Source organism: Lottia gigantea (genome assembly GCF_000327385.1).
Source record: "Lottia gigantea unplaced genomic scaffold LOTGIsca_52, whole genome shotgun sequence".
Classification (NCBI taxonomy): Eukaryota; Metazoa; Mollusca; class Gastropoda; family Lottiidae; genus Lottia; species Lottia gigantea.
In genome coordinates, this window is record NW_008709781.1 from 735,110 (window position 1) to 798,763 (window position 63,654).

The window sequence follows — 63,654 nt, forward strand, 5'->3', positions numbered from 1 at the left end:
CGATGTCCCCTCGAGGAATGGCAACGCATCACTCCCAACGTCATCAGACGTTTGACGGCATCAGTCCGTAGGCGTGTTCTGGCATGTAATGATGCTCACGGTGGACATACCCACTACTGACTTGACTTTGTGACGTGTGGTGTGACATTTCCCGTTGTTTCTGTGATCAGTGCTCTAACGAAATGTTCTTTTTTCGACCCCACCCATCTTTAAAGGCTTGTCATATTGGTTGTACAGATTTTATTGAAATGAAATTTTTGTACAGATGTTGTGAAAGGATTTCTCAAAAGCATAACACCAATCCTAAACTTCTGCATTGTTTAGTTTTTCTTTTATGTCGTTGCAAACAGGTGGTATCGTTTCTTTTGGACACTAGTTTAGTATGCTTACAAATGGAAATGCTTGTTTGTTGTTGAAATAGAAACATGAACGAATAAACTATCGAACAAGGTACATTTTATGTGACTTAGTCAACATACCACTCAGGCTCTCTACTCGGAATTTACGTTTTCAGTGATGTCACGAATCGCGATAGCGAAACCCAGCGACATAAATGTTCAAGAAAAAAGTCCATGGTCAATCGGGCTGTCGTGGTCCTGGTATAACTAAGCCCTCGACTATGACAGCGTAGATTTATTGTTACGAAACAAAAGAACAATAGACATAATATAAGTTTCATAACATTTGACAATTTCTTCCTTGGATATATCGAATCAAATAGTAGTTAATATCATTGTATTCTATGTTTACAAAATTAAACAATTTATAGACCCTACTATAAATGGACAGAATTTAAAACGCTTACGTCAGATATAGAATTAGAGATCTTGGTAGGCGATCGTCTTTACGCAAAAGAAACAAGACGAGAGACAATTTTTCTTTTAATCAGGTATGAATTTTTACCATTCCGACTTGAACATAACTAACTAACATATTTACTGAACAGATAAAGAATTATCGCATAGTACAGAAAATAGTGAGCTGTTTATTGAAATAATTCAAAACATAATTTTCAGAAAACAATGAATGTTTTGAGTGTCTTTCGTGTTATTGTTATGTCATATCGAGTGTCTTATCAGGTAGAGTTCTCAAATGGAGGCTGCAAGTCAGTACCTAGCTTCGGCATCTTCTGTACATTGAGCGGACGTTTACAAACGACATTGGAATCTGCATTCAGACCCCGAAGAAAGCTGCACTGTGTTCTGTTGCATTCTTAGGCATCTTTGAATGTCATCCTACAAGTGACTGAGTGAGAGGCGTGGCATTACTTTGATCTTATGCCGTTCGTCCTGTTGGCTATGACAGTGTGTTGCCGTTGAATATGCTGTAAGGTGTGGTAGTCTTGCAAAATGGGGTAAATCGTGTGGTCGATGTAACGGGCTGTGACTCCATGACCTCTGTCTGGGTTAATATTCCTAACAGACAACAGATCCAAGTTTCTGATTGATGCCGATTTCAGCCCATGCCATGATGATTCTTACCAATTCTCATTAGGTGTCAGCTGAATGTCATAAACTTGCCCTTCTAAAGTCCCAAAATCATATATATGAAGAAAACAATATTATCATGCACGATTATTTCCAAAAATGCGACGTTTCTTTATCTGTTCAGTATATATAGTAGCCGTCTGCCAATAAGGGTTTCAAAAGGGGGGGGGGGGGGGTCTTGTCTTTTTTTGTATATCGGTATGTATACAATTTTATTGCACCAATCTGACTTTACAAACATTATCTGTGATTCACATTCGTTTAGAACACTTTCAGCATAATATGATGTTACCAACTCAGATAACACTCAAATCGAATGAATTTTGACCATGACTAGAGTTTTAAATTGTCCTTTCAGTTTATTCGGGGTAAATTGGTAAACATCTACAGATTTATGTAGAAAATGGATAATGGTAGTGTGTATGATATATTGTTTCATGCTGCCGAACATGGCATTCCAAGCGACGTAAATGAACTAATAGCTCGAGGGATTGATATCGATGTGCGAGACAAATCTGGAAGAACTCCTATACTTGTTGCATTAGTTAACCGGCACCCTGAAACGGCTGTCAATCTTATCACGGCAGCTGGTGCAAATTTGAACGTGGCAGATTCTGACGGTTTTACACCATTGATGCTTGCCATAAAAAATAACTTGAATAGGGTTTGTAAGATGTTAATCGACAAAGGTTGTAATGTTACCCTACAGAATAATTACAATGAAACAGCTCTTCATGTTGCTGTCAATACCTGTGAACGAATCATCAGTCAGCATGACGGAAATAACGAAAATCCATGTGATGATCCTTGGATACAACAGGTCACTGACAGAACTATGGAACTTTTAAAATTGTTTATTTCGCATGGTTGTGATGTGAATGTTAGAAACACCAGAAACCAGATCGCGCTACATTTTACTTCAAGAATGCCTGGATGTGCCAAGTATTTGCTTGAACATGGGTCAAATGTTAATGTGGAAGACACAATGGGGCGGACACCTTTGACTGTAGCTATAGAAAACGGAACTGTCGAAGTGGTTGAGTTGCTTCTAATTCATGGTAGTGAGCCTAATCTAGGTCGTGCCGTGAAATTCGATCTCTGGTTTTATCCTTTGGATCATTTGCAATTTAAGATATTAACACTTCTTTTGAAATTTCAATGGAGGTGTACTTTCGACAAAAGTCAAAACGTTTCACAAAAGTACTCGAATGAATCCTCATCTACAAGTTTTGACAATGAGACACGTCTATATTTAGTACGCTTGGCGTATCATACAGGTTCGTGTTCACAAGCGAATTTGTTTCATTTACTTAACCATTCAGATTTCCAAAATACGTGGCAGAGTATCGAGAAAATAAGAAAACGATTGAAGGACAATTGCAATATTCCAATGTCTTTGGAACATATATCTAGAATAGTTATTCTTAAATCTCTGAAGCCCAAGAAGGAGATAAATATTAGCAAATTAATCATTCCATCAGTATTAAAAAGTTTTCTACTTGTTTCTGACATTGTACACGATTGAAATAACTTACACTTTTCTCACTTCAAGAGTATCCGTTTTTACATGTGAAAGGAGTCGATATGATGACCTCATATTGCTTTTTAAAAAATAAGTGATGATAACTTCTAAAACAAATTACGATCAGATCATGAACTTCACTTGTGTTGATGAAGAGTCATACGAAACTGAAAATGATTCTTACATAGATATAACATACACGATCGTAATTCACAGCCATTTTGAATCACTACCTCGACTTAAAAGTCGAATTTCGATAAAGGTCATAATATTTCAACTAAGCCTTCCAAGAACATTTAAAGGTTAGAAATGGCTTTAATTGTGATTTGAAGGCAGTGTTGAAATATTAAATCATTTTTTTAAATTTTACTTATTAAGTCGGGGACTCAAAACTCAAATGGTTGTGAACTACGCTTGTTATTTCCATGTACGAATTATACGTAGTTTCGTAAATATGATGAGTGTATTAATGCGGAGAAAACCACGAAGTGAAACTAGATTAGCATTGGAATTAAATTTAAAGGCGAGTATGGTAACAATACATATTTTGGCCAAATCTTTTGGTGAAAAATCTTCCAAATGGGACAAACCGCATAGGCCTCTGTGTATGCTACATATAAATTGTGCATTTTCAATATCCAGATGGAAAACGAGTACTAAAAATCCTTGATTGCACACTACATGGTTTGCCTGTGTACATTAGCCCAATTAGGTTAAGAAAAGTAAGAAGTAAAATTTTATTTCATTGAACCTTGCTGTGTTTTATGTGAATCATTAGCAATATCGAAGTGTTGCCGACCAGATGTAGCAGCGGATAATTTCATGTTTCTCTGAATCGAGAATTTAGAAAGCATTGAAATGAGATTTAGAGAAGTTATGTAAAACAATTTTTATTATTCAAATTTTATTTGACCTTAGATATATTTGGATACATCAATTACCCGTGTACATCACATGAACACCAAATCTTGACTTAATTAGCTGGAAAAAATTAATAGAATACATAAATTATTATTTAACAATAGTTATTGAAGCAAGACAATCTTTAAGAGCATACAATGTTTTTGTTTCTGTTATGTTACTGCACAGTGTAGCGGACCAATTTCAAACCAGTAGATCCGAGGTAGCTTACTATAATCACTTCATCGCAGCCACTATGATATAAAAACTAAATGATATTTAAACTTACATTCCATTTATAGCTGCTCCTTGAGTAGCATCTTGTCCACCAAAAGCAGGGGAACCAAATCCAGCACCTCCAAATCCCATACCATAGGGTGACATACCTCCCATCATTCCCATTCCACCCATCATTCCTGAACCACCCATCATTCCTAAACCACCGAGTCCACCATACATCATAGCCATAGGATTGTACATACCTCCCATGAGCATAGGATTGTACATACTAGCCATGAGCATAGGATTATACATACCACCCATAAGCATGGGGTTGTACATTCCCATGCCTAATCCTCCAAGACCGTACATTCCCATACCGTACATACCGGCATTAGCAACAGCCAAAACGCAGGCAACAGCAACAACTAATTTCATCATCTGTAAGTAAAGTCAATGGGTGTTTGAAAATAATTATGAAAACATGACAGTCACAGTAGTTCCTAAGTGTTTCAATCTCGTAGGCTACACGAATGACTATTTGACTAAGTATATAGGTGTTCTGAACAATCAAACTCGATACATCGTGGAGCGCAGCTTTTTCAAGTCGATGGCAAAGATCAGTATGATGACTGGGTCACATATAAATGCATGTTAGAAAAACGCCTTGTAACGACGTTTTACTTGTCGTCTAAATGAATGATTAGGCCTCACTGTGAAGCCAAATGTGTCGAGAACTACCATATATATTTACCTTGAATTTGTGGGTTTCGTTGAGTTCTTTCTAGAAGAAGTAGTAAAGATCGAATGATGTTTTCACTCAAGTGAGTGCAGTTTTTTATACGTCTCTCCTTCCTTATTCAGTGTAATTAGGGATATTAATATAACCCATCAATAAGGGATTTTAATTAATTTTCTATAATTTAATATAATATTATGTATTTATTTAAATTATGATGATGTAAAGTTAGAAATTGGTATGTCCGATAAGGATGGGTTGAAATTACATCATACAGCATGATTTGTTTTTAGTTGAACTGAAAGTGTCGTGTACTGAAAAGACATAAGATTTTTATCAAATAGTGAAGATAGATGTAGAATCCACTGAAGAATAGCCAACATTATAAATCTGGATCTATCATAATCGAGGTGTTTTATTGTCAAGACTGAAAGGGCAATTCGCTATTAAAATACGTCCCAACCCCCGATCGACCACTTGCCTCAGTGTCCGACAGGAGAAGCATTCTTGCTTAATAATGTAGTGATCTAACTATAGGACTTCAATCCAGTTCAAAATGATCTCAATTTATTCTGTTGCATAATGGTATACTACTCCTTAGTATTACTGAAAGATAGCTTGCGATGCAACGTAACATACGCCCACTGGCAGCTGTGAGAAATAATAAAACAGTCTTTAGTGACTAAAGTACGAATTTTCAATAACAATAGCAATAACTCAAAAACATTTCATCGAAAATTCGTCAAGTTAAAACTTGTCCGAGATCTTATCAATTCCAATGATCACACCAAGTTTCATCAGAATCGATTGAAAACTGTAGCTTCAATCCTGCTCACGAACTATTTTTGATAAATTTTGACGCGTTTTTACAAAGTCAAGGGCAATAACTCAAAAACCATTCATCGAAAATGCGTCAAATTAGAACTTGTCCGAGATCTTATCAATTCCAATGATCACACCAAGTTTCATCAGAATTGGTTGAAAACTGTAGAGTCAATCCTGCTCACAAACTATTTTTAACAAATTTCAACACGTTTTAAAAAAGTCAAGGGCAATAACTCAAAAACCGTTCATCAAAAATGCGTCAAGTTAGAACTTGTCCGAGATCTTATGAATTCCAATGATCACAACAAGTTTCATCAGAATCGGATGAAAACTGTAGCTTCAATCCTGCTCACGAACAATCTTTAACAAATTTCAAGGCGTTTTAAGTCAAGGGCAATATCTCAAAAACCGTTCATCGAAAATATGTCAAATTCGAACTTGACCGAGATCTTATCAATCACACCAAGTTTTAACAAAATCAGATGAAAACTGTAGTCTCTATAGTGCTCACAAGAAATGATGACGGACGGACCGACGGGCCGACGGACATGGGCGACGACAATATACGACCACATATTCCTGTGTGCGTATAAAAAACGTTTCAACAATCTGCATTGTCATCTTCAGGTGAATATGTTCGATATCAGGAATGTCACAAAACTGTGACTATTAAAGTAATAATTTGGCCCCATCAATCAATAAATATAAGTTATAAATATTTCTATACTTTAATAACAGCTGAATAACAATAAAATATTTACAATTCAAACATAACAATAGCACTTATGGTGTCCCCAATTAAATAATAGTAATAGTAAGGGAGGTAACTCTACATAAAGTTTTTTTTGTGGGGGTGTTATTGTCACTACACAAAAGTGTCAGTATCCATAGATTTAGTCATGGCACAGTTAACTTGCTGAGGATCGGTTGGTATAAAGTAAACACTCTTATTTAATTCGTTTCGTCTTGGAATCCTTTTCTGTTTCTTCCTTCGGTGGTTGTCTGGGTAGAGTTTATCGTTAGGTAAGGTATCAATACTTTCAGAGGACGAATACTGCAGAGCTTTTAAAGGTGGATGATGAAGATTAGATGAGGAGGTGACGCAACTGGAGACGTAGTCGTAGGTATCACATGAGTTCGTCAAATTGTAGGATTTTGTAATCGAGCCTGCTAGTTCCTGTCGAGACTTGACAGATTCATAACGGAAGGAGCCTTTCCTGGTAATCTTCTCCGCTGCATGAATATCTTTAGTGATGGAAATCCGGATGTCACTGCTTAAATCTCTGGCAAGAGTTAGATCTTCGGCAATGGAATCTCGTAGACGACAGAGTTTATGGTATTCCACTACACTGGATGAACTACTGAAACTCTTCAAGCTAGGTTGCCGTGGGGTTTCTGGTAAGCTGACTGTAGTATTTTGTGGTGGCGTAGATGGGGTTCCTCTCTTTGGCGAATCTTCTAAGGAAGTTGTGTTACCATCACTGTCTAAACCACTATCTAGTCGAGCTTCCTGGTCGAGAGATATCTCCATTAACTTCTGTTGAGCGTTGGTCAAATGTCCCTGCAAAACATTGATGGCAGCATCTTTCTGGAAGAAACAAAAAAAGTCGCATTAGTATTATTCATATATCCACCATAATTTCCTTACAAAGCTGTTGTACACACGGTTTATACTGCATGGTTTACCCATAAAGGATATGCATAAATCAGTAGATTTTTTATGAATTTTTGCTCTACAAATTCGTAAAAAGAGAACCGAAAGTTACCTCTTGTAATGATTTCTTCATGGAGATATTCTCAGCTACCATAGTAAACATATCATCTTCTAGTATATCAGCGGTATTAATACCGGTAACATTGTGGGTAGATTTAGAATTAATGGATAACCTTAGGGCAGACTTTTCTGGATTTCTCCACCATAATAGCAACTGAAAGAGAAATTGTGTGTGCTTAACTATTCAACAGTATATAAATTGTCTTTCAAGTCTGAAATTTCACAGGATGGATTTAGAATGTAATTCCACATATGGTGTAATCAAACTGATCGGAATGTAAGTCCGTGAACATAGCTTTACATTAACTATTTAATCAAACAACATGCATCGAACAACAGAGTGGCAATGGAACATGAATAATTTGACTATAATGTTGACTATATACATACCTTTGGTACAAACACCATAGATGTAGTGACAATAGTAGAGATACCAATTCCCAAAAGAATAACAACAGTAACTATATCTGGACTAGCGAAATGGATAGTTTTTAACGTGAAGACTGTAGCAGTAACAAACAGGGTGGTAAGACTGGAGATGATGATACTGTAGGAATCATTCATGGATGGTATTAGGACATCTCTAGTTCTCCAAGCTAATACAAGGCTGGTGATGAGTACTGGAGCTTTCAAAAGAAACATCAGTGTTAACCACGTCGGTAGGTTGTTACAGCTGCAAGTTGGGATAATTGTCACAGACAAGTTGATCGAAGAATTTCCTTTCCATAATTTTGGTTCCTAGAATTATAAAAAGGTAGCTTTAATTAGAGGTCGGAGAAGCCGAAAAGACGAGCATTGCTGTAGTATACGTACATGCTCGATCGTTTTTATTAGAGTATCACGGTATCAGTATGTACAGCATGATACAGATTTCATTATCAGAACAATGTCGGGCGTCACTACTTATTGCAATATTGATAAATAAATTGATTAAGAATTACATATTATAAAAACCTACCTTTGTTAAGCTGGCAACAGTGGTATAATGTAAAGGATCAACAATCTGCCAAGCTGCCATCATTAAAACATCACCAAATAACAGGGCACCAATTAACAAATATAGCCTACTATCTCGAATAACCTGCAGAAAATATTAATGTGGATAATTCATTGAGTTTTATTTGACATTCAAATGCTCCGTAAGGGTAGCATGTCATTAAAAAAGACATGTCCCATCTAGGATCAGATTCGTAAATTGGAATTAACATCGTGAATCAACTTTGTCAATATAGTTTATAACCAAATCTTACTTACCACACGTTTGAGAGATCCTTGTTCAAATATTCTGTTTACTCGCCAACATTTAGCTACTAAAGGACCATACAATAAAGTGAAGGCACAGGTCAGGAATGCTGCTCGAAGCTGAAAATAGACACTTATTAATAAAGCAGACGGAAGCGGAAGTGTAACTGGGGTTAATGGGTTCATATATTTAGTTGGTTTTTTCAGAAGAAATCCAACTTTTAGAATTAAGCAAAACCGCGGGGGTGTACACAAAATGTTCATTTTTGGTTGTTTTCTGTAGAATTTCGTTTGATTTAAAAATGATGCAAAATTTGGGGAACTGAGACACTGGCGGAGGATTGAAATGATGACCCCTTACCTGACAGAAGTTAGACAGTTGCTGATGGTTCTTGTCGATGAAATGATCTACACCATATAATAAACAGGTTATACTGGCTAAAATTCCACCACTGGCTACCAGACAGTTCAAATTAGGACTGGACATTTTGATCAATCTAATGTGAGAAGAGAAAATTTTCTTAAAACTGGTTTACTGTATTTCTCGTGTTTTGATTTCCTGAGAGGCTGATGTCCAACGTTTTAGCTATGATGGCTAATTAAATAAAATATATCTCTATTGAATTGGGAATTTATTTCCCGGTTCTTGGTCAAGTCCGTCGTCTGCTATTCCTGCTATTTTGACAGTTATCGGCTGGTCTAAGCAATCGTAAAGAGTATGAGCATCCAATGCTTATGGTTGCTAGAAAACGTTAATGAATGTGACAATGTATTGACTTACCTGGTGTTTCGTAATTTGATATTTAGAACCAAATAAACTAAGGATACTAAAGCTATCACACATCCTATAATCCATGACATAACAGCTACTACCAAACCATTTTCTTTTACCGTTTCCATCATTCTAAATATAAACTTTTTCAGTGAAACAGTGATTTTTTGAGTTCAAATCCAAATCAAAGTTTCTATAGATATTATATCCTATCAAACCCAAAAAATGCGAGACAGAATGTTAAAATGAATAAATAAGACAAAATATTAGTACCTATATATCGATGGCATTGAATTGAAGAAGATTCAAAACATAACAAATCGTCGTAATCCAAACAACATTCATTCCCTTAGATAATCAATTCTGAACTTTGTTGTATTGTTAGTATATTTCGCTTGCTTTGTCCTTCGAATATAAATATTAGAATAATGCACTTAAAATTCTACGTTATTTAGGATTTTTTTCATCATCCTATATTCGAATAATTCACAGACAGATCGCCTATAACATTCTACGCCTGATTAAGAAGCTAATGGTTTATTTAAGAAAAACATGTACCGACAATTTGAACCCATTGTTGACAACAAGGTTTACTAAACAATTGCCGTCTTAATTCTACAAAACATTGTTTATTTTGAACGTATTAGTACCCAAACTTTATTTTTCTAACGTGTTCAAATCTTCTTCTTAGATTACCACATTTCGTGTCGTTTCTTTTTACGTTTTATTTAATGACATATATCTTTGAATGCACTACCAAGGCGTTTCATTATACAAATTATTTGGTTAATTGAATGGATGCATGAATGCTCGTCTACTTTAAGGTTCTTCCAATATGACGAATACAATTAGAAAATATGAAATATTTACACAATTATTATTATTATTTCATTTATAGTTTGTAGAGTCAATTTGACAAATCATAGATATAACGTCCAAATTTGATTCGAACCATAAGATGCTTTAACATTGATGAAAAGTAATTTTTCTGGTTGTCTGAAGGACATTTTCGCCAAAAGTTACTTTAGCATTCTGGTATGTGAGATTGTATGTACAAGACTGCTCATTATAGGCATAGAAATCATATTTGTTTTTAAACTTTTGATGCTGTCAAATGTTATTGTATCTGATATCAATTGCTGAAATATGATCAAAATCACTTACCAAAATATGCACAGGAATAAAAATCGTTATAGCCGGTGCGTGTTCTTAAGCAGTTCTGATGCTATTTTAATATTCGCGCCGTATTTATCAATGAGGGAAGCCATCTCTGTAGATCTTTATGGGTTGTTTAGATGTCCTTTGATTACGTTTGAAAAATCTCTTATTCCCGCCCTTTATCGTGACAATATACGTAGAAAATATTACTCGAGAGTTATAAAACAATACTGATTGAGGCGGCGAGTCTGTTGATTGGAACAGCGGGTCGTTGATTGGCACGATTTGTCTGGTTAATCCGCGGATTAACATGTGTGGATTGTCATGTATTTCAAACTAATTAGCGTAATTTTATAATTTTATCATTTTATATACCCGCGGTAATTTTATTATGACAAATATTAATTGTACTTAATTTATCAAATTACCAGATACACTGTAAATTATCGATATGATGGGAATTTGTCCAATACTTTTATCAAGCCTTCAAACTATTTTCATAATTCTTACTATGTGAATTCAAACAATTTATGGTAATGAAATGAAACAGTCTGATATCGATAGATTGCAGATAATTCTTTCAATTAATATGGTATGAATATATTTCTGCCTCTTTTCTTTATTCTCTGTTCCCGAGTGGAACTTTTAATTGCACGAGCAGAACTTACCCGTGAGTAAGGGGTCTAATCCAGCTTGTTTAGACTGAATTGGACTTGAAGTAATGCAACGACATCTGATAATTTGAATTAGTTGTGACTAAAGGGAGGAAACTACAAATTGTAAGGCTACAAACGCCACGTTTACAATCTGAATGTGATGACAACAAAAATATGCAGCAGAGCACGAGGCTATTATAACTCACATTCGATTAAAATGACAATAAAGGTTTGTGGACTGGGAACCTAATAATAATGTAGATCACGTACCGAACTATCTCTAAAGTAGTCTTAGTCGGGTATTCTAGTTTGAATTTGTCATTACATCATGTCTATCGTCCCACTGACATTCTATAAATTACAATCGCTGTTTAACCAATAATCCAGTGGATTCCATTGATCCATTTCAATTCAGACAGGAATTTGAATGATTTATTACTATGTTAATTTCAATCACTTGTACTTGAACATGTTCTCTGCTTCTGAGAAGTGGGAAATGGATGGAGTAAGTAGCTGAATCTACCTTCTCTATGTAATTGGGCAAGACACTGATATTTTTCTGGTCTTACAAAAACCGAGACCAGTGTGCTACAGGTCATCCCCGTGCCTTGACAGTTGAAAATCGAAAATAGGCCTGTAAGGTTCAGAAAAGTAAAAATCCGCTCCATTTAGTTTTATTTTTTTATGCATGCATAGTGTTATATTCGTCCTTTTAAAGTTCGGGGTAGTTCAGATCTAAATGACTGAACGAATAACGCATTTACATAGAAACTATAAATGTTATCAATATGTAGTGAAATGTGATCAGTATCGCTAGAGAAAGGTCGGAACTTTCTGTCTAACCAATAAAATATTCTATTGTACGGTGCTCAACTTTATTTTCCTTTTGACTGATGCTTGCAACTACATTTCTAATAAAATATTGACGGTTGTAGGAATATGGTATATTTATGTATTGTTCTGTAGTAGTATTGATACATGTTATTATTGCTGTAAATACATGATATAAGCAGTGGCGGCGCCGGGGATTGGGAGACATTGACCCCCTCCCCTTAGAAAAATGGTTTGCACCCCAAATTGTACCACCACTACATTTTTAACAAACTTAAAAAAATTGATTTGTATACGTTTTTGCCCCTAAAAATGTGTCGGAATGCACCAAATCAATTCATTTTTTTGTAAATTTTTTGGGAAAAACCCTGCCATACGCTTATTGAAGGGCTTGCTCATTCTGAAATCAGTCTGGACAGTTGTCCACCCCTCCCATTAAGTCTATCTATATGTCCGTATATGTACCTCCAGTTTCGGGAGGCTGGTGCCGCCATTGGATATAGGTTACTTCAAGATTGATTAGATATGGCATATCATCCTTGACGCAAGATTAGTCGATAGTGGTATTTCGGAAAGAGTTTTTAGCAGAACCTCGCTCCAATTTCTAATAAATTGTAATAATAATAATAATAATAATAATACACACTTTCCTTAAGTGTGCATGTGCGTTCATGTTCAAGCTAAGTACAAACCACTGTGATAATTGTAACTTATATTTTTGTAACTATGGCTTCGGCCAACATTACTAAACGTGTTATAGACCAGCAGTTGAAAAAGAATTTGGGTCAAAACGCTGTTTTTAATTTAAAAAAAAAAAACAGATATGAGCTTTTTGAGCAAACATTCTTATGCCAGTCAAGAAAATATGAACATAATCTATCATATTACAAATAATACATTTTTATGTACTGTTCCTAAACCAACTTGGGAATAGATATCATAGGAAAGATCTCATCTCAATCCCATCTATTTATTATTGCGGTACATACTTCATATAGGTTACTTCAGGATTGATTTCCATTTAGCATGTTGTCCTTGAGCCCAATCTTTCTATCAAGAGTGGTAAATAGCAGCACACCACAGTTGTTTCTGAAGGAGTTTTAAGCAGACCCCTTCTCCCATTTCTACTATTTGAAAACACTTTTAACTTTTACCGTTATCTATGATGGTCTTTCTTGACTGAAAATGGTAACAGAGATGAACCCTATCCCATTTAGCACGAAACTTGTTATTGACCAGTTAGGTAGTCAAAAGAAATTTGGTTCATAAGACTGGATCCCATTACAGAAACTATACGAGTGTTTGGTCATTCCTTTAAATATGAACATAATCTACCATATTACAAATAATACATTTTTATCTACTGTTCCTAAATCAACCTGGGAATAGAGATCATATCTCACGAAAGTCCCAATCACGGTCCCATCTACAATCCTTACACATCTATAATCGCATTGCATTTCATCCTTCTTTTCCTTTTTTAACTTGCATATTATCTGCTGACTAGGTTTTTTTTGGTTTCTGTCTGAGAAACTCCGTACAACATCTTTATAAAATACAACATCAAATATTCTCTTTCATTTCCGCAGTTGAAATAATTTTAACGATTAGAAAGAAAGAAAATATGCGAATGTTTGAAACAAATTATGTATTTCCTGTTTTTGACGAGGCAATAGAAGATTCAGCCATGTATATCGTATGTATTGGATATATTTATTATATGGACACGCGATTTCTCAATTGATGTGTCAGCCTTAAACATAATCGAGAATTGATTGCATCAAATACATGGATCTGAATGACAAATAATACAGCTTGTTTTATCAGAAATTCTTATAGCGTGATGTATGTGAACATGATAACATCTTCGAGTTTTCAGTATGTTTGGAGAATAATTTTTATTGTCCTTGATAAAGAGACCACGATAACATGGACTTAGTCGTCTTTATAATTGCTTTCGAAGCTTCAATTCCAACTATATTATCGTTTCTTAAAATGATAGACATATTGCAAGTAAAAGAGATATAAGGAATATATACTACTGTAAGTTGGAAAGTGAATTGATAGGAGAGTATGATTATTTGACCAATCATTTTTGTTACTTCATCAGGAGAATTTCGAGTAAAAAACATGCTAATTCCATATATATAAATTTCAAAATTCTAGATCTGAAGATACTTTATCTCAATTTGGAATGTAATAAGTCGAAGAAAACCACCTCCTCCTCAATTTTCTCTCTTGAACCGTGCATTTGGGATAATTCAATCTTCCCTTCCCCAAAATCAAAACAGTAATTGTACTGATTGTAGACCTCATAGCTAGACATTAAGAATTGAAGAAAAAGGGAGTTTTTTTTTCTATTCAATATAGTCTGCTGAACATATCGTCTTGCGAATGTTTTCAGATTGACAAGAGTTGCGTTACCATCATTTAAATCAGATGTGAAACATTCAACGGAAGGCAGGGATCATTTGGGTACATTTATAAAGTCTATTTTTAGAAAATTTAATTATTGTAATTAAGATTTTGTCAGACGATTCGGTAAACATTCCACAGTAATTTGTCAAATAATTTATTGGTTTTTGATTTTTAAAATAAAACCATAAATCAAGAAAGAAATTTAACTGATACAATCAGTCATTTAACAAATTAAAACATCAATCTAATGACCCTAATGGACACAAGAGACACATTTACCCTATTTTGGGAAGAAGTCTTCGATTTAATGATTATGTTCTTAATCTCCAGACATCAAGAGGTTTAACATCTACAATCAAAGCTATTCATACACCCACCTTGCTTTATCTGGGTCTGTAGACCTACGACTCTTGAGAAAAAGCATCAATGACAAATAGTAACAAACTTTAGTGTTACAAAGATCATGTTTAAAATTGACCAATAAGAAATTTTGATACACAATGGAATATTGGGTTGCTCTTCAAAATAGCGACCACTATAAAAGTCATTTTTACCCTTTACTTTGTGTTAATAAATTGATTGGAAGAATCCATGTGAAATCTCTGAAAAGTGGACAAAGTTGCCTCACCAAACCATAAATTGTAACCAGTAGTTCTGAAAGGCTGATCATGCTCTAACTTGTAGCAAATATCTTCCACCAAACAAATACATGTACATGTACATTGAATAACGACCTCAGAGACAATCTTGTCCTTATAGTATATTCCTAGCAGAGTTAACTACGAAAACCATGGATAATAGGAAAAAAGATTATCTAGAAAGGCAATGAAATGTAAATCTAAAAGTCTTAAATGGTAGAAAAATGTAGTGATACGTGAGTAAGCAAAATACCACTTTAATATATCAACCGATTTTATCATGAACGATATAAAAAGAGTAATTTGTGCAGTTAACAGGAAATAAGTCAGTGAAAGATTTAATTGAGCCATTAAGCAGTCTTCTTGTGACTACTAATAGCTTTCTCGCTGTGTTATTTAAACAAATCCAATCCACAGCTCCTTGGATGTATTCAAGGGCTGCAAGTGTTTTGGAATGTAAACAGTATTTGTATTACCAGCGACTGACATCTTATTCACAACATAATAAAAACATAGCTGACTTCAATCTCAAACCTACCACACAACCAGATACAGACCTCAGACCGATACAACTAAATTCTTTGGTTTTGTTCAGTGATTGCAAGGATAACCATGCGAATCTTTCATCTGTAGTAATCTTTCATCGTCTTTCATTAGAAACACTCACATTTGAAAACAGACTGTTTTGATAAGAATTTAAAACCGCATCACGACAGTGGGTAACAATTTCTCAAGATGTGGGCCATGCTAACCCGGCCAATATATCATGTCTAGGCTGTCCGATTTATTGGGAATTATAAGAATATCCACTCAATTCTTGTGTAAGTTCAAATGACAAAAAACTTGACTACTTTTAATTTTTTGTTAGAAGATGACGACTATTTTGAAGGTTTTTGGTGTTGTAGATGTCTGGATATCGTGAGAATAAGTTGTTCGTCTAATGAAAAACGATGTGATTATTGTTAGAATCACGAATAGTTTAATAATATAATACATGTAGAAATTTATATGTGGTAATATTATTGAGGTTTATTATTACTTGAAGAAATTATTGGGTGGAGAAAACAGCCAGATTTCTACCTTGTTTTGTTAGTGTTACATTATTTTACTATTTAATGTCATTGACTTTCTTTACTCAATTTTTTAAGCAAGGTGGGAGCATCGTGTAATTAGGCAGTTTGAGTCAGATAATGAGAAAGTTTACGATATCCAATTTTCATCGTGTAGAGCTTTGTAGCACACTGGACCACAACATTTGTCATATCCCGTTTTTTGCGCCGTTGGTCCACTTTACTTTAAATGGATGTTTATGAGATATTTTATGATGAATCGTTAAATAAATAACCAAGTGAATTGTATTTACTAAGATATTAAACTATCATAAATGTGCACAGTGATTAACACAGAATGCACTCTATAGTCGTTTCTCTATGTATTCTTCTTTCGTCGATATTTATTTTGAAAACAATAATGTGCCAATAGTTGATTTAATTTCAATGAATGACGGTAAAAAGTTAAATAATGTTTGATGTGTATTGATATTTAATAGGAAATAAACACTTTACTGGTGAGAACCAAGACAAATGTTAACTTGGTAAAGTTTGTTAAGATTGATTAAGGAATATCTAATCTTTTGTTTAGTAAGTGATATGTTATTTATGTAAACAAATGATTGAAAATATAAACATTCCACAATATTCTTTATAAAACTTTGAAGTCTTTTTCAAGTAAATTGGATAATATTTGTACGTCTTGTTATAATCTAAACAGCAACACAGTCAGGTAATTCTGACATTATTAGAGGTTATGGTCTACAAAATGGTGAATTCCAGGTGCTGGACTATTGTAAGAACGAACACGGCGAATATGTTTATAGTGAGTCAGTGCTGATATTCTCTATGTTTAACATCTGCCCACCAAAAATGAAAGTTTTATATTCAAAAAAAAAAAGTTTGATTAACATATTATATGGCAATGCTTATCACAAGTTTCCAGGCCTAATTCTTTCTTTCCATTAGCATTTATGATAATATAGACAAGTTAACTGATATTCGTTATCAATCCATTTGATGAATTTATCTAATAGATTAATATGGCGTACGGGTTTCATAATTAAATACTAAAAAGATAACCAATGGCATATTTTTTTAAAGCAAAGATTAAGGTCTATGTTTTTACCTCTTTACATACATTTCCAGGATCCATTACGAGCAGTTCTCTCGCTTATTATTACTACATATTTCATTTATTGAAGATGACAACGTCCTTGAGAACAAAAGATAAATATGTAAAGACTATTTAATCTAAAAAATACAACTGACACCACAAAAGAAGAGGTAAATTAATAACTCCTCCTTCAAAAAGCTGAAGTTAAATAAAAGACTAGATTTTCCTTTAATCTTTGGGATAGATTCAATATACTAATTTCAGTATCTTCACAATGTTGTACATCGGCACAGTGTGGCCTTACACCCACGAATACAAGGTAACGCGTAGCTCTTGATTGTAGACTGTAGTCCGCCATTACAAGTACCCAAAGAAGTTCAATGTAAACATCGTGTAAATTAAAACAAATATTTATTATATAAGTTAATGATAACGTTTCTAAACTTTAATTGTCATTTTCATCTGTTATTTGGAGGGTCGATATCCAATTCCACTGGAGACGCTTGCAATCTGCTTTGCCGGTGAACATTACCTCGGAGTTTTAGCCACGGTATCTAAAATTGACCTGATTAATCATGCCAATGCATCTCTCTCGGATTGTTTAAAAATTCCACATGATTTCAGAACACTTCATCCTTTAAACATAATAAAATATGGCACCGTATTTCATAAACTGACTAACGATATGCTTGTGTAATACACCTTAAGCTGTCAATAATTACCAGTCAGTTCCGAAATGAAATGAAACGAATTGAGTTTTACATCCTACTCTTCTGCACCTAATTGGCTAATGAAGACGGAGAGTCAGTTCAGAGATCACACACATACAATTCAGGCAGCAGATTGATATTCCTTTACTTAAAAAACACGCCTATACTTTCGATTTAAATAGTAATCAAACGACTTTTACAGAATCATTTGCAGCAAAACTTTATTTTAATGAATCTCATTGCTCGAAGATTAATCCTCAACCAACCAGAATTTAAAGACTGGAATATCATTCTGCCGCCACAAGGTTTAGATGATGAACGGAATAACGACCCTGATTGGCTCAAGATGTTACAATAGCACCACTGGAAATGTTGGAAGCAGCACCATTGTATATTTTCACTCTCAGAACATTTTCTTCCAACACCATTCCTGTAAAATAATACAATTGTCTTATATGGTTAGAATTATTAATTAGTTTGGAGAAATAATTGGTAATTTTAATTGGATGCTAGAACAACATTTTTCATAATTTGTTTTCACAGGACTTCAAAATGGAAATTCTTTGATAATAGAATTCCGAGAAAAGAATAAAACAATGATGCGCTAGTTAGAATCAATAACTACAATTTAGAATCGATAACAGCTGACAAAATACAGTATTAATGAATATGGTATTAAGTCTACTATGTCGAATGACGAGTTAAAATATGTCGTATCAATGTCAGTTGGGTGGGTAAAGTTTGGTTTAAAAGCATGCTCTACTGTCATTTTGTCCCATTGCCTAAGGCCATGATCATGAAAATATACTTACACACAATCTTGCAGCAGTAATATTATAACATACTAATAGCACCACTTATTTTAACCAAATCTGTAACGTTCATTTACTGAAAATGTAAGGAATTTGAAAAGATTAAAGATTAAATGGTCGAAACACGTTCTGCAATAAGACAGAAGTTGATTTTAACTGCTTATATCATTTTGCAAAAAAAAAGTGATGTAAAGTTTGTCAACACTTTAAATACTTATCGTCTGTTGTGTGTATCGTTATTCTATGTAAGCCGCCAAGGTTTAAAACTTTAACGCCATTGAAGTTAGAACCCACCTTCATAAAAAGTTATTTTTGAAATACCACATTTTTTATCCTGAAAATATTAAAATAATAAATTATTAAAGTTATGAAATTGAATATGATCATGTAAGTAATTCTGCTTTGGTTGCTGAAGAAATTGTCCTCCCCACAAGATTCCTGTGACTAGAATTACGAATTCAAATCAACCATCCCAGGGTTTCGTATTCCCAATCGACGAATCTTATCAAGAAATGGGTTATACTAATATTGTGGCTTACTGAATTTCCTACAACAGAATCATTGAGCTTTGAGGGTATTTGGTGATGTTAATAATAGCTTACTCTTACAAATAAAAGGCTAATTCGTTTTATTTCGCGAAGGTATTAACTTTAAAGGGGAACAGTCGGCATTTTCAGGGAATGATTTGGGTCTTTATTTTGTTTTAATAGTCTTAAGAAGTACTAAAACGCACGAAAATGGCATAATCCCTTCAAATATACTTCAAACTAGAAATTTCACTGTCTATTCCTATATATGTGTTTTCTATATATGGCAAAGTCTCACTAAAGTTCGAGTCGAATTTTTAACTTTCAAATGTGAATAATTATGGATACACATGGATTTAAAGGCTCAAATTTCGACGATGAGCTGTGAAAACTATTACTGATTATGTAAGCTAAAAAAAAATTCCTGTGTCTGAAACTAAGGTATGATTGGTTGAACAGGCAGTGAAGTTGCTCCTTTAATAGAAAAGCAAGAGTACATATACCTGATTTTTAGGAGTTATATTAGTTCTTATAGTTCGTCTGTGAATGGGTAATGGCGGCCGGAAGTTGTTTTCCATCAACAACTGTGGACTTCCTTCAGGTGCCTGATGCAGTTGTCTTAATGTGTATAGCTGGAAGAAGATAACATTTAAAAGGGTGACAGAAAAGTCTTCGTGCAAAAACGATAATAAACCATGTCCATGTTAAAATACAAGGCTCACTCCAATGTTATTGCATTAGTCTCCTTGTACAGGCATAATTTGAAGCAGAAACGTTTGGCGTACTAATTTTATTTCATTCATTAATCTACCATACTTTCATCAGTTATTTTACGAGCTAGTCGAGAATGAGATACTTTTCACAATACATGTATCATGATAATGAAAACTGGTAAAATAAAGATTGTCGTTAGATACACCCATTGCCTTTAATCGGCTCTAAAAAATACTAATTGTTGATGGCGCCAACTAAGTCTTTATGACCATAACTACAGGCTAATCCCTGCCAAATATCAAATAAAATTTCACCAATACAGTCCATAATTTCATTACTTAATAATCTATTCTGAAAATTGATTTATGTGCTCCGACTAAGATCATTAAATAGTAATATTAGGTTATAAGAAGATATAGCCTGGATATAGTATTTATTGGGTTAGTAAACTGGAAATAAAATTCCAGCTGTGTTGCAACAAACAGTTCCACTATTTAAAGGGATACAGCCGTAACAATGTTTGCTGATAGGTCTAAATTTCAGCTATCCTTTTCAGAATTAAAATCAGACGCCCGGTCCTTCAACTGAGCTACACCGTCGTCACGTCTTCCAGTGCGATAAAACATAGTAAAACGCTAGTTAATGCACATAAGAAGATTAATAAAACCCTGAAAGTGACAAAAGTCTAAATCCAATATTTTTACATATACATTTCAACAGTGGAAATATTTTCTTTTATTATATACATGTATATACATATTTATCGGAGAAACCCGTTCCTGTATCTCCTATAGAAATCTGACACATATTCGGATTTACCATCCAAGCGTAATATTCCAAAAATTCTCAACAATGTTAATTTACAATTTTCGTATACATGTACACAAATATGCAATTGCAGGCAATTGGAAGTCCCTGATCACATTTGTAATACCATTTTGTGAATGCAAATTCTCAACAATACATGTCTACAACATTTTTCGTTTCTGAAAATATCGTACAGTAGCAATTATGTCGAACACTGTACTCAATGTACGCATATTGACTTTAAATGATGTGACATGAAAATTTATTGTCCATAGTTTTCTAGGTCAACTGTTACATGTTCTAAGCAAACAATAGACTCGAGGTAAATTGAAAAGATGTAATTTCCCCTTCTTCCTACTTCTTATTACAGATATTATTGTCTTCTTTCAATGCCAAGTTTAATGCTGAAGATACTGTCTCTAGTCCAATACGTATCAGCACAATTACCGCACAATTTCAGTCAAAATTTCTTTCCCAAAAGGTAACTAATTTAGTAGTCCTTGTAGATACGTTCTGTTCAAATTCATATGACATATTTTCCATGTTTCATTCCGCAACCCCATTGTTTTTTTTTTTGTTTTTTTTTTGATTTAGAAGAATGATGCTTACCTGTTGTTCTGTGATATATATTGGTTTATTTAGAATAATCCACGTTACAGTTTCAGCACAGCTAGGATGTGTTAAACTTCCTTCATATGTTATATAAAAATCTACTGAAGGTATTAAACCTACTAAAAAAAAATCTGCTATCGGAATTTGGTTTCCTGAAATGAAATAGTTATAACACTTTCTATATCAACACAGTTAATCAACAATACCTACATAAAGCTGTTTTATTGCGCTCCACCTTTTTGGTAAACGGAAGAAAGCCAAGTCCATTGTCAAAGTTCAACGAACGTTTTGCAACATATTCAGATCCAGCGTAACAGATACTGTCGAGATATGACTAATGATATAGAGGTAACAATTGGGTTGCCTTTGTAACTGACATGCGTGAATATCTCTGTTGTGGACATGCATTAACATATCATATTTTCAAGATACGTTCCACAGAACGTATAACGTATTTTCTTTCTATGTGCAATGTATACCTACCTTTATAAGGCGTGGCTTTTGTCGCTTGAACTAAAATTTCAAAATTAGAATTTTGTTCTTCTCCTATCTAAAACATATTTAAATATAAAATTCAATAAATCTTCCATGATAGTATGTGTTACAAGTAATTGAAACTTTAAGGAATGTGCTTAATAGTTTCAATATTGGAGTTCATTACAAAATAACTTTTTATTCCGCCTTTTGAGGGAACTTTTTACCATTTAATCATAGCATTCCATACTGGTTCGTACAATCTTCCTTGGCCAGTTATGTGAGTTTTGATTTCTAAGATATTAATTATATACTTACAATACCAAACATGGCTATAGCTGCTACACCATGGGGTCTTTTTAATGCTTTATGATATGTTTCATATAAATCTGAATTAAAACCTATAACTTGTACCTGTTAATAAAATAATACGGAAAATCATACACAAAATTGGTTTACCGTGAACAAAAGTACGATAGTCATGATATGAGAAATCATTGTATCCGATGCAGAAGAAGTTCTAGCTTCTTCAAATAGTTAATAATCGTTCACAAATAGTGTCTTCGAGGTTCCAATAAGGCCCTTTTCTCACAGTGAAAGTTTTCGTTATAAATCGAAAGCCGCTCGGACAAAATTGTATTAGAAGAACTTTTCTAAAAAATAGTGTTATTATTTATTTTTTTAGAATGTTTTAATTTGACCAGTAGCAGGGAAAATATTTTATGTAAAAAGTTCCTATCAAGCAACATTTTACTTGGATTAACTCATCTATTGAGAAGAGAATAAATCAACCAATTTACAGATTTTTATTAATCTTCTAATCCCTTCTTTCAAATTTCGCCTATAATTTATCATAAAGATGTCTTATAATTACATATTTGACAAAAGACTGTCAAGTGATTTTAACATAGCCTATTAAAATTATGGCATGGGACATTCGATTATCTCAGATACTAGTCTAGGCTGCGTTTTTCCCGTTCCAACTGCAGTTACAACTGCATATTAATGTTTATTTGAACACAAAAGAACAATTTCATATCCACAATTCATGTAAAATCGCCAAACTTTCTGCTCAAAACAAGCAACTTATTGACTGTTTTATTTACGGTCTGTGACGTCGTGACCTAATTATGCGCAACCATGACGATGGCCCATATTCCGACGCCTCTTATTGGTTGAACTAAAAATATCTCTACCTTATCACTATGAGAAAATCGTGGCTATACACCGGAATCAAAGAGTTTGGTACTTTGATGCCGGGAACTTTCTAAAGCTATGAAAAATTTGTGGGAACTTTTAACTGCGAATAGTAACTGGAATAGTAATCGAACCTTGTAGCTTCGGTAGTTAGATGCATATTAGCTGTCATCGATGCTGACACATATGTCCTGTATCATTTAATGTCAAGCCATTTTTCGGGAGTTGATCAACTATAATGTTGAGCCTTACCTCTGCTGGAAATGGACGACCACTAACAGTATGTTCAGATCCTATCTGATCTACACTACCAAAATGTAATTTAATTTCATGAACAGTATAGGTATAGGATAATGGACCACCAGTAAATGTAAAATAAGGCAATAGGGTGGTGTTTAGACGAAATGTTATATCATAACCGGTGTTGAGTAATATTCCCTCTACCTGAAAAAACATAGACCATGTAATAAAAAAGCATTGATATTAAAAGGATTAAACGAACACTGGTAGTATCAATTTGCACCATTCCAATATTCAGTCAGACAGCTGTGGTTCCTGAAATTCCACTTCAAGTTTTATGACGTCACTATCGCAAAGGGCCTTTAATAATATTAAGCAGGTTGTGGGTTGTTCGTCGATAAACACTTGGTTTGATTGGAATTGCAAGAGCCGTCTGACTGAAAATTTGAATGGAACAAATTGATGTCCACGATACACATATAAGTTTACAAAACCTTTTTACTTGAACTAGTTTCAAAAAAGTTTTCTGTTTGTGTTTCCAGGCTATTAAAGCTTCAGTGTGAACCTTTCTGATTTTCTTTCTGAAGTCTATGGTTCATGCAATTATTTCCACACAAAAAACTTTAGCGAAAGTCATATCCTGATCAACTTTTGTGATTTACAGAAACCTATTTCGTAATACATTAGATTAATTGTACCGGCAGATCGTCACTGCGTCAAAGTTTAAACTAAATATCCCATCCCTTCATAATATAGCAAGCTGAAAGATCTGAAGTTAAAATAAGTTACAAACCTTCCTGCTATCGAGTTTAATTTGTGACAGATTAACATCATATACCATGTCTTTAGGTGTAATATCAACTGGTGATTGTAGTCTACCACTACTACATAGCGTCCAGTCTGGATTTAATAGCCCCCAATATTCAGGACCTGAAGATATACATAATCTTAAATATTACCTTTATTCTTCCATGTCTAGCATACACCAATTCCATCTGATTGGATTGATAAATCTCAAGAATTTGTTTGCAAAAACTATGCACAATGAACACATTTCGCATGGGTGAAGATTAGAATATACAGATGGGTACTAGTTAGTAGTATAATAGTTTTAGATGTTATGAAGATACATCAAGACGTAATATGATGATAAAGCACAGTATACTGTACTAATTTGATTCCAAAGCATTTTACAAAAATCGTACAATAAATCGGTCATCTCTGTCTACATTGCTTACAATTGGGATTTGAAAAAGGTCTGCATGGTGCTAGGTGAAAATAAATGTAAAAAGAGTTAAGGATATGATAAATAAAACGTTCGACAACTGGACAACAATATCAATACCACAATGGTGTTTCTTTTGAAATCAGCATCATCTGTAGCATTTTCAAACTATCATCTATGAATAAAAGTAAGTTGAAGGGTGAAAGTAAGATAAGGTAAATGAGATATTGATAGGAAGAGCTAGAAAGAAGGAAATAGAATTATACAGCAGAAGATCAAATCGTTACCATCATTAACCGCTTCATTTATCATCTTGGTGATAGAAATAACTATTCACAATGACATTTTCAAGATGGAAGGAGATATCTAAATATCCAATATATTAGTTGATTATACAATAACTCTTTGAATTCTGTTTTAATTCAAAATGATGTGGATACAGTCCTAAATATTTGCTTAATGATATTGTACAACCCAGTTTCAGATGCTCATAACGCATTTTGAAATGAAATGAACCACAAAAAACTTCGAATTCAACCAAATTGTAAGATATGACAAATTGATACGATAAATATACCAAATAAACAATTATTACACAGTGGATACTACGAAACTGAGAGGATTTCCCAGGGGCGGAGTGATATTAGTGTCACCTCGCAAACAACATCCACTACAGTGCTTATTAGAGCGGAGTTATAATTCATAACGTTGTTGGGTTGAATGCTAATAGGTTGACAAATAGGAACTTCCTGACCCTTCTTATTAATTTAATTCCAGAGTAAAAAATAATTCAACAAGTTACAAGGAATTTTGTAATCATTTCCGTACAATAGTTGCTATTTGAATCACTAACGTTATACATGCATGTATCTCCAACATTAATTGGATGCGTTGATCTATTCAAATCAGAGAGCGATCAGTCGCCTGTACCAGTATTGGCATGTGTTTCACTAACCACTTGTACCTCTTGTGGCAGTTCAATTAATACTATCTCTGATATAGTTCACGATATCCGTGTTATCAGACAACTCCACCAGCAGTATATTGGTCTCTACTCAATTAAAGTCAATTTATCTTTGTCTTTGATTAATGTTAGGTTCCCATTATGACATGTATACAGTGAAAACTTATTAATGACTGTATATTAACGCGACCTTCCGGGTTACTACATGTATATCGAAAAATTTACTATAATTAGAAATATTTATGTCATGTACTGTACAAACGCTAAAATAAAGCTGTTGGCAAACTCACCTTGAGCGTAACAGTGGCCTTCACAAAGTTATAGAAAATGAATTTTTACAATTAGGTTTATTTTAAAATGAAGTTCTTTAGATGTATATTGAATGAAAGAAGGGATTATCATGTACCCTTGTTTTGCAGATCGATAATATGTGTTATCACTTGCTGATGAACGCTGAAGAGAATTACATATCGTTTAAAATGCCTCATATTGCAAGAAAATACCCTTTGCTCATGTGGTCTCCTATTGTATTACCGGTCTTAGCATCAATACTGTAAATTTATATTCATCCAAGGAGCACATAATACTCATTTGATGGCATCTTTTGGCCGTTCATATGTGTTGTAACGAGAAAAAGTTACAATTTTGTCGATGTAGAATAATATACTTCTGTTCGATTTTGACTGCTGTGTAACCTTACACTATCATGTCAAATCACTCGAAAACAACGAAAGACATCAACCTAAGACATTGTTGCGACGAAGAAATGTGAGAATAAACAGAATTAGAGGCCATTAATTTAATTGAGTCAAAGTCAGACATCGAATCAACACCCTTGAGAATTTCACCCAAACTGTCTTAAAGGTGGTTCCATTTCTTTATCTGTTCTAACTTTCTGAATAGAATGATGCGTTCTAAACTTCATGATGGACACTTACTTCATTAGATAAACTCTTCATTACGTTGTTAAATTACCTTATTTGGTTTGCCCGACACTAGCCGTCTGCTCCGAGCAGGTTTCATGTCTGATCAATAGAAAACGGCGACCACAATCTTTCCATTTCGGAAACGACAGGCTTCATATTAAATTAGATTTTCTCTAATGATTTTAGAAGTTCAGAGTAGAAGATTTTATTTGCGTTTGTTTGCGTGACGTAATGTCATTATATATGTCAAACACATTTTTCCAATTAGAAGTGTTTCCCATGGGTGGTAATAGCCCATCAACGTCTTATAGACTATAATAGAATGACTCTAATGAACGGTAAATACCTATGTATATACATGAACAGGAAATTATTTTTCATGTTTTCTGATTAAGTTGTAAAATAATAAGTTTCGTGACCTGGTCTTCAAAATACAATGTCATCGTTTTACAGCAATTCAAAAAAAAATTAATAACTTAAGGCAATGTTATTTTATCATGTTGATGGATACAGTATAATGTTATCACAGGTTACGCTTAATTCCTACTTTAATAATGTTGAGTGTTCAAGCTTTGTGAACACGTCATTTCACCACAGATACATTGAAAATTTGATTCTTTATACATTTCTTCGGGACACCTTCGTCATCTTGGTGGCAGTCGGTCTAGTTCAGCTAGTTAGACATTTACTCTACCTGTTCGACCATGCATTCCTTGGCAGTGGTTAAATCGAAGGGTGCACCTATTAGGTTAGAAGTAAGCTTTAAAACGTAAAGGTTTCAGCTTCAATAATTTGTATAAAATATAGTTGCTGTAGATGATAGATTCAAATTCAGATAGGAAATCCCTGGGAGATATTAATTTGTTACCTTATCTAAACGAATTATTGGTTTTGATGATGAAGTGTTTGCAATTTATTGTTGCAGTTGGTGATACTAGTAGGATAATTGTCTTGTTCCACAAACAATCATGGTGTAACAAGGCATAATCTAGATAGCCATCAGTTTAACAATAAACATTCCCTTGGTATTGAACCCACGGCTGATGATACCGCCTTGGAAAACAGATATCAATTCATTAGTTTATTAAATTCATTTCATTTTATTAATACTAAAACATTTTTTATATAAGATATTATATATATATATACCACAATCATTTGACAAAACAGAACAAGCGCTACCTTTCACCCTTAACTGTTCGTTTCCATCCTAATAAACTTGCACCTCTCCGAATCGTATCTATATGTACGTTTCTAGTTAAAATCAGAGGTTTTATGTCCTGAATTTGTCAATAATATGACGTCTTTGGTCATAACTACCGATGAGATCATTTACAAGTGACGACGTCCTCGAGAGGTTTTGCTACAATGCAATAGAACTGGATGTTTGGATGATGTATATTTTAAAGATTGTATCACTCTATATCCAAGATATGTACCAATACATTTAACTATGTTTCACAGAAGGCCTATTACTCGAGATAATCAAAGGATAACATAGAAAAGATCAAAGATGGTCAGTAACCTGTAGCATGTATCGTTAAATAAGATTTAAATCAATGGCATTATCCTACTCCATTAATTCCTAATTGAATCTTCAGTTTTACTAACGTTTATTTTCACTCAATCGTTCTGAATCGTTTGATCCTATTCTCTCTTTTTATATTCAAGCCTAATTGTTTGTTAGTCTAATACGATAGGATTTTTTTCTCCCCTTTCTTCCTCGCATGTAGTGACATCCAGTTGCAAATGAAATGTCAAAGAATACACATTAACGATAGCTACTGTGTTACGTAAAGAAATCAAAGAATGTCTGGACGCGCTAAAGCACGAAAAGAGATTATGTGTTCTTTCCCAGATAGGACAGATGGGGTCGACAAAAACCAAGTTTCCATGTACTGTACTATGTACAGATTGTGCACGTTGACATTCGTATAGGCAAGTATACGTTCGTAAACAGACTCCAAACATGTGCCAGAATGCACCAAATCAATTCTATATGTTTAAAGAACCCCTCGTACTGGCTTTGAGATGCTTGACCTGTTGTCCCCTATCAGTCTGTCCCCAATTTGTAACTCCAGTCTAGAGAGGCTACAGCAGCCACATTTTGCCACAATTTTTGTCAACTCAGCATGCCTTTGGAGAACCCATTTTTTGAATTTCTTATTCTTAGGCAAGATCCTGGAAGTGTTCAAGAAATTTGTCTAAGAATACGAAAATCTTCTTTTACTCTTCACTGACTTGTAGATCAAACCAAATCAGAGTTTCATTCATCTAGGTAAATAAATATTTCAGAAAGTTCTCGCACTTCCATTCTTATCGTAAATGATTTAATACGAATATTGCGTGATACACATTTCTCCTTAGTTAAAAGATCAACATAATCATTTCATCACAGCAATGTCCATTTTACAAGGTTTGACTTAGACCGAAACATCTGTCTCTATTTAAGGGTCTGATAGTTATTTGGACAGGATGTCGACTGGTCTGCTTCAGCTGCCAAAATATCCATCAGAGGCTGGAAAAGCGGCAGATGTTTCGGACTAGGTCTGACTCGACTCAAATCGATCACAATAAAATTTTATCCGCAAGACCACGAAAGGTAAACCAAATGCAGAAACATAATTTATGAATAGTTTTTGCTCACAATATATTTGTGTATATATTTATTATTTGTTTAGGGTATTATTTGTAGTGTTGTATCATGGAACCAACATATTATTCAAGTTATGGCAACACAATTGACGTGACGAACTCATTGACGGAGTGACGAAGTGACGAACTCATTGACGGAGTGGTGGGTGAGGTAAAATTGATTGACATATTTGTGCTCACCCAGTTTCAATTCAATATATTTTAGACATAGACATTTATCAGGTAATAACTGGGACCTTATACCAGCTTTGATATGATTGTGTGTCTTTCTCGGTAACGTACAGAACTGCCCCTACTCAGGCTACTGTCCGACCACAATGTTTACAGAATCACATTTTTCAATCAGTGCTAGAATAATAGATTGAAAATGCCAATCAGTAAAAAAAATTCATCTGGAAATCATATGAGTTTACAGAAGAAAATCTTCAGTAAGAAATAGTTATTTTCACGAAGAAATTACAAAATCAAATGATATGCAGTTGCAAATTTTGTCTTATTTTTACTAATTGGCAAAAAATTCCATTCTGACTTTATTTGTGTTCGGAGAGTAGCCTCATGCCAATTTCCGGTTAAACACCGACACTGCGCGCGCATCAGTATTTGCGTCGTAATTAAGCAGCATTTTATAAGATTGTGACGAAATTTCAACATATACATGATGTATTTTGTAATCTTTAATTGTGAAAGACTGAACATATTCTAATTGTGACTTGGAGATTAACTCATAAAGGGATTGTTTAAACCAGATCTTTCGAAATTAGGCCAAAACATTGTTTGTGATCAGTAACCATGACGATGTTAGTCTTAATAGTGTTTACCTGCACAAACGACTTTAATTAAAGTAAAGACCTACTGGTGTATATAGTTGATCGAGTTGTAACGCGATCGGATCGTATTAATTGTTGTTCATTCAAAACTCTGTGGCTATATATATACATATATTGAGGTCTATAGCGTTCTACAAACAATTTCCAATATGACGAGTAAGTAATACAAGTTTTCTCTGATTCAACTCTCCCTTTTTTGTCTGTATACACAACATTATTTATGAATTTTACCTCAATATTATCATAGTTAGGAGGTATACATCCATAGGGTAACTGGGAAATTTGATGGTCCAAAAGGCTAGGTTTGATGTAAGCGTATATCAAAGTTAAATACCAGACGGTAGTAGTAAATACGTAGTAATCATAATGCAGAGTCCATGGCTTGACTAATGTAGCCTGTATCCCATCTTGATTCATTCAGTGTGTACGAGTCAATATAGTCCATGTCCAAACTTTGATTATAATAACAGACTGATTTCTATCATTTAGAAATAATTACCCGCATTGTACTGTCCATATCGTTAACAGTTGATGAATTGACTAATTAGCGATTGTGTTACAAAAAAATAAGCCATGTAGTGTGTTAGTTTAACTAGATCCGTCAGCCAGTCAGGTTCCAATTTTCAACTGCCTGAATTTTTAGTGGCTGGCTAACTGCAGCTTTGAGCAAGTGCCACTAATACTAGGTGGAGGATTTTCTCCGCGTTGCAAGACGCAGTATGAAAAGTAACTAAACAAGGTTCTAAGAAATACTGTTTTAAAAGAGTTTGGATCTTCCAATATCTGGACTGCAATTTAACTTCACTAACCCAGCAAGGAATTACAAGTCTTACTTGATGTTGTCAGGAATAAAGAAGATCATGTTCATATCCAGAGCATCAAGTGAACTTCCGTTTCATAATTAAACCTGTAGTAGAAAACATATTTTCCACTGGCACACTTTATGAAGGAATTCAGTGAGTGAGAATTTGGAATGGTTGTTTTCATATCCACCAGAGGGGGCTTCTCATGAAGAAATAACACCTGGCGAGCGCATATTAAAGTTATAATTGGATTCTAGGATTCTTTGCAACCTTGAATATAATATGTTTATAGTTTTCAGAACTACTAAAAATGGAATATCCTTTCATATTTCTAAATATGACAGAGAAAAGGCGAGTCGTCTTTTTAACTTTCCAACTCTGGACACTCGTGCATTTGAATGTTCAAATTTCGATGGTGAGCTGTGAACAATATTACAGCTTAGCTTAACTAAAGCTGAGACTAAGGTATGATTGGTCAAACAGATGGCGAGTCTGTCCTTTTAAAATTTACTATCTCTCTAGATTCATTTTTAGATTCTATTATTTTGTTTCGTTGAATTTAATTGGTCAATAACTAAATTCTGGACCAAATCAAAATAAGCAACAAAATATTGTCTCAAAACCTGTTGTATCAAGGGTGTCGTTTTACTGACGGGACCAGCGCAGACAAATCAAGCTCTGCATATCTCAGTTAAGCTGTTCAATCAACTCGCTGATATGCTTTAGAGGTCGGCTACCACTTCTAAGCCTTCAATGGGCCATGGAAACAAACATAAAAACTCATTAAGAAATTCCGATGTGGATATATAATCCTTAAATCCTCTTATATATGTTATTTCTGTCTTCATATATTTTATGTAACTGTTATCATTATCAGGTGTATGTATACCAAGTTATAATTGGACATGTCTTGGAATGGGAGCTGGCTATGCTGTAAGCGGCATTGTATTGATCATCCTTCATTATACATGCAGCAGACCCTGTGGTAAGATGTTTTGACTTTAGCCTTTAAAAGAATACTACATCTTAGAATGTCAAAAAAATAAATTTTAAAACTTAAAATGAGTATAGATTCATCGGTGGGAATTACCTAGTGTTATAAATATAGTACAGAATATGTTTTTATACGATAAATCAAGAAATTAAGTAATTATCTATAAAACTACAGGTAATTATTGAAATAAAAAACTTAACAATATAATTTCCTATTTTAATAGATGATACCATTTAAGTCCATTTAAACTCAATTTTGCCAAAATTGAGATTTTAAACTTTCTAAGAGCTGGTATATCTTTAATGTCTATTACTTTTCAAGTTTTATCACTTTTTACAGATACTCCAAAACTTTCCTGGGATCACTTCTGACACAAATTTCTTTTATCACTTATTTTCTGTCACATGTAATAGATATATAAAAAAATAGTTCACCAGATTCTAACTTTATTACCTAGGCCTGTGCCTTTTATGGGAATTATATTCTCATATCAACCTAACAGGAGAACATTGATGACATTGTTAGATCTGTATTTTGCCCAGATTGTTTTTAAAACCGTGTATAATGTTTGTTATTTTTAGGATTGTCATGGGGAATAGATTTCAATTTAGGTGCAGGTGTTTTAACATGTTTAATAACTGGAATAATACAGATTTTATTTCTTACTTGTGTCATGGAAGGTTTGTAACATATAATTCTATTTCTATAACTTGAGAATATCCTTCTTAAAGATGTCAAGATGCAAAATGCACTGAGATAACATTTTAAGATGTTTTCCTTCAGGGGCAAAACAAGCAAAGGGAAAAAATCTTTGAACTTTGCCCAGGTCAATAAAAAAGGGAACTGGAGTTTTACGTCATATTTGTTTGGTATCAACTGGGCTAATGAGGCAGAAATTTGATCAGTATTTTAATTTGTGGGTGTATTGATAAATATTATTCTTTCATATCTATTAGATAAAAATACAGATGATATTGGGTATGGATTTTCTATAGCTGTTGTTGCAATTGGATTTATTATGGTAATAGCCAATAGTTATGTCTTATTTGTAAGGGGAAAAGAACGGAAAACATGTAAGTAAGATTTTATATTTTAATATTATGTACCATAAATCTTTGAATGGCATTTAGCAATTGTGAGTACCATATATAGGCACAGCTTTATGGAACAACAATCACTGTTTAAAGTTTTATGCAAAGTTTCGACGTGTTTCCCCATACTGAGGACGACGGGGGAAACACGTCGAAACGTTGCATAAAACTTTAACCAGTGATTGTTGTTCCATAAAGCTGTGCCTATATATTATGTACCATATTCAGTTTATTATTTTAGAACTGTTCACATCAATAAGTAAACATGTTTCAAACTCATAGTTTACTTTCTTTTCATTTTAACAAATAAAGAAAAATAACCCAAATCACCTAAATAAACCTAATTAGAACTGTGTCGTCGATTCACTTTCATTTACACATAAATATTAAAACACACACGTCAGACTATTTTTAAGCACCTTTTATAAAGGTACATATTCATCTAGGCACACTCTTTAGACAAATTTATATTCAGACTAATGTTATCATTTTAACACAATTGAAACCTAACTAAAGAGTGTGCCTAAATGAATATGTGCCTAATTGAAGGTGTGACTAAATCACTGTGCTAAAACAACGCTGTGGCTAAATGAACAATTAGTGCCTAAAAAGTGCATGCCTAAAGTCTAACTGCATATCGTGTCATCAATGACTGGTGATAATTGGTGACAATACAAGTGATTTGAAAGCTTAAATAAGTCTGTTATTTTATTGGGTATCCTGGTCTACATTTCAGTATATATATTTTTACAGGTACACAATGCCCTGGTAAGAAGCTGTCAGCAGCCTGCTGAAACACCTATTATTTAACCTAAAACGTAGGTTTCACTGCAGTTTACCAATTGAATAAATGAAGCTACTAATACAGAACCCAACATTTCAATACATCTGATTGTCAATTGTATATAATGCATATTTGTGTATTTTAATACCCCCTTCCTCAACTACAGTTTAAACTATCAACATCTTAGTTGCCTGCTTGAATTTATTTCTATAGATTATAGAACAACTAAAACTAACAACAAAATAACATGACAAATATCATTTTATAGTGATTTGATTATATCCATGATACAAAAACATAAGTTATGTCAAAGTTTTGGAAACAGAGTTTCGCCTGACTTGCCAGTACTATCTTACCAGGCCCATACATGATATTTTCTTTGAATGCACATTGTGTATTTGTTTATTTATGCCTTTTTTAAGGTATGAATCCCATTGAAACAGCTTACCTGATATCCCATCATAGCTCCACCAATCGGCCCATGGTGTTGGCATGCCTGAAATGAACAAAATGTTAATGATATTAATATTACATTGTAGGAACACCTGCCTATCTCAGTAACATCCATAATGTAGTTTTATTTTGTATACTTTATATTTTACAACTTACACTGTTTTTAGGTCTATATAATCAATAGCATTAACACTTCTATATATTCCTATATTCACTTGGTGACCACTATTTACCACATTTGATTTGAAGACTTTTTTATGCAACTAAATGTGCTGTTCAAAGAAAACTTTGTGAACCACATAAAACAAAATTCCTGAGGATATTTGTTGTCAAACAATTACTTGTAGTCCTTCTCTACTTTTAACAATTTTTTGAGTTGCCATGAATTATGATGAAACAATTTGTTCAATTTATCAACACTTAACACTGATTTAGGTAGAATTTCCTTAGATCACAGATGGTGATAGTAGTATTTTAAAAGATAACGGTTTCACTATTCAGAAACCATTAGCTGCTTTATCTGTTCAACTGTTTTTGATCAATTTTATACACAGATATATTGATAATTGTCATATATTTTTATTTCATTTAATAAACTTTATAAATCAAAGACCTCTGTATAGCAGCTGTCCATGATAAGAATGACATTTAAGAACTGCCAATAACACCACACTACCCATGGACATGAGGGAGGGGGGCACCACAATAGGACTTTCTCAGGGCTTATACCTTTTTTGAGAATTGAGGCCGAAAATTTATATCGTTAGATTTAGACATGCTTTCGAATCGTATGGATTTTGAGAAACGGGGGTCAGCACCAAAAATGATTGCAATTTGGTAATTATGAGCACAATGGCGACCTGTTATGACAAAATTAAATTAGATTTTGCACGATCTTTGTATCATATCGACTTTGCAAAACCCTAGTAATTTCACTGGAATAGCTCCATGACCTGAGTCAGTGCTGTTGAAAGAATTTTTTCTTATCCCACTTATACACAAAGATGAAGACAATTAGGTGAAGATATCATATAAAATCTAAAGTAGAGATGAAACGTGACTAAGATATGGTAAGAAATTGTAGAGCTTGGATAGAGAGTAAATGAAGTCTGTATAACAAAGAGCACGGATTTCTTCTGATGAATTAATATTAAGATCTTAAGGAAGTTGATAAGAAAAGGCGAATATTGCAGCACGTTTTAAATCTTGATTACGTCGACCATCAAAGTAGCCTAATGACCATCTTAAAAAACCCAAATGTTAATGTTTTTTTAGTTGTCTTTGCTGTGATATGGTATATGGTTTAGGAACCCTTTGTTATTCAAAAGGGGGAGTATGCGGCGGATTCAACACCAAACTAATTGTGTCAAAAGTATTTTTTACTCTATCTACTCGTGATAGATTTTGTTCGCATTGGGAACTAAGATACCCTTGTATGTCTTAAAGTATTATATTTTCCTTTTCAACAAACTACTATGCTTTAAACAATCCTCTTTTACAGGACATTTACCAATAAATAAACCTGTCTAAATGATTTTAATTCAAACTTTGCCCCAAAGGTTAAGAATGAGCAGTAAATAAAGATAATTCAATATCTTGATATCACTTGTAATTTCCGCACATCTCGGTATCATGGAGCTTTGATTGACGTTTTCCCCTTACATTGAATCAGATAGACCGTCCACGTCTGTATCAGCCTATAAATAAATCAACTGCAGTAATGTCTTAATGTTCAGATTCAATAATACGACTACGAACATAGCAGTAAATTCACATTCATCCGATTTTGCTGTTTTCCTTCCTGGGACTTTATATATTTTGATTACATGTACATTCATTACACCAATTTCGTTTTATTTATTATATTCTATGCACTTGTGTGTCTTTTCCTGAAATTGACGATTTCAGAATTTTCCTATTACATAATTGACATTGCATCGATTTGAAAATCTAAGGTTCATACCACGATTACATTTAAACGAATTGAAAACTTAGGGATCGTACCATTGCAACATTTAAACGATTTGAAAACCTAGATTAGATGCAAGTGATTTGAATACCCAGAGTTCATACCATTATTAGCTGAAAACGATTTGAAGACCTAGGGTTCATACCATTATTAGCTGCAAACGATTTGAGTTGGAGTGATCATATAAATATATATATATATAACGATTCCATTACGGAACTGCTGAAGAACAACCAGTAATAATTGACATGTCATGTTATAAATGGCTGTACAGACATAGGGCCATTCTATACATGATGAACTGTAAACAGTGACTAATGAGGTTGATAAATAAACATTATGTTGACATGTCATAACTGCATGCTTCAATGTACAACATCGATACTTTAAGTTTTCCTTGGTATTATATGAAGCCGCGGTGCTTCAACAAGCCATACGAATGCTTAAGAGTTTGAAGCCACACGGTAATTTAAGATTTTCAACAAGTCATAGCCATTGCAGAGTTTTGAGCTGTTGAACAATCGTGTCCACGCGTTTGCTTTCAACACTGTTAGTTTTTCTGAGTCTAATGCATGTTATTGCATGAAATGAATTTAATGAAAGATTCTACAACATAAACAAACGTCAGTCCTTAGAACTCAATTCAGTAGAGAATAAATTAGTAAAACCGGAAGTAATGGTCGGCTACAACTCATTTTGCCACATAAAATGAATGGAGTTTTACGTCCTACTTTTCTGCACCATGTAGGGTGCAATGAGGGAAATTTTGCCAGGGCAGTGGCATTAGCCTGCTCTTATTCGATTTCCAAATTTTACTAGGCGCTTTTTCCATGTCAAACCCTCTTACCTACATCACTGTCAGGGGGAAACCGGGTTGAAAAATCCAAAGGTATTATCTTGACCTATGCCGGGATTGAACCCTGTACCTTCAGGTTAGCGAGTAAGCGTCTAACTCACTGAGCCACCGCGGCTCCCTTTTATTCCGTTCTGGCGTTGATTATAATTGTCTTGTTATTCCGGGTAGACGTTGGCTATATCTTATTATTCTGGGTATACGTTGGTTATATCTTATTATTCCACATAGACGTTGGTTATATCTTATTCATGCGGGCTGACGTTGGCCACATCTTATTATTCTAGGCTGACGTTGGCTATATCTTATTATTCTGGGCAGACGTTGGCTATATCTTATTATTCTGGGTATACGTTGGTTATATCTTATTATTCCACATAGACGTTGGTTATATCTTATTCATGCGGGCTGACGTTGGCCACATCTTATTATTCTAGGCTGACGTTGGCTATATCTTATTATTCTAGGCTGACGTTGGCTATATCTTATTATTCTGCGCAGACCTAAGTTATAACTTATTATTTTTGGTAGACGTCGGTTATATCTTATTATTCCGGGTATACGTTGACTATATCTTATTATCATTTTTGGTAGAAGTTGGCTGTATCTTCTTCTTCTGGGTAGACGTTGGCTATATCGTTTTACCTTGTATACGTCGGTATGTCTTTTATTCCCGTGGACGTTGGCTATATCTTTATATTCTGGGTGGGCGTGGGCGATATCTTATTCTTCCGAGCAGGCGTATGGCCATATCTTTATATTCTGGGTAGGCGATATCTTATTCTTCTGGGCAGGCGTATGGCTATATCTTTATATTCTGGGTGGGCGATATCTTATTCTTCTGGGCAGGCGTATGGCCATATCTTTATATTCTGGGTGGGCGATATCGTATTCTTCCGGGTAGACGTTGGCTATGTCGTATTACTCTGTATACGTCAGTGGTCTTTTATTCTAGTGGACCTTGGTTATATCTTTATATTCTGGGTGGGCGTGGGCGATATCTTATTCTTCCGGGTAGACGTTGGTTATATCTTATTATTGAGAGCAGACGTTGCCTATATCTTGTGTTAAATTGAGAGCAGGAAAATGTCGTCCTATTAAACAGCTTACTCTTGTTAATTGAAAATGAAATGGTATAATGGTTATTGATGTCCCAAAAGACGAATAGCACAGACTGAAGATTATTTTTCTATTAAGAGTATTTAGTAAGGATTGTGATACTAGCGGGAAGTGTAAATAGATCAATTTACACCGAGTTCAATTTTGTCCGTCGATAGACAACCAGTAGTGTTTATTGCTTATTTGTGTTTCGTCAATATCTAGATCTGTATTGAACAGTCACTGTGAACATTAATGCGTAACATTAAACGTTAAAAATAAAATTGTTTGGGACAGGCCGTTTATTCTCAAAACGATTTTAGCGCTAGGATGTCCCAGGGTCTTAACTTTTAACATTGTTTCTAGGATATCATAGAGTTAGGAATGTTTCGAGAATATGTATAGCAAGGTCGTTCGGGTGAGACGAAAACCTGAAACAGCGTAAATTAAGGAATGTATACTTTAAGATCGTTCGATACATATATAAACATATTCGAAAATATACAACTTTGAATATTCTGATTATGTTTCATGTTTAATACTTCACCCATACCACGATCTTAATACATGTATAAAGACAACATATTTTCAAGTTGAACCTGTCATCTTCTGCGATGCGCATTCTTGAAGATGACATCAAGAAAATCGCCAAAGACTGTCAAATCTTAACTTGCTATCATTTTATAACCCAATTAGATTACAGCCTTCCATAATATACGAGTTTCACCGTATGAAAGTTTTTGAAAGTAGGGAACAAGGTCAACTACCATTAAAAACGTAGATATCATTCAAACAATTATTATGTAAAATATTGATAAGCTAATGTTCTCTCATATCTGATATTCATTATGATAACATTGTATATTTCATACATTGCTTAATGAATGTAGATGGCCTGGGGAAACAATGGATAATCTAGGTATTTCCAACCACCAATCTGTCTAGGCAGGGTATTAAAAACTCTCTTTGCGGTTTACTGTATCAGTCTCTTTTTACTTATAACTGGCTATCTTTTCTCTGGACCAATATCCTATTACTACATCTAAATGGACGAACAAAAACCAATTGGAATTCGTCTGATTTATTTCTGAATAATCCCAACTTTAAAGACCATCTTTTGAATTTGTTTTCATTATTTCTCAAGAAGCGTGGAGAAATTAGTCTGTTTCTAGACTATCTGATTTCATTTAATTGGTCCAGATTCCAGTGTAAGTATATTTTAATAGGTTTCTAGAAAACATTCTTACCACCTACTCTGTTGAAGGGCGTTAAGGAAAATGATATGTATGTTTACGTCCTACTTTTCTGCACCATACTCGGCTAATAAACTCCCAACTGTGGGCATTGTGTCCCAGAGATTGATTGAAAGGAAATTAGGAAGGAAGGAAGAACAAATTGTGAAATTGGTGTCAATGACTTAAATTCCGTTATTAATTTCTTTCAAACTCTTCCTTTCCGTTGTGTAAATTTTTATCCAGGAGGTGCGTAACATTAAACGTAAAAAGTAAGATTGTTTGGGACAGGCCGCTTATTCTCAAAACTATTTTAGCGTTAGGATGTCCCAGGGTCTTAACTTTACACATAAGATATCATAGAGTTAGGAATGTTTCGAGAATATGTATATCAAGGTCGTTCGGGTGAGACGAAAACCCGAAACAACGTAAATTAAGGAATGTATACTTTAAGATCGTTCGATACATACATAAACATATTCGAAAATATACAACTTTGAAAGTTTTATTCAGGAGGTGCTATGAATGCCATAAAAAATAGAGATAAATGCTAGAGATATTCACATATAAACCAAAATATGCCAAAGCGTTTAGGATTACTTCATACCTTCAAAGTATGCAGTATAAAGCACAATTCCACTTGAGAAGCTGTGGACAAGCCTTAAAAGTTATGAAAATATAGAAGTTAGTTTAATATTTCCTTAAAGGATTATTGTTCATCTAAACGTGTATTGATCTATAAAAATAACAAAGGATTGAGATGAAAGAAATAAGTTCCATCATAAAAGTTAAAAAAATACGGTACCTTCGTTTTTTACTAATGTAAACCGTTTATATAATATCAATATAATAAACAGACATGTCTCAGTAGAAACATCGTTTCCATTATGTTAGATGACATTGTTTTCCCGGAGTCTTGATCTAATGCTCACGCGATTGTTAATGAGTGTGTTACGCTTGTTACAGCTTCGACCATCTTCACAATGACAAGCTACCTTATATCTATCTTACACCTTGACTGCAACAGTAACCTTTCTTGTATCATGTAATGCAACGATTGGATTGTTGATCAGCGATTACAGCCAATCATAGACAGACAGGCTGCAAACTTTGTTTTCAGAGACTTTTTGTCGAAGCCTCTGATTGGCTGTATTCGCTAACATGCAATCCAGCAAAATCGCTGCATTTACAAAACTTCCATGAGAAGATGTGACATGTTTATATCATCTTTAATTGTTCTATGCAAATTTGCGCACTTTTTTATCGTCTAAAAACGTAATATGAATTTTTCATACATTTCGTTTTAATCTTGGCTTAAAAATTAGCTAAAAGGAGAAGAGCATTATGCACAACTAGACACAACTTTGGACACAAATGCCCAGTGCTCTAATGGGCAGGTAGTGAACTGAAGCATTACGTACGATGATACTGGCAATATCGAGATCTGACAAAAGGCAATCCTTATTCTGGAATTGATCAATTAAGATAGCGCTATCAACCTTGAGTTATTTAGATAATATAATCTCCACCTTTAACATTTCTTGTGTTAATCGAAAGTCGGTGTATGAGAGAATATCAAAGACAGTTACTAATGCACATAATGTTTGATTTACATTGATCTGGATCAGAATAAATATTTCTATGAACATTCCAGCATCAAAATCTCTTGCTTTTTAATGTTATGTAATATCTTATGCATGTTATGGATATTGCCGAAATGCTATTTGTCAAACTAAATGAATTTTGTAATTGTGTCATCTCTCAATTTGGTACACCTGATTCGGGAAACAGTACATATGCTCTGTCGACGGTAAACGTTTTTTTTTACAAGCTTACAAATAGGTGGACTTTGCGGATACTGCTACAAAATAGCGTGAGGGTTTTCTGTCTCCGAAGAAAATGGTACACATCTCTCTGACGCTCTCTCAAAATCATCTGTCAGAACAAAGAAAAACGAAAAGATACGAGGTCTCGTGTTTTTCAGAAAATATATGAATATAAAATGTCTGTGTCGACTTCCAAAAGTCATGATATGGTTTCACACCAAGAGACAGAGTTATGTTCAGTATATTATATATGAAGAAGAGCATGATTTGCATACGTTCGATCATATCTTAAAATAGGCGATTGGAATCGATTTAGAAAACCAAGTAATTTACTCAATCTTAACCACAAGTACAGTTTATAGAAATAAACTACGCTATCAATAGGAGAGCCGTAAATCTCAATAATGAAAATGCTACTTTAGTTACTGGAGGAAATGAGCATGGTGAGAAGATTTTCAACTAGAAAATTTTCAGCTCATCATTGACGGTTCCGTATATTTGGCGTATGATGTAGGTTATCAATACAGAATATAATAGAAGAAGCACATACACGAGGTATGGGTCTGGAAACAACGGGCAGGATCATTTGCAAGGCCCAAATTGCGGTTCGAACTCAGCTCCGCACTTCGTCTATTTGCACCATTATTCAGAATGATCGGTTTTAAGGTACATTTGTGGTAATATATATAGTAGGTGAAATGATTTCCATATTGGGACTATACTATAAAGGTTTGAGCATTTATTCTAAAATAAAATCAACATGCCCTTCGCTATTTAAGAGTAACATTTGTATTATTAAGTATTAGTGTAATAATATTGGTACTTGAGCAATAGTTCATCAAAATGTCTTGAATTAAGTTCTTGGGATATTCGCTATATTCACTGATAAATGTGCTACATGTGCGGATAAATTTTGTCCAATTCGATATCATACAAATATATTCATCGACATACAAATTATTTTGTTTGGTCGATGCAGACATATCTGCCAGTAATGCCATTGTGATTCCCTTTCAGAGAATCCACATAATATTTTGTTTATCTAACACTTGACATGAATGAAGAAAGAAACACCAATACTTACCATTAGTTGAGACATAGCTCAATAATAAATCCGAGATAAGGAGAATGAAAGTTAATAAAATCATAATCAATTCCCTGTCTTCCTGTTTACACGTGTTTCACATCAAAACTCATTCTAGAACCCTCATTTAAAAAATATAAACATCCATCAAATTATAATCCACAAGAGGCTGAAACCGTCGTTTAATCACTTAATATTTCCTTACAGACTACTTGGTATTAATACAGCCGCACTGAACGACGACTTGGTGGTTTCAATTCATGACAACTGTAATTTCTTCCACTGAAAATAAAAACTAAGAATAAAAAACCTCACATAACATTTAAATTATACAATATAATGAACATAGGATATAACAATAAAATATTTCACTGTTTAAATAGTGTTTAATACATCCATTGTCGAACGATATAGAATTATCAAATCAGGTTCTGCAACATCTTAATATTAAAATGAAATATTAATATCACAATGAAAGGGATATATTCGTCAAAAATATCTGTCTCACCGAACTACTTTGAGAACTAACTTCTACGTTCTGTTCTATTACAATTTGATAAATGTTCTTAACCTTTTCCAGTACAACTAGTACAAATGCGCTCGCTGAAAAGAGAACCGGAAGTGGGATTTTAATTCTGTAAGTGATACAAAAAGCTGAAATCAAATATTTAGACGGCTGCATGTCTTCAATATTGAAAGAAAAGTACGTATGAATACAGTTCCTTTGTAAAAAGCGAAGAAACACATCGGTAACGCAGTTTTCAATTGTCTCAATTCAAACTATTGTGGACTATTTTTGGGTTCAAATTGTTATATTAGTGTAGAGTAATTGGAAATTATCACCAACACATCTAAAAAATTAAAGATACAACGCCTCTCATATGGAAACATGCTGCAATATTCAATTTAGAAAATTAGTTAAATTCTAATGAGTTTCCTTTTTTAATGTCTTAAATTATAAGAAAACATTTTTTTTTACTTTTCTTCTTCACAAACAAAACATCATTGATTAATGTGGAATACAAAGTTTTTGTTGCACAAATTTCTACTAACACCCACTGTCTAGAATCCTAGATTAACTGGCATGAAGTTTAAGTACCTCATTGGGCACAACCGACTTGCCAACCCGTTACCGTTCTAGAGGTATCTTCCAAGTATCAAATACTAAATTAATTTGTAGTGACTGAAAACAAAACAGAACCAATCAGTTCTTTGAAGCATGATATATGATATCTAATTTCGCCTAATAACATTGAAAACATCTTCTAAAACGCGTGTACCACCTGATACCACCCTGTTTTTGTTGAAAGTTTTTAGTTCAATTAATTTTTGTAATTACGTTTCGTTGAAAAAATCGCGGTTCATGACATGTTATGAAGGATTTATTTCATTTTAATCATTGCAATCTAGATACTAGAACTGTTATAAAACAGCGGACGGAAATTTCCTAACTTAAGATTCTCAAAGAAAAACACAATAGTAGTATTTCTAAGCAATGCCTTAAGATATCGTATCCGCACCTATTATTTGCATGTTAAACGGAAGTTTCCATCATGAATCGAGGAAGCATATGGAATATAAATCTTCTTTGTCAGTGTTTCAGGTCGACAAATTAAGACTGTTCCTGCTACAGACAATGTATATTCAAGATTCCTGTTGGAACGCAAGGCTCCATCTCTATTTCTATTTCCATGTATTTACTTGACCGAACCCGTCTTAATTCGCTAAACCTTGAGCAGAGACGTCGAATGTAAAACTCTGGTCTTGAATAATCCTCAGGTATAAATTCTGCAAGATTTCTTAAGCTTCAGTCATTTGATCACACATAAAAAAGACAAATCCTCGCATTACATTCAGACACTGGTATTTTTTCTGGTTGATAACAAATCTATTACTTGATATCACCATTAATGGTGTATTTAGAATGTCTAGAAAATCTTATTAAATAGCTTCATGTCAGAGTTATGTCGTGAGAAAACTTCAACCACTCAATGTTTTTATGCATAAACAGCATAATTCATGGTAATTTGCCTAATGAATCAGAAGAAAATCGATGCAGATTCTGATAGTGAGAAATCGCCCATAGTTCTCGCTATTCAGTGTTAAACCAATATGCTACAGTGCTAATGAATTTATGTGGTAATTAGTTTACTTTAAGATCTAAAACATTTCTCTACGTGAGTAAAAAGGAAGCATTAAGACATTTGTTATTCCAATGACCAGCCCTTTTCCTTTGAGTACATGATGACAAATTCCTGATCAAACCTACTGTTAATTCCAGGTATTATAATCTGAGTAGAACAATTAGCGGGAATATTCTTGTTACAGCACAAACAACTTCAGACTAGTTTATAAAGCTACAACACTAGACAAAAGGTCTTCCCATATTAAATGTGGCGTCACGAAAAACACAAAATTCCAAAATAATATTTCATGTTTTGCCTATTTGAAATAATTTTGTCCTCAAAGCTAATTAAATGACAGTGCCATGAGTAGAAGCAAAAATGATAATTGGAAAGAAAAATGCTTTCGAATTTCTAATAACTTTGCTTTAGTTCATACACGTGGGCCACACTTGTTAAATGGCAAACACAAGTAGAAGGCAGTTATGACAAGAGAAACGTATGGGAACCGTTAATGAGTTAAGCAATTAATACTTCTGCTGTTCAAATAAAATCGTTCTACTTCACTCTAACAATGGAGGCAGTCAAGTGTGGTTTAAAACATAGCATATCCATTTAAAGAACAAATATTTATTGAAGGTTCCAACATACAATTTTATTTCTCTTCATTATCAGCGACATTCTTATCAGTACTGACGTTAGTAATTGAAGCCTTTCCTTTAACTACATTTACAGTGATAAGTAAAAATTGCAAATTAAATAGAGTTCTGCGTCCTCATTTTCCACGACTACTATGGTCGTCAAAACAGTATGCTATCATGGGGGTTACTATAGCTATGGCACCACGCACTCAGACTGTAGTACGGTATGCGACAATATTACCTTCCAACTGTACTTAAATAAAAAAAAAAATTACTAACGATCCGAGCCGCAAACGAAACCCGAAATCCAAAACAACATTTTGGTAATGCATTGGAAGCAGGTATACGAATTTCATATGATCCAACTCTTGAACTACCCACGAAATAAATACCAGCTGTTTTATGTGAAACCAAATCTTGTGTTAATATTAGTGCTAGAAACAATGAACACCATCTGGCTTCCTTACATTACAATTGACCAAAATATAATTCAGACGGAAAAGAGAATCTCCGTTGTTCACAATCATAACTACCACCAGCTGAACCCCGTCATTGAAAACGATAACGATTGCCAAAATTACCCTTTTTGTAACTATTTTAGACTTCCGATTTCGAAATTCGGGGTTACTTAAGTATTGAGCAATGAACCATCACAGGAAGGCGAGGAACCAGCTAATTATCAGTAAGACTCTAATATTTCAGCCTAACAATATCACCGTCGTCTTTTGAAAATTGTCGAAATATTTTATTCTATAAAAATTCTATTTGACAAATTCTCAACGTTGTACCGATACCATTCCTCACCGGACCATCTAATGTCGAAAATCAATATAGATGTACTTGAAAACGAAGACAAAGTAAGCTCATAGAACAGACATTGGTGGATTCAAGAATGTTGCAGCAGTCCTTGTTTTGAATTATTCTATACACTTGGGCAACATCACCAGAATAAAATAAGCAAAACCAACAATGTCAAATTTCAAATCGATGATCTGTTTAATGATTCAATAGTGTTAACTTACAGCTCTACTGACATTAAGAATTCTTTAATTGACTTTCAAACAAATAAATAATTATTAATTTAAAACCTCAATACTGAACGCTTTGTCTTTGTCAGATCAACGAATGGGAGACATGACACGAATTTCCACAATATTGTCGTAATTTAGGAGATATATCATAAATATGTTTTACCAGCTGAGCTCGTTTTCAGCTTTCTAAAGCAATGTTTTAAATAGCATATCATAAGATGGGCAAAAACTTGTAATAACGATCAAGAACTTGCTATAGCCGAAACTTTTTTTAATTACATGGAAACCTGGCCTCGGATTCTAATAATAATTTTATTTGAATAAAGTGATCTCTGAAATTGAACTTTATCATCTGTTAAATCAAATCTTGGTAAAGCGCAATTGTTTACGACGAGTATATCATTTTAACAAAGCGAAAGATGAGGTGTTGACCAAACCAGCAGCACCAGTTTACAATATGTACAAATCCGACAAAATCTCGTTTGTGTACATTATTAAAACATCATACAGCACATAAAGTATGAATTATACGTTATGCTACACCAGAGAAATTATATTTCTTTTCCTAATTAAATCTATAACCTTAGCGATATTAAATGTCATTCTTAAACACTAACCTACAATGCGAAACCGAACATTAATCATATGTCGAGCTGAGTATGGTTTCTCTCTCCATGATTTCAGTAAGACGTTCTACGGTTAGTTAAACTTCAGATATCAAATCAGTTTTCTTATGATTCAAATGATCGGCTCTTAACTAACGATTTTAAACTCTTCAGAGCTTTTTTTTGAAAATCAGGAAATCACAAACTCAGTTTTTCCATCAGCTTCTCAATCGATTTTCTGATTCGAATTTAATCTGATTTAAGATACATTCTCCATGGGTGATCAGATCACATTTTAAGGCCACATGAATTTTTGTGTTAAAGGGAACGTAAAGAGGCTTATTTGTCTTTCAGAGACTCTGAAAGTATTAATTTGCAATTTTCAGTCAGAGTTCTTGCAATTCCATAGTAACTAAGCGTTTCATGACGTTTATACCGCAAAAGGTCTTTCATATTGTTTGCAGCGTTTCCGATAGTGAATATGGTTTATAAAACCCCTTTAAATGATTAAATAGACATCATCAATGGTATTTCTAGTTTAACGTATTTAAACATTGATCCAAATAGTCCATATTCTCATTCAGGTGTTTAACACTCTTTAGTGTTACCTAGGTCAGTAAAATTGGGCACTGATCGAAACTGAGCTGAGATTAACTGATGCAACCATCATCTTGCTTCAGCTACATTCAGCGATTTTACTGAATCTGGATCTGTTGCTGGTTGATATCTTACATTCTATCATTATTGAGGGCTACTAGAAACAGATCGTTGGGAATTAAATGAATCAGAGAAATGTATACACAATAAACAAAGTATTTATACCCCAATTGGCTTCTGTTTGCTTATTAATGACCTCTGTTACTGCAACTCTCAAAGGAATGTTAAAGAAATTCGTCTATTCCTGAAACTACAAGACCTTAGATTCCAATTGTGTACACAAATGTACAATTAATATATTTCTATAAATAAATGACTTTTGATTCCCAGGACATATACTAAATATATTACTGTATTCTATCCCCAAACTTGAGCAAACTTTGGTTATTTTTGTATTCAACACGCTATATGCTACAGATTGCGTCCTTCTTCAGTTCTACATCGAAAAAACTAATGTTGACACACACTGCATTGCTTTGCCCGTCTTTTAAAGCTTCAAAAAGCAGGACGCAAAGTTTCAATACACTTCTCTATTGTATTTGCCTGTCGTATCACAATAGCTGAGCTTGGGACAAAATATATGTAATCAAGAATATACGTTATCCTTCTTGATAAAGGATCGTGTACCGTAAGTTTATGAAAGCATTGGAATTGTCGTAACCAGTAGCTCAATATAGAACAGATCACTGGCACGGAAAACCTCAATTTATTTCATTTCATGTCTAACATCAAACGATGCCAAGATAAATATGTTCTATATAAATAAATGACTATCTCAACTCGGTCAATTATCTCTATTTTTGAAAATTTGCATCCAGATGTAACGTGGACAATATAGACCTGCAATCCGGTTCAAATACAGAATACAAATCTCAATGTCGAACAAAATATGACATGTACTTTAGTACATTTTCGTACCATTCCAGTAAACTTAGTGGATATAATATGGCCATACATTGAACTGTGTTTTCATACAGTTCGTTATCGTGTACTATGTTGACAGTCTGAAAGCAAATCCAAAGAACCGAGTATCTTGGTGGGTTTAGAAATTATAAGTAGCCTATGTCCTACGTTTTTCTCCTGGTTGTATTGATATGAAAGGAGACAGTCATATGATACAGTTCTTATATAATAATATAGTTACTAATAACAAGTGACTAGTTGTGTAGAGAAATAAGATTTGTTATTTAACTCTAATTCTATCATTGTCAATTCTAATTACCTCCAGACTAGCTTGTTATGTTTGAAATATCAATCTGGCTTTAGAAAAAGACTGGATTTTTCAGGGATAGCTTGTCGAATCGGATTATCACCAAATATCATAAAAATATAATCTTATAAAACATTCTGCTCAACATCATGATAAAAGAACAATTCTTTTGTTCCTTTTCGACTTTATTTGCTGATTTTTAGAGACGCCACAAATATTGTCTTAATTTTCATTGCATAGAGACGTCTGGAATGAAGGAATCAAAAGACTGGTTGTTCAATGCATAGACTTGGTGCCAAATGTTCTACCATTAAGTTACATGGGTGAATTTTTGCTGCCATACAGGTGTTACAATCTTCTAGTAAATGTGTTTAATATGAAAAATTAATCGTTTCTCATGTGAAAAGTTCATATGCTGTTACCAATATTTCGTCAATATGTTGTTACGGGTTTCGTTTTGCGGTTATTAATTATCAAAAACTACATACCTTGCAATATTCTTTAATCCAATCTAGTATGCAGTCTATTATTTTAGGTTCACATGCTCATTACTTATCACCGATTAGACCTCTCAATTCAGAAAACTGTGAAGATTTTTGTTGTGTTAAGTTCTTTAAGTATCGATGCTGACTTCTTAAGCTGAATTGAAACTTTTCGAATATCTTTTATCACTAGAAGTTTCTTCAAACAGTTAACAGGTACACCAACGAATGTCAAAACTGTATGCGTAATGATACAAATTCTGCTGTTCTTTCTTCAAATGATTGTTAAGGTATTTGATTTAACAGATCACACTCGCGATACTGCGATTCCAAGACGCCACTCATTGAATAAAAGCATTAAATGTAACCGTTTAAAAGTTTCCAGGTTTAGTTCATTGATTAAATGAAGAAGTGTTGGTATTGGTTGTTATGTTATATTGACAACTCTACTCACCAATCAATAGACAGTTGACTAGAGAGTTTATAATGGCTTCCCCACCCTGAACACTAGTATAAATAATTACTTTACATCCATCTATCAATAGTATAGTAAATGGACATTCATGTACTAATTTCACTGCTTCACCTTTAGTACTAGCCGTTTTTTTCCACATATTAAGCTCAACGAAAGGCTTACAAAGACCCTATTCCAGCGCCTACATAGCTGGTGCGCAAACTCATTTTGAAGATGAACACGAATGATCTTATTCTAATGGTGGATCAGAACAAGCTCAATATGATGGTAAACCAGAATAATCTCAATCTGATAGTGAACCAGAATAATCTCAATCTGATAGTGAACCAGAATAATCTCAATCTGATAGGGAACCAGAATAATCTCATTCTGATGGGAACCAGAATAATCTCATTTTGATGGTGATCCAGAATAATCTCAATCTGGTGGTGAACCAGAATAATCTCATTTTGATGGTGAACCAGAATAATCTCAATTTGATGGTGAACCAGAATAATCCCAATCTGATGGGGAACCAGAATAATCTCAATCTGATGGTGAACCAGAATAATCCCAATATGATGGTAAACCAGAATAATCTCAATCTGGTGGTGAACTAGAATAAACTCAATCTGATAGGGAACCAGAAAAATCTCATTTTGATGGTGAACCAGAATAATCTCAATCTGATGGTGAACCAGAATAATCTCAATCTGATGGTGAACCAGAATAATCCCAATCTGATGGGGAACCAGAATAATCTTAATCTGATGGGGAACCGGAAAAATCTCAATCTGGTGGTGAACCAGAATAATCTCATTCTGGAAGTGAACCAGTATAATCCCAATCTGATAGTGAACCAGAATAATCTCATTCTGGTGGTGAACCAGAATAATCTCATTTTGATGGTGATCCAGAATAATCTCAATCTGGTGGTGAACCAGAATAATCTCAATCTGGTGGTGAACCAGAATAATCTCAATCTGATAGTGAACCAGAATAATCTCAATCTGATGGTGAACCAGAATAATCTCAATCTGATGGTGAACCAGAATAATCTTTTTTTGATGGTGATCCAGAATAATCCCAATCTGATAGTGAACCAGAATAATCTCAATCTGATAGTGAACCAGAATAATCTCAATCTGATGGTGAACCAGAATAATCCCAACTGGTAGTGAACCAGAATAATCTCATTCTGGTAGTGAACCCAGAATAATCTCATTCTGGTGTTGAACCGGAATAATATCAATCTGGAAGTAAACCGGAATAATCACATTCTGATGGTGAACCAGAATTATTCATTATCTTTTCAAATAAAAACATGCATCAGTAGAGCTGATCGATTGAGGTATCTATACATCAAGGGCTGGTGTTTTAGGAATTCCGCAATACACCGAGGTTTCCAATTTAATTGCTTAGATTTTTAAAATAAATAAGTGCTATCCTCGAGACTAAAGATGTCTGAATATCACAATAATATTGACGATTTTACAACAAAGAGAGCACAAATCGACCAACAAAACCAATGATTGTTTGGTCTGTCTCAAGATTCTCTTCGCTAACATCATGTAGTTTTATGTGTCAAGCTTCCTGTCATGTACGGATCTGGGGGTCACATCAATAATGACAGTCATAAGAATGGAGTAAAGGTTGATGTTATAGGGTTTATGACACCGGAATGATGAAGCTGTCTCATGGATTTGATTGTTTCCTAGTCTAATAACTTGATTTTATATTTTTGTAAAATGAACGTGGCTCCAGACTAGTAACATAATAACAACAAAAAATATTCCCCAATTGAACAAAAATCTACAGGTTTTTTTGGTACTGTGAGGTCATTGCTGGTTTTTGATTACCTAAAATCCAATTATGCCAAAAGAAAAATATCCAAAAACTGCCTGCTTTCCTAAATATGTTAACCATTCATTTCATTGTTTGTTTAAAGTGTATTGGTTTTATGCAGATTGAACTGAATAGATGAAATATACTAAGAAAAGGAAAAAAGTTATCTCTTCGGATTTTTAAAATATATTTCGAATTATCAAACCAATTTATTTATTCTTTCATTTTCATTCGAAAAAATTATAATCCTAATCAAAATCGGATCTCTTTCTATCCGCAATATCCATTTATAAATGTCCCTGGAAGCCCACTTTATTCATCAATACAGGATAATTGGTAGAGAAGAATACTTTATAATTTTAAGTGTTTATTTCCATAGTAAAGAATGTCTTTGATATTGTTCTTTGTTTTAAGCAATAGAAGCAATAATTGGTTATATTGGAACGAATTGAAATACAATAGAGATTATATGCGCCTAGGCTAATGAGTACGGCGAAACGAATTGAAGAATTCACGAATGTAGCTCGTGATAGCGCATATCAAGAGTAAACCAGATTGAAAGATGAGATGAATGTGAGACCTTCGGATTAACCAGCAACCCTAATTATATAATATAAGCGGTACACTACAATAACCTTTCCAAATTACTTTCGTCTACTTATTTTACTAAATATTAACACCATAATAGTTGTAAACAATACTTTAACCCTGTGCCAGTGCCTTATATTGAACAGTAACTTGCTAACTTTCAATCACCCTAACACTGACAATATGAAAAAAAATAGTAATGAATTTAAACACAAGAAAATTTGAGAGAGATGCATATTCCCTCTTTCTTCATTTAAGACGCTACTCATGACACGTTGATTGTGATTACGTAGTTAAAGATAATTCAGCACATGTATTAGTATTGCAATTCCCCTCTGGATGTCACATACAGAACTGAAAATAATTAGACTATTGGTGCAGGGGAAGGGTCGTGAAGACCATGTGATGAAGTTTTACTCTCGAAAGAAACATTATTATTTTTCTATTAGATCTAGCTTAATCTCTCCCTAAAAAACCCTGAACGCTAAACTTGATATCAAGTGTTCGCCGATGTGTGTTTTTGTTTTGTGCACGTAACGTGATACAGAATCTTGTGAAACGGAACGAATTGATGAAGAGGATTATTGATGAAAAGATGATAAAATAGAGTGGAGATGAAACTTATACCCTTCAATACCATATCAAATCTAAATGGAAGTGTGCCATAATCAATGAAAACAAGCCAAGAGCAACAAAAACTATCTCCTTTGTACCAAATATTCCAATAGATGCAGCTAAAGAAAACATGAAAACGTTTTCTCTGATTCGGTTTCAATGGTCAAATTAACCTGAAGGTATATTTAACCTAGACGTAGTTTATAAAATTCTTGCAGTTGTTGATTATTGAAGATCATTAGTCTTTACAATATCAGCTACAAACTATAGTACTATGGTCAAATTTTACTACAGAACAAATAGTGGGTTGAGAGACATGTCCATTGTTCCTTTGGGTCTAAGTAGCTTTTTACCGGTCCGATAATGACATACACAGCTTGGCCGAGTTTCTCGATGACGTATTGGTGCAGATCAAAGAGCTGAAACACACCTTTAGTCCAGTGGTGACAATGAATTCGTAAAAATTGAAGGAAATGATGACGCCATTATAGATATCTTATGGCAAAATAAGATTCAGCAAAATATTGTTAATATTATCGTTCATAGTATTGCGTGATATTATGATATACTATTTGTTCATAAAATATTAGGTTGATTATCACATCAAAGACAAGATATAGATTTAAGTGTATTTAGCCTACAGGTGTCTTCATCAACATATTTTGTATTATAGAACAAACTTCTTACAAACATTCTCTACATCTCTATTGTAATTTGTAAACGAAATTTACGAGGGCTGGCTGAAAAGTTCAAGCATAACTATGAAAGACCTGTACCATGTCGAAGTTTTTTTCCAGTCCCCTAAGAGGTTTACACACCGGATGGTCTTGATGCCTGTCAAAGATATATCTGCAGCCTCTACAAAAAGATATTCACAGCAGATATAACTAATCATTGTGCAGGAAACTGGCGACCTACTTGTGCTTAACAGGGCCAAATTGGAAGGGGAATGAAGGGGCATCATCTTCATGTTAGCATGTAACCTATCTGTGTTGGCCCTTTCCGTTGCAGATACTAGATGACTATCCTGGAGCCAGTATTTTTTTCTGTTAATTTAAATGTGTAGGTTTATAAGATGGTTTAGCACAAAGACAATATTACCACATCGGTTGCAGTTCTTATGGTTGTGATTTATTAAATGATTGGTTTTTTTTTGTTGGTAAAAGTTTGTCTCATTCCGATTGAGATACTATGTGCTCCTCGTGTCAAATAAGCATTACACACGTTAGCCCAATCAGGTGCACAAGGGTTTCGTAGAATTACAATATCATTTCTATGTGAGAAAGTAAGTATTGTAACACTAATACATGAAATATGAGCTCAAACTATCTCAGAATCGCTGGGTATAGGCGTTCAGTTTTTAGAAGATGTACTGTCCAGATTGCATCGCCTTTATCATTTCCTCGTATAATGTGCGGGGTAAGACTTGTACCATTCGAGAGTTATCATTCCAGATTGAAGTATACTTATGTACTGTGAATGTCACACTTTAGAATAATGTGATTTTGACTGATGAAAGTGTGGTGGTATTTAAATTCTCAACAGCACCAGTCAATGATTACTACTACCATCACAGTACATCTTCTTCAATAAACAAGTTTGCCAAACAACTTCCGCTACAGCTGTCAAATGCCCAAGAAACATGAAGGTAGTATTTTACTCTCGTCACGCGATAGGAAATGAGCTTTCTATTTATTTAAATATTTATAACGTGTTTTAAACGGAATGATCCTTTACAATGTTTTATTGGACGTGAAGTACAAAGACTATCAGATGACTTAAAACATGGTTGATCAGCAGAAACTATAATGATGCTATTAGAACTGTTTATCCAATTATACATCATAATAATTCTTTGTTTACTGAAAGGAGTCGTTCTCAACGATTTAAACACTTGCCAATCAACAGAAAAGTCCAGAATTCGCCCCACTAATGATACATAAAACAAACAAATAAAACAATTGTACGGTCTCAAAGAAAATTTAAGATTTGCTCAAAACTGTTCTTCAGACTCTATCAATAATTTTGATGCTGAAAACCTTGATTGTTACAGCTTGAATTCAAATACATGTAGTTGATCTCAACTATTCGAGTTGTCTTCTCATAATGAAAAACCTGTGTACAAAACTGTTGCTGTGTGTTTTACGGTTTCAAATTAAAATTCAGTTTCCATAAAGACTTTTTTATTTGAAGCTGTATAAGAATTTTCAAATGGGGAATTCAAAATCATTATGTTGATGTTTTATCCCTAAAACATTCTGTATACAATTACATTGGAAGATAGTAGAATTCAATATAGTCCTGTAAATTGTGTTTTGTAAATGTAACCAGAACTCCCTGAAATTAAATTCCCAAAATGCTACAGAATTTCAATGCCACCTGCACCTGAAAATAAAATTCCTGTTAATTGCGTCAATGGGGTGTTATTATTGATAATCAATGGTAAAACAACTAGTAACAATACACCAGTACCCAGTTGACAATTGATCTGAATCGAGTGAATTAATTTGGTGGTTTAAATGATCGGAGCTGTCTACTCGGCATCTTCTAATACAGATCAAATCGACACTTCACATCTAATATTATTGAGATCAATGTCTTCTATTCGAGAGTTACGTGTCTTTATCGGCTTTTCACATTCATACCATGTTATGTTGTGAATTAAGAGACAAAATTAAATGCACCATGTGGAAATATATTTGAATAAAGATTAAAATGAAAATAGAAGGTGGAAAGTCTCTAAATTTTCACAAATCAATTGAATATCATCTGAATTGAATTTGAATTTGAATCAAAACAACTTTCTTTGGACCATTCTTCCTTTCCCAGATAAATCTTTTTAATATAAATTGCTAACATATATCCAGGTTTGTCCACTAGATTGAAAGCACCAGTGATGTTACTATGAATCATTGGGTGAGGGAGACAAGTAGGGTCTCAGGGGGTAAGCTGGTTCGGCCTGTTTGTTTTGTTTCGTTTCTTTGGGGAAGGGGGGGGGGGGATATTGGGGGGCTGAGCCGTAGGTTCAGATCACGGTCTGTATTTACCACCAGTATAGACTTAAAGGAATATAAATTAGAAACCTTTTTATTAAGCAGGATATTTATAATCGTAGGATTATTGTGAAGTAAACTCCCGATGCCAAATGAGTGTTTTTCCAAATTTCGTAGATAAATTGATTGTCCCACATTTTTGATATATGTATGTAATAATTGTTAGTTATTAGTATGAGTTAGTAAGAGTTTATTTGACTGTCTGTATCTGTAGGCTACCAACTCAGACAATAAACATCCATTATTTACTAATCACATTTTAATTGACCCAACTTTCTAATCAGAATTGATTTTACATGAAATGATTTATAATTTGTTTGCTTATTATATTATAGTTTATTAATCCTCCAATAAGTTTATGTTTTGACAGAAGTTGCCAGAAGGGAATTAAAATTCAAATTGTCTTATTAATCATACTGTAAACCAGAATCAACATTGTTTCGCAACTTCTTTGTGCTTTACCCAGAATGATCTAGAAAAAAAATTGAATATCGGCTGTATCGAAGTTGAGATTATGATATACATGTAGTTTATCTCGATCACACTCATTCTTGTCTTTCATCAACTTTCAGATGCAAACGCTTTGCATTTAGACATTATTTGTTTATCTTGTAAATCTCTCCAGAATTTAGTAACTTCTTATCAAATTGATGTATTCTAATGTTGCAATCCATTAGTCTCTACTCCAAACCTAGGCCAGTTCTTCTTATCTCTAGGAGAATAGGCCTATCTATCAAGAAAATATTTTACTTTTTATTGTAGCAAGATAATTATATTTATGTTTATTTATAATAATGGTATGTAATTAGTTATATATCATTTATAATAATGGTTCGAAATGTTATTTTGAAAATGTTCTGTTAACACGAGATCAAACCATTCTTTCATTTTAACTTAATGTTTCAACACCAATGTGATAAAAGCTTTTGAAACAATTCAAAACATCGATCTACATCAAAGGAATACAAAAATCAATCGATTGATTGGTTCCTTATGCAAGTTTATCAAAATATAGCCTTCTTCTTGCATCGTGGCCGAGGCTGAACTACAATATTGCGAATAGCATTCTGATTGAAAAAAAGGATTCAAAAGGGAATAAAATACCCATCTCTAAATAAGATCATAGAGTCAAATAGGACATGAACTAAAACTAATAGACTATGATCTGAAAATACTATTCCGTAAATTACTTAATCATAAAGCAGTTTAACTCGCTTAGTTTTCTTGTTGAAGTTCGGTTCTGTTAACCGGTTATTTGCTTATTGGAATAAGGTAATTTAACGATGAATAGACGTTAAAGAATATCAGTTAGTTCTACAAGATGAGTTTCAATATTTGTGGAAGTCATTTAGTCTCATATTCTAATAGATAATTTGGTTTAAAAGATAGACTGGTCCTAGCAGTCTGTTCAATTATAAGAACCTAATAATATCTAATATGTAAATTAGATTATATTAAAGTAGACGTTATAGATGTAAATACGTTTATTAAACTAGGCTAGTAGTTACCGATGTAAATAGTTTTATTGAGTTTTATATTCGATGACTTTGAGTCTTTACTGTTTATTTTTCTGATAAACATTTCTCATATTGGACTTATTTCAGAATTTATTATTTAAAGAGGTTCTACTTCTTGCTTTATTAGAGCTAAGAAGAGTTTTCAGCATATAACCATTTATCATCTGGAATTTATTATTTAAAGGACAATAGCTCTGGAATTTCAATGTAATAAAAAATTTAAAAACACGGAGTATTACATCAAAAGCATAAAACTGGTGTAAATATTGGATGTTTTTTATAAAAAAAAATCATAGAAACCTACAAATTTCACGATATTTCTGTGCTTATCAATGCTTCCTGGAACTAAATCACTGCCAACGAGAAAATATATATATTTGTGGTAAAAAATAAGTTATCTGCTTATTAGAGTAAGTTTTTTTCAATGCGTGCACTTTTGATTAGATGTAAATTAGTATTGTCCCTGAAAGCTTTAATAGTAATTAGGTCTGTTACAAACTCATTTTCCTATATTTATATATCAAACCGGAAAAACTTCAACATCTATCATTATTGTTTATTTGTTAGTTCAGTAAAACGCCGGGAGCAGTAAATGAAATCCTATCAAAATATAACTTGAAGCCCAAAACCAATATCCGTTTTACGATTTAATTTAGTTTTACGATAATTTGATTGGCATGTTCCGTTCTGGCCAATTTCATCTAACCTAATCGACATCTGTATAATTTGGTTCCGCTGATTAAGTTTGTCTTCCAATAATCGAGTGCTTAACTCTATTTTAAGCTGTGGAATGCATCTATATATTATCTGCATGATATTGTCTGTTAGCATTATTCGGTGTCATGCAAGTTCACTTAAAAGACAAAAGAAACCAAAAGTTTAATCAAATTTGGAACTTGCATCCAGACTTGGATGTACGCGGTTCGATTATGTTGATTATTTCAATAAGAACTTCGTACTTGTACCTTGACTGCAATAGTCACCATCCTTGTATCACGAAATGCAGCGATTTGATTGGATTGTACGTCAGCGTCATAAAGGCTGTAATCATACTGGCTTTATGTTCACAGACTTTCGGACGAGGCCTCTCATTAGCTGTGTTTGTAAGCATACAATCCAACCAAACCAATTGTATACAAGAAAGATGACTATTAAAGTTAAGGTATAAGTACGAAGTTTGTAATAGCTTAACATTGTGAAGATGTGGTACCTTATAATCTTCTTTCTACATTAGAAATCAAGGTGCTGTGAGATCATTTATTTCTTTATTTACATGACTGTACAAACAGACATAGACAAGGATAAAGAAACTATCATGTGAGATGGAATATAAATAGTGATCTAACATAATAAGATTAAGAAAATCGAGTATAAGAATTATAAAATACATTTACCACGACATATAAAGTTCTTCTCAGTTTCCTTTGATCTGTGGTTTCTAATCAAAACATAACAATAGTCTGATCATTGATCTGTGACATCTTGAACTACAGGTCTATAACAGAATCAGATATAAACCACCCACTGTGGATATTCTGTCTAGAATAAAGATCTACGTATTGAAGCGGGAAGTTCAAAATTTGATTCTGAGCAATATTCTAATATTCAAACTTAGTATGGTGAATCAAATCCATTTAAATACATGGTGTCAGCAGCTGATTAAACCTACTCCAAAAGGTATCACATAACCATAAGAAACTTTTAGATTGACGGCGGCGTTGGAAGCAAATTTCAGCTTCGGGGCAGTATACATTGAATGACCACAATGTTATAAACTTCTGTTCCACCTTAATTTTGGCAGAGCACCAAAAACACCAGAACGATACAAAAATACATTAATTCAGGATGTATTTAATGTCCTTGGTAGCTGTTTAAACCCTGTTTAGTATGTTATCACAAGCATTGTATCAATAAAATAAAGGAAAAGTTTCAGTGTCATAACCAAAAAGCGGTGATTAAGCAATCGTTAAATCTGTATCTAATCCTAGAACTGATCAGGTTCCTTAACACTACGATCTCCATTCTTTAAATGGCACATTAAGCTTTCTTTTTAGTCTTTTGTTGTTGGTGACTTTTCTAATGTTTAAAATACTTTCCCCTCTCATCTCTCTAAACATTTGATTAAATAGCAGTATTGAAACCAAGATGATGGTCTCGTGGGACAGGCTGACTGCACAGAAGGATCATTTAAATTCTCACCAACGTCTTACAATTTGTCTGAATGTAAATTAACCATGTGCAATTGTATCGTGCCAGTCTTTCATGTTCTAAGTTAGAATTCTAGTCAGATCTTTGCATTGTAACAAATTATTCAAACTATTTCATCCTATTTCACTCAAATCTAATCATCAATAGGTCTTCAATGTATCAAATGCTGGGGAGTGTATGGGTCTATCTTTTTATTCTTCTGACATAGATAACTAAATCTAAAACATGATAAGATTTGAAGAAAAAGAAACAGATGTATGGCAAATAACATAAAAAGACCCAGTGAAACTATTTTCGAAAGTATCAAAAATATATTAGCAGTTATAGTATGTTGTTCTTATAACATGCATCTCATCACTCACTTATTTCACACATCAGTGATAGGCATTACATGAGGAGCAATCTGTTCACTTCAATTACCAATTCTAACGGATCGATTCAATATTATAATTATCCACCTGTGCCAGTAATATAGTTTTAATGAATTGGAGATGCAGTAAAAAGTACGCGGTGGTTCCTTAGTTTCGAGTACAAAATGACTGACTACTATATTTCGTACTGTTTTATGCATTTTCTCATAGGAAGAAATATTTCCAGCAGTCTTGACAAAGTTTTTTTGCCTCCATTAAGTTTGCTCATATTATAATTTATAAATATATTGTTAGCTTGAAGCCAGTGTCTGGTTTTGACTAGAGTTTTTTGCTGAATGGATTGTGTTGCTAACTAGCAATTTACAGTCTGTTTTTTTTCAAGCAGTCGAACCGTCCTTCTCTATGTGAACAAAGTGTGTTTCAAGCGGAGAGTCAGGGATATATCTCATGATGTGAGAAACTGAGATTAACAAACGAAACCAATTAGTCGTATTTTCTTAGTCTTCATTCGGAAAGCTTAAAATGATACCCAGACTACACTTTCAAAATTAGACATTAAAGTTAAACTTTTACTTCCTGAGTTGACTTATTGTGTTGAATTCAAACTATACTTCACAGACATGTTTTTGTTTTTGTTTATGTTTATTATAATTGATCAATTAATTGTTTTAAAGTAAGCAAACAATAATAAAGATTAAAAATGTTGGAAAGTAATTTTTTAGTGTTAAATGTACTTAAATGTAATAACGACCACATTGATACATTTGGCGACCAACAGCGACTGTGGACATATGAATGGTAGCAAATACCGATCGCTCAGGAAGACCACAAGCAAATTTTTTGGTGTGGAATTGCTGATGTCAACTGTGATTTGGTATTATCCTTAATGATAATATAATCTGGCAACACTGCATCTGATATTGAAAATGTATGCTGGCAAGAGGGGGCTGCGGGAGTGATGGACTTTGGCTTGGAGTGGAAAGGATTGTTATTTGAAATCATTCATAAGTCTATGAATCTATACATTAATCTAATTTAAACATGAATAAAACATTTGTATTCAAATCAGCTTATTATAATGGCGACGAGGACTAAAGGCTCAAGCAGTGAATTTTTGTTTATTCAAAGAAAAACATTCAAGTAAACAAACATTTTTTGTGACCACCTTCACTCTATTTTACATTTTTTGAACAAAATGGCAGATCACAACGAATCTCAACTTGATTCAACACCTTATTTTGATCCAGAAAAACACCCGAAAGACACTCTAAAGGCTTTCACGGAATTTGTCATATGCTTTGAACTACGTTATGATGCCCAATATCCGGATCCACCAAAAGTTTCCCTGGATGCTGCATTAGAACGATGGAAGATACAAAACACTACCGCAGAAAATAGAGATCCCAAACCTAATATTCTCCAATATGACACAGTTAGAAATGCATGGCGTAGCCGAGATCGTGTGGCTAAGCTTCTCGGTAAGTTTACTTCCAGCAGATTCTACGCTGATTGGCTGACAGCTGAACCTGACGAACAGATCCGTAAAGATATCGGCTGGGACGACTTTCTAACCAAAATGCGCCGATTTTATAAAGGATCTGATAATGAGACTGACCAAAATTTCCATTTTAGAGATATTTCACAAGAACCTGATGAAACATTCCCAGGCTTTTGTAACAAAGTTAAGAGAGAAGCTAAACATTGTGCTTTTAAATATAACAGTCCTACATGTACAGGGGAAGAAGCTCTGCGAAAAATGGATTTCAATGGAGAGTGCTGCTGGAGGTGGTATCGAAATTGCAGGTGAAACTTTAAATAGAGTTGGTCAATATTCTTACAATTCACTTCTGAAATCGAAGCAGTCCGAAAAAGCTAGAATGCCCAGTTCAAACCAACGAGTTCTAAACTGCTTTTATTGTGGAAACAACTTTTCGACCTCTATCGATCAACATCGATCTAGATGTCCAGCTCGCAATGTAACATGCAAGAAATGTTCAAAAATTTACCATTTTTCTTCTGTCTGTAGAAGTGGCAAACTTTTGAAGTCCATTGATATATCGGAGCAAAATAATGAACAAGCAGAGGATATTTTCAGTATCAATTTATTTAGAGTACAAACAAATAAAGTTCAACCCAAATTACTTTCATCTATCAAAAATAATTTTAGGGTCCAGGTTATCATAAACAATCAACTGGACCATTTTGTGGCAGACACTGGTGCATGTGTAAGTGTGTGTGGAACATCACAAGCTAAACGATGGAATCATCTCGATAAATTGGTATCCTCCAAAGTACGCATAAAACCTTATATGAGTAACCCTATCTCTGTGCATGGAACTGCTATTTGTTCCGTCACCTTTGGATCTATTTCTGTACCTGTTGAGTGGCACGTTATTTCTGGTTTCTGTGAACCAATTTTATCTGGCTTTACAACTTGGAATCATCAATTTCAGTCCAAAAGCAGAAATATTTTTTCCTATACATAGCATAGATAAAACAGCTGATGACGTCTCAAAAATTTCATTACAAAAGATCCTTACCCACTATCCAGAAAATTTCACTGGGTTGGGAAAATTTCGACACCACCAGGTAAAGCTGCATTTTGATGTTAACGTCAAACCTGTAAATGTACCGCCAAGACCTGTAGCCTATCACCTAAAAGAACGTGTTCACTGTGCTATCGATGAAATGATCAAACAAGATGTTATAGAAGAACATCCCTCAAACCAACATGCCCCGTGGATTTCTTGTGCTGTAATTACACCAAAACCATCTGGTGAAATTCGAGTGACTTTAGATGCACGCAACGTCAATAAAGCTATTCAGTCTACAAACCTACCTATACCAAGACAAGAAGATATCAATGCCCAGTTATCAGGCTCGACCATTTTCTCCAAAATGGACTTTAAATCCGCGTTTTGGCATGGGAACTTCATCCTGATTCACGTTTTCTATCTGTATTCCATGCTAACGACAAGCTTTATCGTTACAAACGCTTTACCATGGGAATAAAACCAGCACACGGTGAACTAAATGTAGCCCTAAAGCCTTTATTTGCCCACATTCTTCAAACTCATCTTATTCACGACGATCTTATTGTTGCGGCTAAAAATCGCAAGGAGCATGACGGAGCTCTTGGACTTGTTATGCAGGCCATCTCAAGGTCAGGTCTAACTTTGAATCCGTCCAAGTGTACGTTTGGAAAAAAGGAAATCGACTTCTGGGGTATGATAATTGGTGCCGATGGCGTGCGACCAGACCCTTCTAAAGTGTCCGCTTTGGAACATTTGAAAGCACCCACAAACGAAGAGCAGTTAGTTAGTTTTTTATGTATGATGCAATCTGACTCTGACTTCATTTCTAATTTTGCCTGTCGATCAGCTCCTTTGCGTGAACTAACGAAAGGCCGTGTTCGATTTGTGTGGAAAAGTGAGCACGAGTGGTGTTTTAGGAATCTATGAAGTGCTTTTCGCAAAGACTTTATTTACCTTATTTTAATCTTAACAAACCTATATATGTATTTACCGACGCACATATAACCGGACTGGGCGCTATGTTAGCTCAGGGTGACAGCTTTGGCACTGCTAAACCAGTAGCATTTGCATCACGCACTACAAATTCTGCTGAAACTTGGTCTCGATTTTGGACTCCGTCGATTTAGAAATTATTTGGTTGGAGCACCCACAACCATACATATTGTTACTGATCATAAGCCATTGTGCTCTGTCTTTAATGGAAATCGACAAGGGTCGATTCGCAAATATCGCTACCAAAGTTTATTTAAAATTGGGGATCGAGCATTATTACGAAACTACAACAAAGAATCTAAGTTTCATCGAACCTTTCTACCTGACTCATGCAAAGTCACACATGTTGATGACACTGGCTCATTTATCCTTCTGGAAAGACAGAAAGATGGTAGAATGTTCACCCGACACCCAGATGATATAAAGAAATGCGTCATTGATGAAGAAGTTGTTCCAACATCACAACCACTTACAGAGCAAGAGGTTATCAAACGTTGGCATGA

General features: G+C 33.9%; 4 protein-coding genes across 4 annotated transcripts; 1 reads left to right on the forward strand and 3 right to left on the reverse strand.

The window, feature by feature from the left end:
- Positions 1-3,879: 3,879 nt before the first annotated feature.
- LOTGIDRAFT_234509 (hypothetical protein) lies at positions 3,880-4,898 on the reverse strand. Its single transcript, XM_009062602.1, has 3 exons — positions 4,199-4,898; positions 4,142-4,163; positions 3,880-3,990 (listed from the first exon to the last, which is right to left on the reverse strand). The coding sequence occupies exons 1-3, from the start codon at positions 4,567-4,569 to the stop codon at positions 3,943-3,945; spliced, it is 441 nt and encodes a 146-aa protein (XP_009060850.1). The 5' UTR covers positions 4,570-4,898; the 3' UTR covers positions 3,880-3,942.
- Positions 4,899-6,557: 1,659 nt separating this feature from the next.
- LOTGIDRAFT_165568 (hypothetical protein) lies at positions 6,558-9,608 on the reverse strand (the record flags this gene model as incomplete). The annotated part of the gene is made up of 7 exons (XM_009062603.1): positions 6,558-7,280; positions 7,459-7,620; positions 7,857-8,204; positions 8,425-8,547; positions 8,721-8,828; positions 9,070-9,205; positions 9,490-9,608. The coding sequence occupies 7 exons, from the start codon at positions 9,606-9,608 to the stop codon at positions 6,558-6,560; spliced, it is 1,719 nt and encodes a 572-aa protein (XP_009060851.1).
- Positions 9,609-18,398: 8,790 nt separating this feature from the next.
- Positions 18,399-27,265, reverse strand: LOTGIDRAFT_165569 (hypothetical protein; the record flags this gene model as incomplete). The annotated part of the gene is made up of 9 exons (XM_009062604.1): positions 18,399-18,487; positions 19,164-19,203; positions 19,900-20,028; positions 21,527-21,681; positions 22,013-22,079; positions 22,322-22,417; positions 23,453-23,644; positions 24,234-24,370; positions 27,250-27,265. The coding sequence occupies 9 exons, from the start codon at positions 27,263-27,265 to the stop codon at positions 18,399-18,401; spliced, it is 921 nt and encodes a 306-aa protein (XP_009060852.1).
- Positions 27,266-29,804: 2,539 nt separating this feature from the next.
- Positions 29,805-34,773, forward strand: LOTGIDRAFT_234510 (hypothetical protein). Its single transcript, XM_009062605.1, has 5 exons — positions 29,805-30,193; positions 31,718-31,825; positions 32,416-32,514; positions 32,791-32,907; positions 33,679-34,773. Exons 1-5 carry the CDS (start codon positions 30,187-30,189, stop codon positions 33,717-33,719), a joined length of 372 nt encoding a protein of 123 aa, XP_009060853.1. The 5' UTR covers positions 29,805-30,186; the 3' UTR covers positions 33,720-34,773.
- The last annotated feature ends 28,881 nt before the right edge of the window (positions 34,774-63,654 follow it).

Excerpts from the sequence above, each read along its gene's own strand:
- LOTGIDRAFT_234510 (XM_009062605.1), top strand. Across the intron at positions 31,826-32,415 it reads TACATGCAGCAGACCCTGTG|GATTGTCATGGGGAATAGAT; the intron begins GTAAGATGTTTT and ends TGTTATTTTTAG. Across the intron at positions 32,908-33,678 it reads GGGAAAAGAACGGAAAACAT|GTACACAATGCCCTGGTAAG; the intron begins GTAAGTAAGATT and ends ATATTTTTACAG.
- LOTGIDRAFT_234509 (XM_009062602.1), bottom strand. The coding sequence starts at position 4,569 with ATGATGAAATTAGTTGTTGCTGTTGCCTGCGTTTTGGCTGTTGCTAAT. Across the intron at positions 4,164-4,198 it reads GGAGCAGCTATAAATGGAAT|TGGCTGCGATGAAGTGATTA; the intron begins GTAAGTTTAAAT and ends TTTATATCATAG. Across the intron at positions 3,991-4,141 it reads GCTGCGATGAAGTGATTATA|CTAATTAAGTCAAGATTTGG; the intron begins GTAAGCTACCTC and ends AATTTTTTCCAG.